General features: G+C 45.2%; 4 protein-coding genes and 1 non-coding gene across 8 annotated transcripts in view; 2 read left to right on the top strand and 3 right to left on the bottom strand.

Moving 5' to 3' along the window:
- The window catches only part of spata20 (spermatogenesis associated 20), a 62,302-nt gene extending 51,396 nt beyond the window's left edge, over window positions 1-10,906 (bottom strand). The window contains 8 exon segments of the mRNA XM_023993238.3: window positions 830-904; window positions 7,059-7,163; window positions 7,343-7,473; window positions 7,618-7,819; window positions 7,991-8,134; window positions 8,224-8,443; window positions 9,481-9,624; window positions 10,390-10,906. Coding sequence (XP_023849006.1) covers window positions 830-904; window positions 7,059-7,163; window positions 7,343-7,473; window positions 7,618-7,819; window positions 7,991-8,134; window positions 8,224-8,443; window positions 9,481-9,624; window positions 10,390-10,592 — 1,224 coding nt within the window. The 5' untranslated portion in view covers window positions 10,593-10,906.
- An 11,419-nt stretch (window positions 10,907-22,325) lies between these two features.
- Window positions 22,326-49,851, bottom strand: pkd1b (polycystic kidney disease 1b). Of its 2 annotated transcripts, XM_023993237.2 has the most exons (38): window positions 49,437-49,851; window positions 48,892-49,072; window positions 47,037-47,245; window positions 46,746-46,864; window positions 46,367-46,514; window positions 41,899-42,170; window positions 40,994-41,773; window positions 40,673-40,804; window positions 40,370-40,545; window positions 39,972-40,108; window positions 34,568-38,286; window positions 34,263-34,421; window positions 32,958-33,095; window positions 32,521-32,806; window positions 32,187-32,421; window positions 31,923-32,073; window positions 31,690-31,827; window positions 31,422-31,566; window positions 30,368-31,283; window positions 29,945-30,197; window positions 29,492-29,687; window positions 29,115-29,282; window positions 28,799-28,948; window positions 28,492-28,702; window positions 28,129-28,252; window positions 27,677-27,829; window positions 27,202-27,553; window positions 27,008-27,113; window positions 26,561-26,772; window positions 26,134-26,336; window positions 25,664-25,861; window positions 25,304-25,440; window positions 24,992-25,192; window positions 24,731-24,905; window positions 24,340-24,627; window positions 24,056-24,190; window positions 23,626-23,940; window positions 22,326-23,544 (listed from the first exon to the last, which is right to left on the bottom strand). In XM_023993237.2, exons 1-38 carry the CDS (start codon window positions 49,513-49,515, stop codon window positions 22,693-22,695), a joined length of 12,549 nt encoding a protein of 4,182 aa, XP_023849005.1. In that variant the 5' UTR covers window positions 49,516-49,851; the 3' UTR covers window positions 22,326-22,692. The 2 variants fall into 2 exon arrangements, with proteins under 2 accessions (XP_023849005.1, XP_023849004.1); XM_023993236.2 differs by having other exon boundaries at window positions 28,492-28,948.
- Window positions 49,852-61,959: 12,108 nt separating this feature from the next.
- Window positions 61,960-62,032, bottom strand: trnaa-agc (transfer RNA alanine (anticodon AGC)). Its single transcript has one exon. It is a non-coding gene; the product is annotated as a tRNA-Ala (tRNA).
- A 2,415-nt stretch (window positions 62,033-64,447) lies between these two features.
- LOC111967832 (BTB/POZ domain-containing protein KCTD21-like) lies at window positions 64,448-67,806 on the top strand. Its single transcript, XM_023993235.1, has 2 exons — window positions 64,448-65,287; window positions 65,418-67,806. The coding sequence occupies exons 1-2, from the start codon at window positions 64,868-64,870 to the stop codon at window positions 65,892-65,894; spliced, it is 897 nt and encodes a 298-aa protein (XP_023849003.1). The 5' UTR covers window positions 64,448-64,867; the 3' UTR covers window positions 65,895-67,806.
- A 112-nt stretch (window positions 67,807-67,918) lies between these two features.
- The window catches only part of LOC111967831 (LLGL scribble cell polarity complex component 2), a 29,434-nt gene continuing 25,506 nt past the window's right edge, over window positions 67,919-71,846 (top strand). For all 3 annotated transcript variants that reach the window (XM_023993234.3, XM_023993232.3, XM_023993233.3), the window contains exon 1: window positions 67,919-68,175. The gene's annotated coding sequence lies outside the window, so the exon portion shown is untranslated. The remainder of the gene's footprint in view (window positions 68,176-71,846) is intronic.

The raw sequence follows: 71,846 nt of genomic DNA, 5'->3' as shown, positions 1-71,846 counted from the left end.
TTGTTGTGGCGAAACATAAATAAAAACACTAAAAAGGAATGCCGAAACTAAAGACTCAAAAACAAACGAAAGGCCTCATGGCCACCAAACATAACCAGCAGCCTCACGGCTTGCAAGCTGGGACTCTGACCGACGACCACCCTAATTGGCAGCACCTGATGTGCTTATCAACCAGYCTCAGCATKTGGACAAGGTAGCTGCTGCCCSCTAGGGAAATGGAGTGTGGAAGTGCTAGCTAGCTGTAGAGCTGTCTAAACTACCTAAATTATTACCTAACAATCGTGTGGAAAAAAACAAGGTTCAGTCATCAACTGCTGTTTGTGCCTGCCACTGCCCGCAGCACATGAGATTAAAGGTAGATAACATGCAACTACTCTGTGTAACAGTAYGTAAATGAACTAAAAACTTCAGGCCAACTCTATTGTCCATTGTCTGCACATTCTCTGTATTCTCTCTGCAACAATGACTCTGAGCTTTCGAGGGAAAGCCCTGTGCGAGGCAGCCGTATAAAAGAAACAGTGTCCGTGGTAAATTACCTTCCTTGCGTAATTCGTTACRGTATAATTACATAATAAATCTTGGTGAATAGAATGATCTCAATGAGTGTGGTTTTAATTGTGTGCTCTGTTCTGGGCTGTCGAGACATTAATCAAACTAAGATGGCCGCCGCCTTGCCAGGGCAGGGAGAGGAAGAAAGGTGGATAGTAATCCAGAGCCATTTTTTAAAAGAGTGCGATACCTCACACACATGCCCCCAAATGCACGAGCGCATATGCACGCACGCACACACACACAGAGGTGTTAATGAGGTAGGAGGGAGATGTCTCACCTTGTCACTGAGGTCTCTGGAGACATAGAGGAGAATGTCCCGGGCCACGTCAGCAAAGACTTGCTCCCCCGACACCTGCACCCACACAAGACAACTTATCACAAAACCACACTGCAACCATAACACAAGCAGACTAGAACCATTCCACAACCAGGCCTGCACCCAGAYAAGACAACATATCACACTGCAACTGTTACACAACCGGAACCCAACCAACCATACGCTACTGTAATTAACAATATTGCACCAGTCTCCTGAGACCTGCACCCACAACAACATATAGCAACGATAACACAACTATATCACAACTGTATTCTGAGCCAACCAGTGTAGGACACCTTCTATAAAAAACAACCTCTTGCACTTGATCGCACACATCCAAAATACAGGACCTATATATCCCCATATTACGCATRGAGGCTGGCTTTACAGTGAATCCTTACCTTTTCAAGATGAAAAATACATCAGTGAAGAGGACAGTCTTGTTGACGTATTCTACTATACTACAGTGTTAGTTATTCTACTGTACCACCAACAAGGTAAGGGACACGTCTATGGTCCTATACATTGCTATTAGGTATAACGGTTAGCCTCTGAAAATACATTTGACCGGTCGTGCTTATTGGTCTATAGGTTAAAAACTGTTTTGATGGCCACGATTAAAAAGAGCTACTATTTTTATTTCTCAATCTCAACTCATAAAAGTGTGAATCCTAATCACTATTCTTGTGCATAGTGTAGGCTATAGTCAATGGTTGGCAGGTTATCAGCGCATCACCCACCACTTTACAATGTGAGCTTGAGGCAGTATAATTGTTTGAAACCTGAACGGTTTACTTTACTTCAGATAATGAGGCATGTCTTACCTTTCTTTAAAGTAGCCTGGCCAAAATCCAGCCATAGAAATGTGGAGGCAACTATTWTATAAAGACTTCCTCCAGCCYTTAACCAGCYTTTCTKTCCTGTTCTATTGGTTTTCATATCAACTTTCTTTTGTTGTCCAGAAGCCAAAATCCTAGTCATATTAGCAACCCATCCTAGTTGTTGCCATTAGTTTCTAACAGAGATTTGAATCTTTATCACATGGAAACGCTCGCATTAGGTGCGCTGTTTAGAAGTGTGTTTTCCACGAATTGTATTCTGGCAAATGTTTGAAAATAATGTTTTCAAATCAAATCAAATTTGATTGGTCACATACACATGGTTAGCAGATSTTATTGCGAGTGTAGCGAAATGCTTGTGCTTCTTGTTTCGGCAGTGCAGTAATATTTAACAAGTGTAAGAACATTTTGAAAATAAGGGGCGTGGATAGGCTCAGATGAACAACCTATTTTAGGTCTTGATGTTATTATGCAACTTGACTCTACACTGAACATCTCTGAAGGGAAGGTGACGTGGCAAATTAGACAACTGCAGGGATCTATAGTTCAGAACCATCCTATTTGGACTACGAAGAKAAATGAGGTTGGAACTTTGGATATGGAACCAGTGTGCTTGACAGGTGTTGCCCCACCTTGCACAAAACAATATCCCATAGGCAAGGAAGCTATGGATGCTACTAAAGTAGTGATTAAAGATCTATTGGACATGGGTATAGTTGAAAAGACACATTCTGCCGACATGCTGTTCATACTCTTTTGACAATGAATCGAGCTGCACAGGTCACAGCTGCTCATTGGAACAAAACATCATCATACAACGTGGCACACCATGTGATTCAGCTACTCTAATGTATCCTACAGATACCACATTACTTGAACACGACTGTTGTGAGTTGGTTTTGGATCAGCTCTCTGATGGGTTTACTAAGTGGCATCCGTTGGAAAACCCAGAGTTTATTTCATACACAGACGGTTCAAGCATTGTGAAGGGGGTGTGAGGAAGGCAGGCTGGGCAGTTCCTACAATGGACAATGTGATAGTGACAGGCACGTTACCTGCAGGAACATCAGCACAGGTGACGGAATTGGTGGAAAAACAGCTAATATCTACACAGACTCAAGGTATGTTTTTGGTGTTACCCATGAGTTTGGAAAAATATGGAAAAACAGAGGATTCATGACATCACTGGGAGCTCCTGTGAAGAACGGACCAGAGGTGATGGCTCTACTGGATGCTCTCCAGTTACCTGGACAAGTTGCAATTTTGAAAATGAAAGCACATGGAAAAATCTTTACAGACAAGAGTAAAGGTAATGAGTTGGCTGACAAAGCTGCCAGGGCGGCTGCCAAGAGAACACCTCGGTCACCTAAACTGATTAGGAGATACACCTTGGATACATTGCAACACATTAGAGATATGCAAAGCAGTGCACCAAAAGATGAAGTGTGGGAATGGATGGCTGCAGGATGCAAACTCAATCAAGTGGAAATACAACCTGAGATGTGTAGCGCCAAATGCACTCCTACCCTACTTGATGACACAGCTCCACCCTTTGGGACACATTGTTGTGGACAAGATAGTTTATCGTTGTGTGGGAAAATGCACAAGGTAGAACGCACAAATCGAGTTTTGAAAGAGACTTTCAAAGATGCATCAAGGAATGGCATGGCCGGATGCATTGCCTACGGTATTATGTCGTTTACGGTAAACACATAACAAACCCACAGGGTTGAGTCCGTTTGAGGTTGTCACAGGTCAACCCATGTCACTACCAGGCACGTTAGATTTGAGAAAAGCAGACGTTCACTTTGAGTGGCACAATGCTTAACTATTGCATACAACGCTCTAATGCAGTAGGGGAAGCAGACAGACAAGCAAAAGAGGCGTAGGGAATAACTCCCAAGGGGGGACATGATGTAGAACCAGGACAGTGGGGGATGGTAAAAAAATATGTAACAGACACATTAGGGCCAAAATGGGAATGTCCTTATCAGGTTTTGCTCATAACGAGGTCAGCAGTYAAAGTCCAGGGAAAATCACGATGGATACATGTCACTCTTTGCAAGGTTGTCCATTTTGATGACAAAGCGGAGCCTGGAGAATAAAGAACTGATTGGCCCCCAATTGCTAATCAATCTCGGGTGAAGAAGCATAGTAAGATGATCAGAACCTGATAAGCTTCTATGTTGTATACCGCAGTCATCATATTAGGGATATCTAGGTGAAATGTCCAACATTTTCCTGAAAATCAGGACATGCTTACTTAGAGAAATCTATGTGAAATATCAATCTCTCTTGAAACCAGGACATGTTACTTTCACTTTTTTGTTTCCTTCSTTACAGGTTATGAGAATCTACCGTCTGAAGCTGCAGCAATATCCCTTGACCCAGGGGCAGTACCTGAAATGATACAAGATCACCGGTGAAGTGTTCATTAGAGAAGTTCAGTGGAACGYAAAYATAATTCCTCACTACCGGCAGACTGCCTGAACATAATATCTAATAGTTATCTATGTGGGACTGATARCAGTGRGGAAGAGCTGGTCACTTTTAAAGGACTTGGTGAATGATTACCTTGCCAATAGGATGATTGAATATTATTGTKTTGTAGACAATTACTTTTTTGTGTGMGTTTCCTCCTAATACAGGATGTGGTAGGAATCGTAAGGGACATCATCATTACACCTGTTAATACWTATTTTCTATAACTTTGTTTGAAATCTATTTCTTAATGTAACAGCAAGTAAAAAATGCCCTTTGTGTTTTGTAGAAATGCAAGGTGTTTAATGGAAATGTTTTTATGCTTACTGCTAATATTTTTTATACTGTCTATTTTTTTTAAATGTTTTCTAAAAATACATTTTAAGTATATTTCTTTTTTAAATGATCTACGGGGGAGTGTAAGAATATTTCGAAGATAAATACACAACGCAGAGGACAAGAGGTCAATAGAGTACTAATGATAAATGGAAATAGTGTTTTTTTCTGTAATATCAATGGGTCAGAGACATGGGAGGAATTACATTCCCGGGACTCATAGCTACATGGCAAGTTCTCATTGGTCCAAATTGTTTATACATTGAACCTGAAATAGGATACTTGTTATTTGGCCATTGGTCCAGTTTTATTGCAAGGAATTCTAATTGGTCAACCACAGGCTAATGCTGGGTTAGAAAACTACATTCTTATTAAAGTGGGCCAATGATTTCAAGTCTGTATGTAGGCAGCAGCATCTGTGTTAGTGATGGCTGTTTAACAGTCTGATGGCCTTGAGATAGAAGCTGTTTTTCAGTCTCTCGGTCCCAGCTTTGATGCACTTGTACTGAGCTTGCCTTCTGGATGATAGCGGGGTGAACAGGCAGTGGCTTGGGTGGTTGTTGTCCTTGATGATCTTGTTGGCCTTCCTGTGACATCGGGTGCTGTATGTGTCCTGGAGAGCAGGTAGTTTGCCCCCGGTGATGCGTTGTGCCGACCTCACTACCCTCTGGAGAGCCTTGCGGTTGTGGGTGGAGCAGTTGCCGTACCAGGCGGTGATACAGCCCGACAGGATGCTCTCGATTGTGCATCTGTAAAAGTTTGTGAAGGTTTTAGGCGACAAGACAAACTCCTTCAGCCTCCTGAGGTTGAAGAGGCGCTGCTGCGCCTTCTTCACAACGCTGTCTGTGTGGGTGGACCATTTCAGTTTGTCCATGAAGTGTACACCGAGGAACTAAAAGCTTTCCACCTTCTCCACTGCTGTCGCGTCAATGTGGATAGGGGGGTGCTCCCTATCCACATTGCTGTTTCCTGAAGTCCACGATCATCTTCTTTGTTTTGTTGACGTTGAGTGAGAGATTGCTTTCCTGACACCACACTCCGAGTGTCCTCACCTCCTCCCTGTAGGCCGTCTTGTCATTGTTGGTAATCAAGCCCACTACTGTTGTGTCGTCTGTAAACTTGATGATTGAGTTGGAGGCGTGCATGGCCACACAGTCATGGGTGAACAGGGAGTACAGGAGGGGGCTGAGCACGCACCCTTGTGGGCCCAAATATTGAGGATCAGCGAAGTGAAGATGTTGTTTCCTATCTTCACCACCTGGGGGAAGCCCGTCAGAAAGTCCAGGACCCAATTGCACAGGGCGGGGTTGAGAGCCAGGGCCTCAAGCTTAATGATGAGCTTGGAGGGTATTATGGGGTTGAATGCTGAGCTGAGCTGTTTCCTTGAAACAGAGTATATCGCTGGAAAGCAACCCTTGCCCTAATTTCATCTACCTTGTTATCTAGAGACTGGACATTGGAGAGTAATATACTCGGAAGAGGTGGGTGGTGTGCACGCCTCCGAAGTCTGACCAGGAGGCCGCTCCGTCAATCACTTCTGCGGCGACATTGTTTTAGGTCGACCTCTGGAATGAGATCCAATGCCCTGGGTGGTGGTGCGAACAAAGGATGCGCTTCGGGAAAGTCGTATTCCTGGTCYTCATGTTGATGTCGCTCTGATATCRAATAGTTCTTCCCAGCTGTATGTAATAACACTTAAGATTTTCTGGGCTAACAATGTAAGACACAATACATWAAAAAACGAAATACTGCATAGTTTCCTAAGGACTAGAAGCGAGGTGACCGTCTCTGTCGGCGCCATCTTGCTTTTATTAGCTTCATTACAGAAGGTGCATGTTCAATAATTGGCTAGAGCCTTTTGACTGTAAGACGATAGGCTTGCTATTGTTGTATGTTTTCATTAAGCTCTTATTGAAAAATTTCAATTTCTTGTATGCATGCGTAGTATTTTCTGTTGGTCGCATCATTTTACTGTTTGACAGTTAGTGGGCAGTCAATGTACGAAATATGTATTCTTTAGATTGCTATGCATAAGACGCACAACCAATCACACAAATATGCTACAGCTCACTTTAAGTTCCTGGGAGGCTTAAAGTACTTACAGCTTCCTGGGGGTAAGTATTCAAAGTTCCTGGGAGGTAAGCTACTTACAGCTTCCTGGGGGGCTAAAGCTCACTTCACAGCTTCCCTGGGGGGCTAAAGCTCACTTCACAGCTTCCCTGGGGGGCTAAAGCTCACTTCACAGCTTCCCCAGATGGCTACAGCTCACTTCACAGCTTCCCCAGGAAACTTAAGTTATTGTAGCCTCCCGCGGAAGAAGAGGTTCGCTTCAGCTCTCGCTGTAAAATATTACACGCTTTGTGGCAGTGTTTCGCATTGCTATACATACCCCTCACATGATGTGACATCCCCTAACAGAGTTTATTAATCTAGGCTAATTCTGCTGACTAAGACTTTTTTGGCAGGAAAACGATTATGGTAGAGACGGGTTAAACGATGTGGCTGCCACACAAACACACGCATGCACACACCTGGTAGGCGCTGATGTAGGCCACAGCCAGCTGGGCCTGGTCATAAAGCATCTTCTCAAAGTGGGGAACATGCCAGGATGAGTCTGTAGAGTAACGATGGAACCCCTGCGAGAGAGGAAGATAGGCAAAGAGAGAGAAAGAAGAAAGAAATAAACAAATGAGAAATACAACATAAATGTTCTACTCTTGCTCATGCCAACTGTGTTGTGGTGTGCTGTGTGTAGTGGAGTAGCATGTCCTAGGAACGATGTCAAAGTGGCATTAGTGTGAATGAGAGTGTYTACCTGTGCCACATGGTCGTGGATGCCCCCCAGGGCCATCATGCGGAGTGTGTGTAGGGTCATCTGGAGCGCCTCGGACCCCTCAGTGGACGAACGGTTCACAGACCAGAACGACATAAGGAACATCAGATTCACTACAGAAAGAGAGAGGCAGAAAGAAAGGGGGAAAGAAAGAGAAACAGACCGTGAGATAGYAAGAGGAGAGAGAGCAACGGTCAGACAGACAGAGACGCAAAGACAAAAAGAAAGAACTGGAGAACTCCTGTGTGCATATGTACCTGGTGAGGGGAACTTGGGTGCATCCCTGAATCCTCCATATTCCTCCTCATAGGAGTGTGCGAGCTGTACGAAGCAGCGATTGGCTACATCATGGGCTGGGGGTGGGGTTTCCCCGGGGTTAGCTGCGATAGAGGTTCCCTTCTTCAGAGCTTCTATAACTCTCTCACCACTTGACTCCAACGCTTCACGGTTATCCTGCCACTGAGAGAGAGCGGAACACACACACACGGTTGCTACAGCACTAATATCTTTGCCACTCACACACCCCACAAGCCACTTGGCATATCCATGTAGGCTACTGTATACACACATATGAACTTTGTAAAGTGCTGTATTTGTAGAGTTCAAATACAGCTTGGACATTGTTATTACCTGCTCCATAATTCTGGTCAAGACAGTTTTGAGTCCAGGTCTCCGGCCACTGTCRTTTGGGGGGAAGTAGGTGCCCCCAATGAAAGGTCGTAGGTCAGGGGTCAACCACACACTCATCGGCCAACCACCACCTCCACTGGTTGCCTAGAGACCAGGGACAGCAACACAGATTAACAAACACAGCAGATATGGGAACTTGATTACTACATGTTTACACACACAGCCACACACACCTGCACGAAGGTCATGTAGACTTTGTCCACATCAGGTCTCTCTTCGCGGTCAACTTTAATACAGACAAAGTTGTCACTGAGGGTCTTTCCAATCTCCTCGTCCTCGAAGGACTCTCTCTCCATCACATGGCACCAGTGACACGTGGAGTAGCCCACTGACAGGAAGATAGGCTTGTCTTCACTCCTGGCTTTGTCAAACGCCTCTTGTCCCCATGGATACCTGGGAGGTGGGATAGATTCATGTATTTAACTGGCACTATCTTATATTAGTTTACACATACTGAACAAAAATATAAAAACGGAACATGCAACAATTTCAAAGACTTTGGTGAATTACAGTTCATCAGGAAATCAGTCAACTGAAATAAATTCATCAGGCCCTAATCTATGGATTTCACATGACTGGGCAGGGGTGCAGCCATTGGTGAGCCTGGAAGGGCACAGGGCCARCCACTWGGCAGCCAGGCCCACCCACTGGGGAGCCAGGTCCAGCCAATCAGAATGTGTTTCCCCCCCACAAAATGGCTTTATTACAGCCAGGCCCACCCACTGGGAAGCCAGGTCCAGCCAATCAGAATGTTCTCCTCCCACAAAATGGCTTTATTACAGACACAAATACTACTCAGCACCACCCCCAACCCTCAGTGGATCCCACAGGTGAAGAAGCCGGATGTGAAGGTCCTGGGCTGGCGTGGTTACACGTGGTCTGCGGTTGTGAGGTCAGTTGGACGTACTGCCAAATTCTCTAAAATGACGTTGGAGACAGTTTATGGTAGAGAAATGAACATTAAATTATCTGGCAACAGCTCTGGTGGACATTCCTGCAGTCAGCCTGCCAATTGTACGCTCCCTCAAAACTTGAGACATCTGTGGCATTGTGTTGTGTGACAAAAGTGCACATTTTAAAGTGGCCTTTTATTCCCCAGCACAAGGGGCACCTGTGTAATGATCTGTCTAATCAGCTTCTTGATATGCCACACCTGTCAAGTGGATGAATTATCTTGGAAAAGGAGAACTGCTCACTAACAGGGATATAAAAAAGTGAGCACACGTTTTGGGAGAAATAAGCTTTTTGTGCGTATGGGAGAAAAAAAATCATAGTTCAGCTCATGAAACCAACGCTTTACATGTTGTGTTTATATTTCTGTTCAGCGTAGTTCATTAGGTTTAGATTAGGCCTACTGGTGAAAGAGAATAATAAGTGGACTAACCCTCCAGTCCACGGATTGTGTGTGTGTATGTGTGTGTCTAACCCACCAGTCCACCGGGTTGTGTGCGTGTTGCAGCAGGTAAGGGGACCTCTCCTGTCCCAGGCGGTTGGGGGGTCTCTGAGGGGTGGACGGGGGGCTGCCCTGCCCCTCACTCCCAGACGCCATACTCAGACTGGCTCTGCTTGTCATACTGGTGGTTCAAGTGAAACACAGAGGTAGCACTTTGATCATCGTTGGTAAACTGTTTGTAAACTACAACAAAATGACTGACTGAAAATAACATTATGTGGAGTGTGCTATCAATGTCATCAAACCTGTTCATGTTAGCTAAGTCACATGTTGTTATGTTTATAGAAAGGTTATTGCTGGGTGAACTGCGTGCATACTTGGCATGTATGGTATGAGTGCTGCATGATATCAATGTTGGCTAGACAGTAGCAGCTTACTATAATCGTTAGCTACTGTAACTAGTTAGTTAGCTACAGTAGRTACTTCCTCCATGCACGAGCCCTATCAAGTGACAGCTGTCAAAACCAGACAGTGCTGGCTGTCAAGCATGCTAAAAGCACTAGCCTTTTAGCTAGCATGGTTTTTAGTTCTCCAAACTGCAGAACACACCGTAAAGCATCYCCGTGTTATGTCGAGTGTTCACTGGCAACCGTGTCAACACTGTAAAGAGTATCATCAGGTTTATTTACAATTTGGTAAATAGCTAGCTGGCTAAACCAATGGACGAATGGKATCTAGCCTGRTAGCTAGCTAACAACAGCTCGTACAAAACCACTTGGCGACCCGCTAGCTCCCCAGGCAGGCGCGAGACAATGATGTAATCCACAGCTAATCAATCGTTGCATTATTGTAGCTAGCTGACGTTAGCTAGTTAGCGATTAATCAATTAATTTGACAAGTCAGTCGCAAGATGTCATGTTATGTGTCTTTTCATTAGCTACTTTACCTGAAGCAGTATTGGGACGTCCTGGGACTCAGCAGCGAGGGGGACTTGTCGCTAACAGGGGGTGGTGTGAGCCCGCTGATGTCCCGACTCTGTTCTGGYCTGTGCGGCTTGTTGTCACCTCCCAGGAGAACGATACTTAGCAGGCGAGCTGGGTCAACGCGGCTATTTTTTGACGACGACCGTGCCCATGCGAGTCTTAACATCTTAATCCAATGTMCCTTGTCAAAGGGCTGGCTCAGTGGAGGTTTGCCTACTTTGCTTAACACGGCAAGTGCAACTCTCCGACCAACCAACTATGACAGTTTTGTCACTGACTTTGGGAAGTGTTGCCAACTATTGTTTTGTTTGTGAGAATCGCTATTGGCTCCTTGTTTTGACGCTAGAAGTCGCTAGACTATGTTTGGCCGTTGCCGCGACGACGTCACAGCACCAATTTGCCTTGGTGCAGTACAGATGCGGTCCCCGACGTAGCGTTTTCGCACCCTCTCCCGCCGCACATCTCCTCCACTTGTGCGTCCTTGCCTGTGTGTGTGACTTCTGTTTCACAGACAGCTTCTCCCGCTCTGGTGGGAAAGTCACCAAATGCTTCATTCTATAGCTTCGTTCTATAGCTAAAGGACTCCTGATATCTCCAGGAGTGCTAAGTATACATTTTGTCTTCATTTGTCCTTGTCTAATACCATAGGAGGCTGGTGGGAGGAGCTGTAGGAGGACGGGCCCATTGTAATGGCTGAAATTGAATAAATGGAACTTATCGAACATATGGAAACCACGTTTGACTCAGTTACATTAATTCCATTCCAGCCATTACAATGAGCCTGTCTCCTATAGGTCCAGGCACRAGCCTCCGCTGTCTAGTACTGAATTATTTTCTAGCTAGGGCCATGTACTTTAGGTGKTGCCTGTCTTCCCAGTAGCCTACTTGGCGTGTGAACTGCTGACTGCTCATAACTTGCAGTTGATTGTTTACACATCAACCAGGATTAAGGGGCAAGGCAATTTGTGACCTTGTTTTGGTAATCAGTGGTTGTATTGGAGGGGGAGTGGTTTCACCTCTTCTGAGTGTACATAACCAGTTTCTCGGGCTCCATCTCTGTGTGCTTCGTTCTATAGATAGAGGACTCCTGATATCACTCCTGGAGTGATAAGTATAATTTGTCTTTATTTGTTGTTGTCTAGCACTATCTTTTTACAAGCTAGGGCCGTCATCTTCAGGTGCTGCCTCTCTTCCCAGTAGCCAACTTGGTGTGTGAACTGCTGACTGCTCATAACGTGCAGAATGATCAATAAGGATTTCTGAATGTACACTGAACAAAAATATAAATGCAACATGRAAAGTGTCGGTTTCWTGAGCTGAAATAAAAGATCCCATAAATGTTCCATTTGTGCAAAAAGCTTATTTCACACCAGTTGTGTGCAGAAATTTGTTTACATTCCTGTTAGAAAACATTTATACTTTGCCAAGATAATCCATCCATGTGACAGGTGTGGCATATCAAGAAGCTGATTAAACACCATGATCATTACACAGGTGCACCTTGAGCTGGGGACAATAAAAACCCACTCTAAAAAGTCCATTTTGTCACACAACATAGTTCCACAGATGTCTCAAGTTTAGGGAGTGTGCAATTGGCATGCTGACTGCAGGAATGTACACCAGAGCTGTTGCCAGARAAATTAATGTTAATTTCTCTACCATAAGCCGCCTCCAACGTTGTTTTAGAGAATTTGGCAGTACGTCCTGCCGGCCTCACAGCCACAGACCACGTGTAACCATGCCAGCCTAGGACCTCCACATCCTGTTTATTCACCTGAGGGATCATTTGAGAGCAGCAACACGGACAGCTGATGAAACTGGATTTGCACAACTGAAGAATTTCTGCACAAACTGTCAGAAACCATCTCAGGGAGATTCATCTGTAGCATCAGTGTCCTCACGYGGGTCTTGACCTGACTGCAGTTCGGTAACCAACTTCAGTGGGCAAATGCTCACCTTTGATGGCCACTGGCATCAAATAAGGGTGCTCCTCACGAATCCCAGTTTCAACTGTACTGGGCAGATGGAAGACGTGTGGGCGACGTGTCGTGTGGGCGAGCAGTTTGCTGATGTCAACATTGTAAACAGAGTGCCCCAAGGTGGCGGTGGGGTTATGGTATGGGCAGGCAGACATACGCTAGAGACAACAAACACAATTGCGTTTTATCAATGGCAATTTGAATGCACAGAGATACAACTWAGACCGCCGCCGATCAAAGACGGTTCCGCTGAGTTATTCTGCGTAGTTGTTCGAGGAAGGCTCCACACCACTCTCACTTGCGTATCTTAGTTATTTTCTGCTCTTTTGTAGCTTTGGCAACTGTTTTCTATACCTGTTCGCTCCTCTTCCTGTAAGCTTTATAGACGCTCCCGATCCTGGGCTGCAGCCCTTCTAATTTAGTGTACCTGTGCGCATAACCCATGTGGAATTCTGGGTCTCTTGCAACGTTTGGAACTGCCGATCTGTGGTCAAGAACGCAGAGTTCAGCCTATGCTGCCCTTCAGTCTCTTTACTTTTTGGCCCTGATCACTCCAGAGAACACTGCTACTCCAGCTGATCTCTTTTCATCTGACTATGTTTTCTCTCATAGTCCAAGAGGAAATGGTTGTCGCGGGGATGGCACAGGGCTACTCATTTCTCCTAACTGGAGATTTTATATTTTCTCCCCCTCACCTGTCCATCACTTTCACTTGTCCACTCAAGCTTAACATTGTTGTCATCTATCGCTCACCAGGTGCCCTTGGAGAGTTCCTCAATGAGCTTGACACCTTAATAAGCTAATTTCCTGACGATGGCTCACCGCTGTTTGTATTTGGCAACTTCAACCTCCTGTKTTCTGCCTTCGATTAATTTCTTTCCAAATCTCTCTTTCCCCTCTTTGCCTCTTTTGACCTCACCCTTTCCCAATCCCCTCCAACTCAGAAGACAGGCAATACAACTACTAATACACTCACTGCAACCCCCACCCCCCCTCCAGGTCTCTGATCACTTTTGTTTCCTTTTGTCTCCCTTTCCTCCAACCCTAGCCACTCAGCCCCTACCCAGATGGTAATGCGCCGTCGCAATCTTCGCGCTCTCTCTCCCACTACTCTCTTCTATCCTATCATCTCTTCCTTCTGCTAAATCCTTCTCCCTCRTGTTAAATCCTTCTGTCTCCTGATTCTGCCTCTTTGACCGTACTCTCCTCCCTTTCCGSATCCTATGACTCGCACTGTCCCCTTTCCTCCCAGCCGMCTTGGCCCTCCTCTCCTGCTCCACGGCTGAGTGACTCATTACGAGCATACAGAACAGGGCTGTGGGCAGCTAAGTGAAAATGGGGGGAAAACGACATTTCCAGAGGACCTATCATTCTTTCCCTCCCTCTCGACCTTCTCTTTGTCTGTATCTGCTGCTAAAGCCACTTTCTATCAATCTAAATTTCAACAATAGGAAACTCTCTTTTCCAACTTCTSCTCCCTCCTTAATCCTCCACCCCCTCCCTTCTCCCTCTCTGTGGACGACTTTGTCATCCACTTTGAAAAGAAGATTGATGACATTCACTCAGCCTATTGAGTCCACTGGTCCCACTCACACAGAATTACCCTACGCCTTGACCTCGCTCTCTCTCTCCCCCCCTCTCTCTCCAGATGAAATCCTGTGACAGTGATGTATGGRCGCCCAACAACCTGCTCGCTCGACCCCATCCCCTCCTCCTTTCTCCAGACCATCTCTGGAGACATTCTCCCATTCATCAACTCATCCCTGGCCACTGGCTGCATCCCCTCTGACTTCAAAATGGCCTGTCACCCCCCTCAAGCAACACTCGACTCATCTGACGTCAAAAACTATAGACCTGTATGCCTTTCCTTTCTTTCCAAGACACTTGAGCATGCTGTCTGATCAACTTTCTCGTTATCTCTCTCAGAACGATCTTCTTGACTCTAACCAATCAGGCTTCAAGACGGGTCACTCAACCGAGACTGCTCTTCTCTCTGTCACGGAGGCTCTCCGCACTGCCAAAGCTGACTCTCTCACCTCTGGTCTTATCCTCCTAGATCTATCCTCTGCCTTTGACACCGTGAACCATCAGATCCTCCTCTCCACCCTCAGGGATGAGAGTGTCAGGCTCTGCACACTCTTGGATTGCATCTTACCRGGCAGGCTGCTCCAACCAGGTGATGTGGAGAGGATCTGTGTCTGCACTACATACTCTCACTACTGGTGTCCCCCAGGGCTTGGTCCTAGGCCCTCATCTTCTCTCTATACAGCAAGTCACTCGTCTCCATTATATCCTCACATGGTCTCTCCTACCATTGCTATGCGGATGACACTCAACTACTTTTCTCCTTTTTCCCCTTCTGACACCCAGGTGGCGACACGCATCTCTGCCCACCACCTCAAGCACAACCTCGACAAGACGGAGCTGCTCTTCCTCCCGGGGAAGGCTTCACCGCTCAAAGACGTCTCCATCACGATTGACAACGCTACAGTGTCGCCCTCCTAGAGTGCATAGAACCTTGGCGTGACCCTGGACAACACCCTGTCGTTCTCTGCAAACATCAAAGCAGTGACTTGCTCCTGCAGGTTCATGCACAACATCCGTAGAGTACGACCCTACCTCACACAGAAAGCGGTGCAGGTCCTAATCCAGGCACTTGTCATCTCCCGTCTGGACTAGTGCAAATCTCTGATGGCTGGCCTCCCTGTTTGTGCCATCAAACCCCTGCAACTTATCCAGAACGCTGGAGCCTGCCTGGTTTTCAACCTTCCCAAGTTCTTTCATGACACCCCGCTCCTCCACACACTTCACTGGCTTCCAGTTGAAGCTCGCATCCACTACAAGACCATGGTGCTCGTCCATGGAGGAACTGCCCCTCCCTACCTTCAGCCTATGCTCAAACCCTTCACCCCAACCTGAGCAACCCCTACGGGAGGGCAGCTCCTGCTCAGCCCAGTTCAAGCACTTCTCTGTCCTGTTACCCCAATGGTGGAACCAGCTTCCCTCTGAAGCTAGAACAGCAGAGTCCCTGCCCATCTTCCGAAAACACCTGAAACCCTACCTCTTCAAAGAGTATCTTAAATACCCCCCCCACAAAAAAAGATATACAACGCTTCTAGCTCTGACTTTGTTGATAGCTACTTTATTGAGGAAAAGTGTACTTACTATGCCTGTGATATGTGGTTGTCTCACCTGGCTATCTTAAGYTGAATAACTAACTGTCTGTCGCTCTGGATAAGAGCGTCTGCTAAATGGCTAAAATGTAAACGTAGAAACTCTCGGTGGCAAAACACCCSAAAGGCAGCCTGAAAGTAGCTGAATTTGTTGCTAGCCTCTTTTTTTTACCGATAAAAGTCGCTGCAGGGTTCAGAGAAACTAGCTAAATATAGAGATAAAGTCGCTAAATTGGCAACACTGACTTTTTAGGGCCTTTGAGTAGTTACATGATTGGCCACATGGTGGCACTATAGGAAAGGAAATGGGTGCACATTATTTTTGGTTTGATCATGCAGTGCATGCTTTATRCATAATCAAAGTATGTATGAACCAAACAGAAGACCATCAAACTACTCATAATGCTACGCCTTAGTTTATCATTTTTGGTGAACTAATAATCAATTATACACATAAAGCCCTATGCCTCACTTCCAATCCCAAACMTGCTTTAGAATAGATATTGCACTTGAGAGACACAATGTTGTTCATATGGATTTACGGMATATCCATTGCTGATCAGTCTTCGATTTATCTAGCCAAGGCTCACCATGTTCTGGGCTCTGTTGAAGATGGAATAGTACTGTCTGATACCACCCAGGATTCACAGGTTGGAGTTACCAGATGGAGACCAGTGCGTCAGCCATTGTAGGGGGACTGTATGGGTGGCAGAGAGAGAGAACTAGTCAAAACAATATTATGGTCACTTCAGGGCTATTTCAGCTCTACACACGCACACCTACAGGATGGAGGTGGAGGCTGGGAGAGTGCAGGCTGTCTGTGGATGTGGAAGACCATTACTGGCTTGATAATGTTACAGTTCACCACATTCTGACAAGAGAGAGAGAGAGAGAAATAGAGGGAGGAGAGAGAGGAATTAAGTGAGAAGAGACCATGACTTAAACAGCTTTTGCTGTGTGAGTTTTTTTTTGTTGTTGATTTTATTAGGATCCCCATTAGCTGACACCACTGGTGACAACTAGTCTTACTGGGGATCCCCATTAGCCGACACCAGTGGTGACAACTAGTCTTACTGGGGATCCCCATTAGCCCCATTAGTTTTATTGGGGTCTGACACAATGAAAAAGACATTCGACAAAAGACTTTACAATTTAAATACATTGTATGTATGTACATGTATCTATCACATGCATGTCAGTGCATACACACAAAAGTAGGTCACAAGCCCTTTTTACATCGGCTGATGTAAAAAGAGCTTTATGAATAACATTTGATTGATTGAGAGGCATTGCGCCGTGAGGTATTGCTTTATTTGTTTTCTGAAACCAGGTTTGCTGTTCACTTGCACTACGTGAGATGGGAGTTCCATTCAATCATGACTCTAAAAATACTTTACATTTCCTTGAATTTGTTCTGGACCTGGGTACTGTGAAAAGACCCCTGGTAGCAATTCTGATGYGGTAAGTGTGTGTCAGTGCTGTTGACTAATGCAAACAATTTGTAAATTCCAACACATTCATGTTTCTTATAAAAATAAGTGATGCAGTCAGTCTTTCCTCAACTCTTAGCCAAGAGAGACTGGCATGCATAGTATTGATATTAGCCCTCTGATTACAACGAAGAGCAAAACATGCTGCTCTGTTCTGGGCCAGCTGCAGCTTAACTAGGTCATTCTTTGCATCACTTGACCATATGACTGGACAATAATCAAGATAAGATAAAACTAGAGCATGCAGGACTTGCTTTGTGGAGTGTGGTGTCCAAAAAAAAGCAGAGCATCTCTTTGTCACAGACAGACCTTTCCCCATCTTTACAACCATTGAATCAATATATTTTGCTCAACAACCACACCATTCATTACCAGATTCAGCTGAGGTCTATAAATTAGGGAATGATTAGTACAAAATACAATGCTCTTAGATTTAGAGATGTTCAGGACCAGTTTATTACTGACCACCCATTCCAAAACAGACTGCAACTCTTAGTTTAGGGTTGCTGTGATTTCACTAGCTATGGTTGCTGTCACGTATAGGGTTGAKTCATCAGCATACATGGACGCACAGGCTTTGTTTAATGCCAGTGGTAGGTCTTTGGTAAAAATAGAAAAGAGTAGATGGCCAAGTGAACTGCCCTCCGGGACACCAGACTTTTCATGTTTAACATTAGAGAAGCTTCCATTAAAGAAAACCCTCTGTGTTGTATTAGATACTGTAGCTCTGAATCCACGATACGGCAGAGGTTGAATGGTCAATAATATCATAGACTGCACTGAAATCATCCTCAGTAGCTTTCCATCTAAATTGTCAATGCCAGGAGGTTTGTCATTTATTGATCAATAACGAAACAAAAATCCAGCTCTCCACACTAACTTTCCAAAACTCAAACTTACAATGTTTTTCTTTCATTAGTCATTMTTTTGATGCATGAATACGATGTCATTTCCTGAAAGATGGAAATGAATTTGTCTTTCTACCCATAATTAGATTTAAAGTACTCAAGTTTTCTTCCATRATTCTTTATACCATTGACCGTGGCTTCATAATACAGTTTCTTCTTTTTGTTCAGTTTAGTCACACAATTTCTCAATTTGCAGTGTRAGTCAGTCAGATGTSRAYCCAGACTTAATAGCCACTCCTTTTGCCGCARCTCTTTCAACCATACAGTTTTTCAATTCCTCATCAARCCATGGAGCCTTAACAGTTCTAACAGTCAGTTTCTTAACAGCTGCATGTTTATCAAGAATTTAAATAAATCATTTCATAAATAAATGCATCAAGTGCAGTGTATGGATGCTCCTTATTAATCACATCGGACAAACACATTTTTAACGTCATTCACATAAGTCACATAAAAATATTTTGTATGATCTCTTATCCACTATTTTAGGCCCCGCTTTTGGAACCTTGGGTTTCCTGGATATAACCACTATATTATGATCACTGCATCCAATGGGTACGGATACATCTTTAGAACAAAGTTTTACAGTATTAGTAAAAATGTGATCAAAACATGTGGATGATCTAGTTCCTGTAGTGTTTGTAAACACCCTGGTAGGCTGATTAATAACCTGAACCATATTACAGACACTGGTTACAGTGAGATGCTTCCTCTTGAGCGGACAGCTTGATGAAAGACAGTCAATATTCAGGTCCCCAAGAAAGTAGACCTCTCTGTTTACATCACATACACTATCAAGCATTTCACATACATGATCTAGATACTGTGTGAGTTGTATTCTAGTTCTTAGTGAGTCATGTTACTAGTAGAGTAGTAGTGGAACAAGTAATTTACATAAGACCATGCCTGGTTCTTTGTGACACACCACCAACAATGTTATATGACTTACATCTCTGTCACGGTTAAGTGTGAACCCCTATTAAGTCCACCCAAACACAGGACTGAATGTTCTCCTGCACTCAACCCTAACACAGAAGACCAGGACAGGTAAGTATGTTCAAGTTTAGTTTTATTTTCAATTCATGGGTTAACATGGATTGGACCCCGTTTCCCGACCTCCCACAGCAGACAGTACGATTTCCCGGATTGTGTCGACACATTAGAGCCTCCCCTCAGGTAGGTTACCCTCCCCCTTACTCCCTCAGGTAAATATCGGGCATCGAAAGGGGCACACTGCAAAACTCTGTATTATTCTGGTATAGCACTGCAACAATATGMTGAAAGGCACTACCAATCTCACTCCACTGCACACTGAAATATTCTGATATTGTCACGACTTCCACCGAAGGTGGCTCCTCTCCCTGTTCGGNTTAGTTCATGTTTAACAGGTGGTTTTTCCCTGGACTGTGTCTGAGTGGGGTTTCGTGGCTACTGCTGTAGTTCGGTGTCCTGTTATTTTTGAGCTGGTTAATAAAACGCCCTTTTCTTCGGAACTTGTTTCTCCTGCGCCTGACTCCACACCCACATCTCCTTGGGGAGATCTGACAGATATGTCACTGCAACAAAACAGTTATTCTAAGAGAACTCTCACTCTGGTGCTGCAAACAATATGGGAACCACACTTGGCCTTGCTCTACTCTGCCAACTCCTCTAAAGGATTCTACCGCTATGGGACAAAATAGGGAGGGGAAAAGACAGACAAGACAATATACAGAGAGGGTGGGCATATGTTCTCGATTTCTAGGGCCAGAGCAGAACCATATCCCCTCAAAAATAAAATAATTAACATCTGTCCAGTGATATCCAGATTCGCACAGCTCCCTGTCCTCAGCTCCACAGCTCCCTGTCCTCAGCTCCACAGCCCCAGTTCGGTAAGACTTCTCGTTGTCCTCCCAACAGGGTGCCTTGATCACCGGCACCCTGTGGGGAGGACGTCTGGTTAGGCAAGCAGGTCAGTTCCAGAAAGTGTCTGGTAAAAGTTCCAAGACCTTCTGGTCACACCGTTGCTATAAACTACATGGGAGCATAGGCTATACCAGGGGTATTCAACTCTTACCTACAAAGTCCGCAGCCTGCTGTTTTTCTGTTCTACCTGATAATTAATTGCACCCACATGGTGTCACAGGTCTAAGTCAGTCGCTGATTTCGAAGGGAATAATTAAAAAGCGCAGTGGAACTGGCTTCGAGGTCCAGAGTTGAGTTTGAGGGGGCTATACTATACAACAGTGTGAGAGTATTCCACATTTTCACTGCCTTCTAAACTGTTATGTGATGGAAATATAGGAGAATAGTAGGAATAACATACTGGATGATGCACTTGGAGTGCCACCATTGCACACAGAGTGATAGCCCACATTATGCAAGCCTACCAGACGAGCTAAATACCTTCTATGCTCGCTTCGAGGCAAGCAACACTGAGCCATGATGAGAGCACCAGCTGTTCCAGATGACTGTGTGATCTCACCCTCCGTAGCCGATGTGAGTAAGACCTTTAAACAGGTTAACATTTGCAAGGCCGCAGGGACAGATTAAATACCAGGATGCATACTCACAGCATGTGCTGGCAAGTGTCTTCACTGACATTTTTAACCGGTCTGTAATATAAACTTGTTTCAGCAGACCACCATAGTCCCCGTGCCCAAGAACGCCTAGGTAACCTGCTTAAATGACTATCGCCCTGTAGCACTCACATCTATAGCCATGAAATGCTTTGAAAGGCTGGCCATGGCTCACATCAACACCATCATCCCAGACACCCTGAACCCACTCCAATTCGCAGACCACCCCAACAGATCGACAATCTCTATTGCACTCTACACTGCCCCACTGACAAAAGGGATGAAGAATGCTGTTCATTGACTACAGCTCAGCATGTAACACTATAGTCCCCTCCAAGCTCATCACCAAGCTCAGGACCCTGGGACTGAACACCTCCCTCTACAATTGGATCCTGGACTTCCTGACAGGCCGCCCCCAGGCGGTGAAGGTAGGCAACAACACATCGCCATGCTGACCATCAACACTGGGGGTGTGTGCTTAGTCCCCTCCTTGGTGTGTGCTTAGTCCCCTCCTGTACTCCCTGTTCACCAATGACTGCATGTTCTCGCACGACTCCAACACCCTCATCAAGTTTGCTGACGACACGACGGTGGTAGGACTGATCACCGACGACGATGAAGCAGCCTATAGGTCAGAGACCTGGCAGTGTGGTGCTAGGACAACAACATCTCCCTCAACGTCAGCAAGACAAATGAGCTGATTGTGAATTACAGGAGATGGAGGGACAAGCACGCACCTTTCCACATCGAAGGGGCTGTACTTATTACTCTGTAAGCTAGCTTGCAAATATTTCAAAGGTTTTAGTGAGTTACAGTTCATATAAGGAAATTAGTCAATTGAAATAAATAAATTAGGCCCTAATCTATGGATTTCACATAACTGGGCAGAGACACAGCCATTGCTGGGCCTGGGAGGGCATAGGCACACCCAAGGCCCACCCACATAGGCCCACCCACTTCCAGCCAATCAGAATGAGTTTGTATTACAGACAGAAATACTCCTCAGAACCCCACCCCCCTGACTATCCCGCAGGTGAAGAAGCCGGATGTGGAAGTCCCGGGTTGGCGTGGTCACACGTGGTCTGCCGTTGTGAGTCCGGAAGGATGTACTGCCAAAAACTCTAATATGACGTTGGAGGCGGCTTATCGTAGAGAAATTAACATTAAATGATCTGGCAACAGCTCTGGTGGACATTCCTGCAGTCAGCATGCCATGTGCACCCTCCCCTCAACTTGAGACATCTTTAGCATTGTGTTTTGTGACAAAACGGCACATTATAGAGTGGCCTTTTATTGTCCCCAGCACAAGGTGCCCCTGTGTAATGATCATGCGGTTTTAATCAGCTTCTTGATATGCCACACCCAGTGCATCAAGTCTGGTGCCAACAAGACCATGAAAAGCTTCTACCCCCAAGCCATAAGACTGCAAAACAAGACCGCTCAATAGCTAATCAAATGGCTACCCGCTGCTGCTACTGTCTTATCTATCCTGTTTCCTAGTTACTTTAACCCTACCTATATGTACATACTGTAGCTAGCTCAATTACTTCGTACCCCTGTATATCGACTCGGTACTAGTACTCCCWGTATATCGCCATGTTATTTTTACTCGTCATTGTCATTCGTTATTTACTGTGTATTTATTCCTCGTGTCACTATATGTTTTTGTTGAWAAYGGTTCCGTAAGTAAGGATTTCGCTGTTAGTCTACACCTGTTGTTTACAAAGCATGTGACAAATTAAATGTGATTRGATATTTGAGGAAATTCACAATGTAAACAAAGAACTTGGTGATTATTTAATGCTGTGTGTCACTACTTGTTACAGATAGAGGATATTAAACACCAAACCCAATGTTACTTCTGGTATTAATCAGCAGGAAAAATATATTCCGCAGTTCTTGGAGATTACAAAAGAATCCTCTATTTAAATGTTTATTATAGAGTAGATACACAAGAAGTACAAGGTATACAACCTCAGCATACGTATGTAGAATACCTAATGCAGAAGCACTAGTAAAGTGGTAGACAACAGTGGGAAAACGTGTCTCTTGAAGTAGTACTGCACAAGTCACAGCTGGAACCTTGGAGGTTCATACACTAGATACTGTATACCCACAGTAATAGGCACTTTAATCTCTGTCTCAGTCCCTCTCAGTTTCAGTCTATGTCTGTCTCAGGCCCCTCTGAGATCCAGGCCCGTCTCTTCACAGGCACTCCRTCACTGGCGCGTCTCCTGTCCCCCTCCTCGCTACAGGGCCTGGCCTTCGTGTTGACCCCACTACCACCACCACCAGGGGCCTGGGGGGGCCTCTGAGCTGCATCAGCCGAGTGAGAGCTCCCTGAGTGCCAGGCTCGACGTCTAGGAAACTGCCTGGCTCCAGGACACACGGAAGGCCCGGTGCCCAAGCCCAGGCCAGGGCTCCTTTGTGTGGGCTTGGTTGCCTCAGAGAGGTGAGTGTCCCTGGGTGGGTGTGGGTGAAGCTGGAGAACGACAGACTCAGAGTAGGAGCTGTGAACACGAGGGAGGGAGGGATTGGTGAAGGGAGGGCAGGAGAGAAGGGTAATGGGGTTGAAAGAAGGAGGAAAGGAAGGGAGGGAGATGCGAGAATGAGGGGGTAGCAGAGCTGTCCTCCTGCCCATCGCCCCTCTACCTACTGCTCTTCCTTCACTTGTCTCTTCTCCTCTTCCAAGTCCCTGCGGCCTCGTCTTCCTCCTCCTGCTCTGCACCTCCTCTAGCTGGGTCTCCAGACTGTGAACGTCTGCAGTCAGCTGGTTGACGCGGTCGAAACGTGAAAGCAGACCGTTGACGCAAGACAGCAGGCGGTCCAGGTTGAGCTGAACGTCTAAGCCCGGCGCGTCGGACATACCCGAGTCCTCGGAACCCAGGGAGAGGGCGGAGGACAGGGGATGGGGGGAGGAGAGGGAGGATGAGAGGGTGGAGAGACAGGATTCTTGGGATGATCTGGAGGGAGGCACCACCATGCCCTCAAACTTCACCCTGTGTCTGAACTGTGGAGAGAAGGGAGGGAGGGAGATTTCAGAAGTTTCAATTTGTGTTTAATCAAATGAATGAATGAGTTTCCTCCATACCTCCTTGGCCTTAATGAGTCCCATCCAGAGCTTCAGTCTTTTGATGAAGAACTCCACCATCTCATAGTCCTGGGGCTCCATGGCTGGCCTGTACATCTCAGCCTGCACAACCCTGTACGTGCGGAGCAGAACAGCTCCAGAGAGACGGGCCAGCAGCCAACCTCCCAGCCCCAGCAGAGAGAGTACGTAGAGGGGTCCGAGGACAGGGTGAGCCCTGCTGAGCCTCTGCAGGACCAGGCGACCACGCAGCACAGACAGCACAGACACACCAGCCTGGTACACAGACAGGAACCCATCCACAGACCTGGAGAAGAGCTGAGACACAAACATATATGCATGAATAGGAAATGCATATTCCCATAGAGTGAGCTGTGTCTCGCATATTCCTGCAGAGAACCTTGGTTACATTACATAACCTTCCATTTCCTACCATGTGTCCAGTGTGAGAGAAGAGCAGCAGCAGTAAGATCAGTAGTAGAGCCACAGCAGCTATCTCTCTCCATGCCCGCTGAAGCACTCGACCAAAGACCACCCACCTCCGCACGTACCTCAGAGTACCCACCATCTGAAACACACATTTTTGCATTTTGATGGTAGTGGCACAAAATGTGAATTCCTAACCCATGGAGTTAGGAACTATTCAAATAATGTCATTCTTTAGGAACTATTCAAATAATGTCATTCTTTAGGAACTATCTTTAAGTTGTCCAGTACCTTGAGTACCAGCAGAGTGAGCAGTATGGCTGATATCTGTGTGGACCTCCTGGCCAGCAGGGCGGCGCTGTGGAACTCAGTGAAGGAGTCTGGTCTGGAGCGGTGCTGAGACAGACAGGAAGCAGCCTGGGACAGGAAGCAGAATCGCAGCACGGCCATCGCCAGGGACAAAGAGGCGAGGAGGAACTGTAACCAGCGCCAGCCCTGACGCACGTACTGGGCACAGTCGGTAGCCATGGCCCATAGCTCCACCCCCAGAAAGAGGATGGCAGAGAGGAGCAGGAGCACCTGGGGGGGGGGGAACCTATTGACGATCTTACATTTTTGCAATCCCTAATGAATGGGAATAATAGTGTTGTTTTATACAAACAAATTGTTTATCAAATGTTACCATGAGTGCAATCTGCAGGTCTGGTCCTGAGGAGGATGGGGGGATGAGTAGAGGATGGATGGAGAGGGAGGAGATGAGTGTGTGTATCTGGGTCTTCTCTAGTAGAACAGACACACACACAAACAGACTAGTCTCTCTGTGGTACTGGGTGAAGTCAATGGACACAGCCTTTAACCTGAGAGAAGAAAAGAGTACAAAGAATCATGTAGGATKATTTGTGTGGAACTGGTGTGTGTCTGTGTGCGAATGTGTGTAACTCACTGTGCTGTGGTCCAGTGTGTGCTGTGTAGGCCAGAGAGAAGCTGGCGTGTGGTAAAACTGCTGTTCCCCAGAAAGACTCCATTATTATGGTCTGGAGTGTGTATACAGCTTATCCGTGGTAACCCCACCAGGTGGAGGGCGGGGTTCTGATGGAGGTGTGGCACCAGGATGTTGTCCATCCACTGCCACGCCCCCTCCCACCTGAAACCAACACAGAGAGATACATGTGGACACAGCCCACACACACACACACACACCAATACACAAATCAGTACAGGGTACATACACACACACCACACACGCAGCCCTTACCCAGTGATGGTGTTGAGGTTGGTGGTCAGTGAGTGTTTGACGGCAGAGTGTAGCAGTCTTCCCTGGGTCTCCTGAACACTGTCCTGGTAGTTCACCATCAACACCACCAACAGGAACAACATGTGGCACACACAGTGCTGGGAAGGGGGGAGAGAGGAGAGAGGAGAGAAAATGAAAGAGAGAGTGAGTATATAGAGGGAATGAACAAGAGAGGAGAAGGGAAGATAAAGAATGAAGATGCATGTTATTTTAATTCCAGTACAATACCAAATGGTACTAAGTGGTTAGGAATATAAACAGTACACCACATATGTTCATTCCAGAGGATGTATGGGAGCTGTTTTTTTGTTTCCTGTTTACCTTCATGAGGGACCGTAGCGCTCTCACTTTCCTGGCCTCCTCCTTGGCTTGCAGTAGGCCGAACCCACAAGGGGGGTGCACCTTGCCCCCTTGCTTGCCCCCCTCCCTCTTAATGACGGTCTCCTGCCCCAGCCGATCATTCACCTCGGGGTCTACAGGCCTTAACACCATAGCATAGAACAAGGCCTGCACACACACCTGAGGAGAGGACATACAAGGGTTAAATTGCCAGTACCATTAGTAYAGGTTATAAGGTGCATAACTGTCTAGTTTCTCTTAGACTGAAAAGATATCAATAGATTAAAAGCCAGCAACTTACGTTTTACAATCACATGGGTCTACAGGAAATACAGAAGCCATACGGTTGCGTATCTCTCTCTCTCTCTCTCTGGTATGGTGAAAACATTCATTGCTGACAATTTGTTGCATTGACTATTGAGCCTCCCGTGTGTATGTCTCTATCTGCCTACCTTGAGAGGCTCCAGCAGCAGAGCGGAGGTGAGGAAGGCAGACAGGGCTGAGATGAGCCACATCAGGACCACTGAGCTAGAGAAGTGACTCCCATAGAGGCCTACTACAGCCAGGCAGGCCCCCAGCAACAACACAACCAGGGGGTAAATTACTTGCAGTGCCCAGGGAGGWAGCAGCCAGCTGGGCTTGCCACGGGCCACACCTGGGGGGGTGAAAAACATGGAAGAAACTATGCTCTAATAGTCTGAAAATATGATCAAGTTGTTTGATATGGATATTCAGATAGTTCAGAGGKTTTTCATGCAAAATAGACATCATTCATAGAAAGTTTTAAATGGTGAACTCTCACATCCACATAGTAATACATTTGGCATAAAGGGGAGGGAATTGTAACAAAGTTAGGATAAGTCAGTGTTAGTGGCTCACCTATGCGTGTGGTAGAGTCAGTGGAGTCAGGGGAGGGGCTGGGGAGGAAYGTACTGGCGATGGAGTAGACAGAGAGAGATGAGGAAGGCCTAAACAGCCCTGTCCCATACAGAGAGATGGGAGAGCAGGGGAGGTTGTGGATCTCTGTTCCATAGAGTGGTTTGTCCACACTCAGCTCAGACCAGCCACTGRGGGAGCTACCCTGGCTCTGGCTAAAACCCACAGAGAGATGAGTAAGACTCAGAAGTATTCTTTGCCAACAGGCAACAGTGCTATACAAATMACTATGACTGGTTGTTCCCTGCTATCTAGTCCAGTCTGATCAACTCTGATCTCCACTGAAAGAGGGGAGGAGGACTGTATATTCGGAGCATATACTGTAGACAGGGCTAGATACGGTATTATCTGGGGTTTAGGTCTGGAGTGTACTGGTCAGGCAGGTCTTACCTGTGGGACAGAGAGGTGGTCCTGGGGGAGTAGCGGCCGCTGTCTGATGTTGAGGGACTGTTGGACACTCCTGTGTCTGCTGCTATAGACCTCAACAGGTCCTCCTCTGAAACACCATGAGAGACAATCATTTTAGARGTATTCACACAGGAGTCATAGTAACACATATGGGACCCACACACACACACACACACCAGACAGGGTAAGGACATTGGGTTGCAGGTTGTGTCTCTGGTCTGGATGCAGGCCAGACAGGGATTGGGATGGACCCACAGGTGCAGTAGAGGAGGGTGGGGGGTTGGAGATGAGAAATCGGGGTGAGGAGGGTGAGGCTAGGCATAGCTTCATCAGGGCTTTCTTCCTCTTCAGCAGACGGGCATGACCCAGGGATGATCCCAAGGGGTCAGAGGTTATTTCCCAGGAGGGCCCTGGGAGGTCAGTGAGGCTGTCACAGGAGGGCCACAGGGTCATGCCATCTCCATCCTTCTCCACTGCCAGGTTAGTGGCATTCCAGAACTCAGCGTTGAATGCCTTGCTTCCCATCAGCTAAGAGAGAAGAAAAAGATAGCTTTCAGCCTTTTCAGTGTACAACTTTCACAAGAGAGTCAGAAAGAGCTGTGTATCTGTGTATGTGCATGCATTGACACGTGTGAGAGTTTGCACTCTTACAGAAGAGGGTGTGTCTCCATCCAGGCCTGACGGATCAGGTCCTTCAGGCAAAGACAGGAAGGAGGAGCAGGAAAGATCTGATTGGCCGAGATAGACGCCCATCTCCACTGACTGACACACAGGGGATGGAGGCACTGACATATCCACCGCTACCTGAAACACACACAGGGAAAGGGAAACCCAACCCAACATGTGTAGCTGAACCAAGCATCATCTCTGTCAAGGACTTTCCACATTACTCTGTTGATTTGGAAGCACTTTCCAAATCAACGGAGTAAATATACAATACACTATCACATTGACCTRGACATTGACCACATTGACTAAGCTTTTTATTGATAGAAATGATAACAATGTGTGGTTTAATAGGCAGTCATAGGATTATTTTTGTTGACGGGGCAACAGAAAAAATGGTTGGAGAGTGGTTGGAGAGAGAGATGTAGGAGAGGTACCTGGCTGTGAGTCTTTCGCAACAGGAAGCAGAGGAGACACTGGAGAGGAAACACCAGGATGGCAATAGTCATCCCCACTGCAACCGTTTCCCAGGTTACAAGCAACCGGGCCGAAACCGGTACACTAAAACACAACACCCTTAAAATGGCTGATTCTTTCACTTAACAGAGTTAATGCAGAGTATGTGGGACAGGTAACAAAGAATTGTAGAGAGTCTCAGGCAAAACATCAATGTTGTTGTTCAGCGCAGTGAGTTGTCCACAGTGCGAGAATGATTGACTCCCACCTGAGCACTTTCACAAGAACCATCCATTGTGTACACTATTGTCACCTGGAATGTTCTGGTTAGAATGCCATCTCACCTATGCCCCTCTGTGCCCACAGCCCCGTACCACAATGCCCCTAGTGCGAGGTAGAGGTGTAGCAGGAGGGCACACACCGTCACCCTCTGCCCCCGCCTYAAGCGGCTGTGGGCGGGGCGTTCCCACAGAGAGAGCCACAGGTGGCGCTCCAGCATTCCAAACGCCAGCTGGGAGGAGAGAACACGTTGGAACTGAGACAGCTCCTCAGGACCTGAGAGATAGATGAAGAGAGAGAGAGAAATCTGTTTTGGAGGCGATCGTGCTCTCCCTMAGTGTAAAGACAGATAAAGAGAGTTGTAGCACTTACAGGAGGCCAACATCTCRTTCTCCACTGTCCCTCCTCCCTCGTTCCTGTCGTTCTCCACAGACAGCCAGTCTTCTACCAGGAAGTAGAACAGGTGGTCTGTCTGAGGGTCCCACACCACCACATGCTGCACGTACCACGATGGGTCCAGACCTGGGAGACATACACACAAACAGGTATTGTTGTGTTACCTGTTTGGAATCTTACTACCTGGAGCCTCAATCTCCTGCTTCCCTTGTGTTCCAGTAGGCGAGTGAATACAAGACTACGAAGTCTTGCAATGCGAGACTACAGTAGTTGCCTGTGTTGTCATGGTTACCTGTGTTGTCATGCCAGAGGCGTATCTTCCACACCTCTCCCAGGTTGCTGTCCGTCTCCAGGTGGAACAGGTCCAGACCACTTCGTTGGAACGCCCCTTCCCACTGCAGGTGGCGTGAACCGCTTTTAGTCACCCCGTACAGACTGATGCCCACGTGGGCCGTCGTGCCTGATGGGAATTACAAATAAACGTGAACCAGGTTTGCGTTTCACTTTAACAAGATGCTTTCTCAGCCAGATGTTCTCTCTCTTTTACCCTCGTTCACTCCCACATGTTAGGACAGGACTGGACAGGTGAAACTCTCAGCAATACGACAGAAAATAAGTGGATCTATCGCTTACACCTACCCAGTCGTCTAAGATCTGCGAGTCCCTTACCTGCTCCTCGACGCCAGCCTGTTTTGACCAGGACTCTGTAGATGTAGCGTCCAGGTCGGCCACACAGTGGTACATGGCATAGTCTCAGGCTCTCCAGGTGGTCCAGTTTGTGGGCGATCAGACCCAGGAGGAAGTGGATCAGAACCAGGACAGCACACACAATCCCCACTACTACATTATGCATTGGACCACTGGACTGGGGTGATGAGATGGAGGGGGACATATAATACAAAATGAGTCAAATCAGTAGAGGAGGTTCCAATTCAAAGCTGTGTTCCAAGGTGGGTGAACAGGTGGTCATATTGAATGTATGATCATGTCTCGGAATTCTGTGTCCCTCTAACTTTCAGCATGTATGTGCATCTATTTAAGGCTGCTAACATGTATTTTCCCAGTGTGTACTAATGAGCTATACCATTTCTTGTGTTAACCTGAGGAGTATCCCAAACATACCGGTGGCAGTAGCACCACAGCGTCTGGATGGACAAACAGACTGGCCCCGAACATGGTGAGGTGCTGAGTGAGGCAGTGTGCTGAGTGGAGGGTGCTGCCCTCCAGTGGCCGGAGGCCCTCAGTGCTCCAGCTCCTCTTCCTCAGGCTGTAGTACTGACAAAGAGAGCTGAACACACACACTGAGGCCTGGACTGGAGCTCCACTCAGACTGGATGTCAGGTTCACAAAGAGAGATTGTACTGTGCTGTTAAGTCTGGAGATTACGAGAAATAATAGACAACAAGCTGCGTTAGTAAATGACTGGGACGTCATCATACACCATGTATAGAAGAAAATCAGGCCTCACAACATTCTGTCTGTGTAAAAGTGAACAACTTGTAAAAAGTTTTGGAAAACGTAACTGTCTAGATACAGAACACTTACAGAGGAGAGAGGAAMATGGTGTCCTCCATGGATGACTGGCTGGAGAGGGAGAGGGTCAGCTCTCTGACTAGGGAATCATGGGAGGCAGGATGACCTGGCTGGGTGGCCACTGTGATTCTCACATGTCCTGAGCCCACCAGAYAAGCTCCTGGAAGCAGGCTGAAGTTTAAGGAGATGTACAGTCCAGCATTGGGATSCATATTCTTCATTGCCCTCACTGTAAAATCCAGCCACCCTTTGGCTCGGAGTGTYAAGTTAACCATTGGGGCTCTTCCCTCGTCTCTGTCAATTCCACCAGATCTAGACCCAGACCCACTTCCACTTCCACCACTAGCCCGATGCCCAGCGCCGATCCTTCCTACAGTATATATTTTGGGCAAAGTAACCCTGATAGATCTGTCAGTGTCCAGGTTAGCAATGGGTATGGGCTGTCCCTGGGGCGTGGTGAACTCCATGGCAGCCAGAGAAGTAGAAATGGGTGGGTTGGCTGCTGAGAAGAACTCAGACCCCCCTTCCAAACCCAGGAGAATCTGTACCACCTCAGATCCCTGGACCTGARGCTGGAGCTGGGCACTGAGAGAGGAGGGAATGAGGAACTGGCAGGGCGGATGTGCTGGGTATGACTCTGGCTTGTCAGGGTTTAAWTGCCATTTGTTGGACTGGTTTGATTGGCGGCTGTTGACCGAGGGGTCAGTGGTGCAGAGGAGTTCCGAGGGGTTTCCATGGTAACCAACGGCACTGATCTGTGGAGCAGAGAGAGACAGGGGTTCCTCGTCGCGTGGCCGCGAGCGCATCAGAATACGCATGAGAGCCCTGGCATGGTCCAGGGCTGACACTGCAGTTTCAGATACATTAGAGTGAGTGTGAGGACCAGAGGAGACGAGTTTGGACTCGGACACAGCAGCCAACGAATTGCCTGGAGACAGAGAGAGAAATAACKGTTTTTGGTCAAAAATCTTGGACTAATTCCTGTCCTTGCTCTATGAGCATGTATCCTCCACCTTTTATCCTTGCATTTCCAACCGTCGATCCCACTCAGAAGTTGGTACAGTACCTATTACATGGAGGATGTTTCTGCCCGTGTCTATGGCTGTGTCATCTCCTAGTCCCGTCTGCTCTTCCATAACCCTGATCATTCTCCCCACAGATTCTAGAACATTCTCCTGACAGCCCTCACACACCACCTCACTTGGGACTGCCTGCAAGAGACAACACACAGAGGCATTCAGGCATCGAGGACAAATCTGTATCATTTGTGGGTCTTTTTTCCAGGCTTTTATGGCACAAACTCCGTCTGTGTAGACTATGGCCAGGTTACCTACAGTGGACTGGGCCAGGGCTAAGCTGATCTGGGCTGCATCCTGTAGAGAGTACACAGACAGAGAGGCCAGCGCCTGTGTCACATTCCCCCTGATCTCCCTCCTGTCCCTGAGATCCTGCTCACTCAAAGTCTGATCCACCTGTGACCGAGAGGAGAGAGATAGACAGGTAAAGGAAAGATGACGTTAAGGAGACGAGAGACACAGCCAGGTAAAGACAAAGGTAATGTTCATACCTGATTGAGCTGGCTGGTGAGGGCGATGGAATAGGSAATGAGCTGCTGTGGGTTACCCTGTTGAAGTAAACCCGATAGTTCGGTTTGGCTCTTGTTCCTCAGCCACGCTGTGATCCCATCTCCATCCACAGGTCTCAGCACTGTTATAGTTCTGAAAAAACAAAAGCATCCATAAATTGTCTTTTTTACAATTTACCTCCATAGGTCTCTTGAGGTCYGAACCTCTTCCCTGCATTCTCAGTTTTAAACTCATCTCCAGTTCACCTGTTAAGTGCTGTGACCTTTGACCCCAGGTGGTCCTCTACCTGCAGGATCACAGAGATGATTGACCGGTCCTTCTCTGGCCCCACCTCCCCCAGAGGAACCAGGCTGCCAAATGTACGCRGGGTACCCCTGTAGAGGGTGAGAAGGGGACAGGCTTGGCCCCAGCCTGGGCATGATGACGCCACCTGGAGAATATAGATAATCTGGGGGGACTCACTATCCTCATCCAGCCAACCTATAGAGTAGATACAGAACATCTGGTACACCATAGTAAAACATGGCAAAGACACCAAAAGAAGATTTGATTGTATCTTTGAGTCTTTGTTTCTATTACCTGAGCAGTTGTATGTTACCACAGTCTCCAGCAGGCGTATGTTCTCCCCAGGACCTGGAGTAAGAGTACACACCCCTCCATGGGGTGGAGGGTTGGGCAGGAGYGTCAGGCTAGCAAACCCCCATCTTCCCCCAGCAGGGTGGGTAACATTTAGGGTGAAGGTATAGTTACACCCCTCCTGCAGCACCCCCGGTCGGACCACCAGTTCAGGAGAGAGACTGCCCGTAGTGGTCACCTCGTTCAGGTCAAGGGTCATGCCGTTCTGATCCTTTTCYCTCCATTTGTACTGTGAAAAGAGAAAGACCATACATCAACTTTCCGTCWTAAGTCCTACAGAAAGCAGCCATGACAGCTGATGGTGCCTGACTTTATTTAATTTGTCACAAACGGTAAATGTTGTTTAGGTCAGCCAATTAGCTACGTAGAGGGGAACTTACCTGAACATGGCTCCCACACTTATCACAACGACCAGAGAGCACAATGGGGCGACTCTGGCTGACACGGAAAGAAGAGAGACTACTGCAGGAAACACACTCCACACTTACAGGAAGCACTGCAACTTTAGATACCGCCACCTAGAGGCATGGAGGAGTATTTGACATGAATATACTATCAAATAAAGATAACACAACCACACTGAAACTGAAAACGTTATATGGTCATTTTGACCACTATCGGGTGCATGGTATTGTTATTTCTGGCTCATTAACATATTTTGAGGCGTGCCTTGTAAGAGGCTATATTTGTTGCACCCGTTAGTGAGAATGCTGTACCAGTTTAACTGGTATGTGGTAGTAGTGCCCCATCAATTAAAAATGTATAGAGGACAGATTGGAGAGGCAGCTAGTCTTAAACTTTTAATGGTTGAGCATTTGTCTGTTTTGCCCTGCAGTCACTTCCAGTTTGGAAGCCTTTGTTAAAGGACCAGTGCAGTCAAATAATGTATTTTTCTTCTGTTTTATATATATTTCCACACTATGAGGTTGGAATAATGGTGTGAAAAAGCCCTTTTTGTGGGATGATATCACCAGTTGGTAAATGAGTTAATAGACCAATAAGAAAYYGCGTTCCAAACCTCTCTGCCAATAAAGGCTAGTTTTCCCCTCCCCCTCCCCACTCAGACCACTCCCAGACAGTCCCAGCAAAATTCTTGCTTGAGAAATTGCTCTTTGCTAAGAAGCTATTTTTCTATTTTTGTGTCTTTTCACCATTTTAATTGAAAACAATCACAGTGGGGTACTTAATTGTTACCCAGAAATGATTTGATATTGAGATAAAAATACCATTAAGGCCTCTACAAGTGCAAGTGATATAAAACACCAAATATTAATTGATATGCTGTAATGTGTAAAACATTACCTAGCAGCCAACCTGCTAGCACCAATCTCATTTAATTACAGTAAAATCCTGTAAAATACAAACACCATCTCCCTTCAATGAATTTAATTAATTCATCCATCCGTTCATTCATTCATTACGATGACAGTAGCATTTACTTTTTACAGTATAGTACGTCAATTATACAGTATTTTACTGTGTGTCATTACACAGTACTTGCTTTGATACTGTATATAGATTACAGTAGTTGTACTGCAATATGAAAATTGCATGAAATACAGTAACTTACTTACCACTAGCTGCCTACTGTCAAATTCACAGCAACCCATTTACAGTGCATGGTTGGCTGAACCACCTTCGTTGCATAAAGATATTGTGGTGTGTAGAGATAATGTGAGACTCACAGACTGTGTAGTAGAGATAGGTCTCCTCCCTTCCTTTTGGACAGTGAGGGTGAAGAGGTAGAGCTTGTCAGGCTGTAGCTTCCTGCTGGGGACAGTCAACCTGCTGCTGTTATACCCTACAAGCTGATCCTGGTCCTGGGACGACCACTCAGTAGAGTTCTACAGGCAGAAACGGATACCATTGGTACAATTATGAGAAAACATCCAGGTAAGACAGCAATATAAGTTAACATAAATGTAAGTGAACAATTTCTACCTAAATAGTAGTAAGGCAATAAAGGGTTCCTAATTCTGATTTAAATTACCTCAGTGATGAATTTCCAGTGGTAGTTCAGCTCCCCTTCCTCTCCCAGATCCACATCAGGATCATGGGACTCTGACCCATCCAGGATCAGGTCACTGTGGCTTGACACCAGTCTATGTGATCCCCCCCTGATGATGGGTACCAGGGAGCTGTGAACCACAGACAGCCTGGACGTCCTGTGCAGACGTAGAGGGGTTCCCTGGAGAGAGACAGTGAACCCCAGGCAGTACTGGCCCACCTCCAGGGCCTGCTTAGGGAGGGACAACAGTGGTGTAGTCACACCCACCAGGTTAATCAGGGTTACTGGATGTCCACTGCTGTTCTGGATTACTGGGTGCCCACTGCTTTGGGTTACCAGATTGCTGTCAGTCTTGTCAGCTCCACAGCCACTCCCCCTAAACACTTCCCATAGGTACATGGTCTTGTATGCGGTGCAGCCTTTGATGTCTACGCTTGCTTCAAAGTAGCTGGATCTAGACTTGAGGATTGTGGATTGGCCCTGGACTAAAGTGACCTGAGGGAGTGAGCACTGGAGTTCTCTCACCTCAGTGAGCAGTTGTGTGGAGACCTGGCTGACATTATTGAAAGCTGTGACTTGAACAATATATTTTGCAGCAGTGAGATATGTGTGGTCCACTGTATTGGATTTTGTGATGACAACTCCTTCACTTGAGTCTCCAAAGCCCCATTGAAACCTCAAATTGCTGCCACCATCTACTCTGACTGAGAATCTGACACTATAGCCTCTAAAGGTTTCTGTAGAATCACAAACAATCGTGACCTCCCTCACGGGCAACTGAACAATGGCTGTCTCATTCAGGGTTTCAGAGCAGAAGCCATTGCTAGCCATCACACCCACAGACAACGAACCACTTCCGGGTGAGATATACATCACTTCCTGTCCAATGACATGTAAGGGCTGGATCCCTTCTAATTGGATCGTCCAGGTGTAATCGGTTGGAGAACCACTCATGACATTTGCTTGGAAAGGGACCTCCTTTAGAGCTTCTAGAGCAGTGGAACAGCAGTTGACCAGTCGTAGGCCCCCGATCCTCTCAACCACCTGGACGGTCAATGACACCTGGGAGTTGCTCACCTGGTTCCAGGCTCGGGCTGTGACAGAGTGAGACCCAACTGGGAGGGTGGAGGTGGTGAAGCTTACCTCAACAAGGTCATATGATGGCTCAACTTCGTCAAAGGCTAAAGAGAAGCTGACATTGGTTCCTTTGGAAACGAATGGTGTAAAAGCAATATGATCTTCAGCGCAGACCGTAGACCTGCTAAGGTTTAGAGTCAAGCCCTGAATAGCATCCTGGATGGTGGCTCTGTGTGAGACTGCCTGCCAGCTAATACCATTAGAGACGTTCAGAGAGACATTATAGACCCCTAAATCTGTAAAGGTATAGATAACTGACTGATTGTTGTCCAAAACCACAGCACCTCCAGTACACCCAACAACTTTCCACTCCCAGTGCCGATCATTCCCTTTATTGACATATCCATAGAGTGCAACTTGAGTATTGGACGTTATAAAGAATGGATGTGTCTTGCCACCTACCTGAAAGTCTGCCTCTCTAACCTCCTCCTGAACTGTGAAATGTTTGGTGGCGTTGCTTGAACTGAGAACATTCTGGACCGACACACTGACAGAACCAGAACCCAGAGTCTCAAACATGTAAAGAAGAAAAGGAACATCCGTCTGTAAGGGGGAAAGGTCTGAGTTCACATTCCAGAGATACCYGAGGTCAGATCCAGTCTCCACAGTTACAGAGATGTTGATATACTTCCCTAATGGTATGGTGTCCCTAGCTGTTGACATTCTAGCCCCTGAAACTCGCTCTACTGCCTTTAGAGAAACACGGCTGGTTGTCTTGCCAAGTCCGTTGGAAGCTGTCAACTCAACAGATATATTACCTGGAGTTTCAGTGGACCACACAAAGTGCTCACCAACACTGCCAGTTTGGGTCACACCTCTCTGGTTGGCTAGCCAATGGTAAGTGACATTGGAGCCATGTGTTACTGACGCAGTGAGCAAGACACTCTCTCTGGTTGGTATGTAGCTAATGGATGTCAGGCTCAGACTTGAGAATTGAAGCCCTTGTATTCTCTCTAAAACTATAATCAAAATGGCTGCCTCCTGTTGGCTCACCAGGTTCTGGGCTGTGACTTTGACCTGATACACACCTGCTTTAAGAAACACATACTGAAAGTGAGACATCCCAAGCTCAGTGGTATCAGTGCCATCCACTGACCAGTAGAAATTGACATTACCTGAAACATTGCCAACTGCTGTTATGACAGTCTTTTCCCCTACTACTGCAAATGGCTGGCTGATTTTCAGCTTCAGGTCTGACACAGGAAGCAGTACGTTCACTTCCAGGTTAACAGAATCCAGACTAACTGCATTAGAAGCTGTGGCCTTGACTGTAAACCTGCCAGCGGAAGTAAAGACATGGGAAACATTTTGACTCTTTGCCAGTGGTGAGCCGTCACCAAAGTCCCACTGCACAGAAACATTGGTCCCAGGGCAACGCTTGACCCAAAGTGTCATCTTCTCATTGACAGTCAGTGTGTTGCTTTGACTGCTGTGTGCTATGGATGGTTTACTCACAGGCTGCTGCACAGCAACAGTGGCTTTGGCTATGCTCTGGCTGACTTTGTTACTTGCCATCACTGAAACATCATGGATCCCTTCCTCCTTATACACAAAGCAATGATGAGCCAGTCCTCTTATAGGAGAGCTGTTGGATGAATGATTGAACCACAGAAACTGATATCCAGTGGGCTGTCTTTTGGGGGCAGCAACTGCATTAAAACACACCTCTTTTCCTACTGCCACAGCATCCTGTGATGGGTGGATGGTTATCCCAGTAATGGGGGCCTCAATGCAAACGTTGGCATCATAAAAGACATATCCTACTATYCTGAGAACAGTTACGTTAACGTTATAAACCCCAGAGTTTGAAWAAGTGTGAGTAACAACAGAATTTCCATTCTGTACTGACAAAGGTGATCCATCCCCGAAATTCCAATGGAAAGTCAGCATGGAAACATTCCCGTTCACCAGTGCTTGGAGCTGTATCTCTTTCTCTGTCTRGGAACACTTCGATGGCAGAATTCCACTGATGGTCAACCTGTAGATTTCCAGACGGATGGACTGGCTAGCCTGGCTGACTGCGTTAGACACAGTCACTTTGACCGTGTAACTCCCTGGGGACTCGTAGACATGGGATACAGAGTTGTCTGTGATGTTTTTATGTCCAGACCCATCACCAAAGGTCCAGTCCCAGTGAAGACTGGAACCTGAAGCCACTTTGCCCTTGATTTCAGTTACAGACTTCAGTTCACTGGGTCCACTACAGCTCAACTGGAGACCAGATACCTTCTCCACCACTGCCACAGCTACCCAGGCTGTCAGTGCAGTCAAGGTGTTGTTAGCGCACACAGTCATGTTATAAACCCCAGTGGTCCGAGCAACATGGCTAACTTTGCCGTGGAATCCTTGGATTTCTTTTGAACCGTCCCCAAAGTTCCAAGTGTAAAGGATTCCGTCGTGAGATGGGTGTGAAGTGGCTTCTAGAAGAAAGSTCTGGTTGACCAGGGGAACCGGAGGAGATGGAGAGATGAGTATACGAGTCAATGGAGGCCGTACCTTCAGTGATATGGCRCCCTTGATGTTGTCGTATTGGTTGTAGACTTGTACAGTCAGTGTGTAGTCATCTGTATGAGTGAGAGACAGAGTGATATACAGGATTTAGACCGCTTTCTTTTGTCCACATTTTGTTACGTCACAGCCTTATTCGAAAATGTATTAAATTAAACAATTTCCTCAGCAAATCTACACACAATACCCCATAATGACAAAGCAAAAACAGGTTTGTAGACATTTTTGCAAATGTTACATACATTTTTTTTTTTTAAGGATTTACGTAAGTATTCAGACCCTTTGCTATGACACTCGAAATTGAGCTCAGGTGTATCCTGTTTCCATTGATCATCCTTGAGATGTTTCTACAAGTTGATTGGAGTCCACCTGTGGTAAATTCAATTGATTGGACATGATTTGGAAAGGCACACACCTGTCTATATAAGGTCCCACAGTTGACAGTGCATGTCAGAGCAAAAACCAAGCAATGAGATCGAAGGAATTGTCCGTAGAGCTCCGAGACAGGACTTTGTTGAGGCACAGATCTGGGGAAGGGTACCAAAACATTTCTGCAGCATTGAAGGRCCCCAAGAACACAGTGGCCTCCATCATTCTTAAATGGAAGAAGTTTGGAACCACCAAGACTAGTCCTAGAGCTGGCTGCCCGGACAGACTGAGCAATTGGGTGGAAAAGGGCCTTGGTCAGGAAGGTGACCAAGAACCCCATGGTCACTCTGACAAAGCTCTAGAGTTCCTCTGTGGAGAGGGGAGAACCTTCCAGAAGGACAACCATCTCTGCAGCACCAATTAGGCCTTTATGGTAAAGTGGCCAGACCGAAGCCGCTCCTCAGTAAAAAGCACAGTACAGCCCGCTTGGAGTTTACCAAAAGGAACCTAAAGACTATCAAACTATGAGAAAAAAGATTCTCTGGTCTGATGAAACCAAGATTGAACTCTTTGGCATGAGTGCAAAGCGTCACGTCTGGAGGAAATCTGGCACCATCCATACGTTGAAGCATGGTGGTGGCAGCATCATGCTGTGGGGATGGTTTTCAGTGCCAAGGATTGGGAGACTATTCAGGATCGAGGCAACGATGAACGGAGCAAAATACAGAGAGATCCTTGATGAAAACCTGCTCCAGAGCGCTCAGGACCTCAGACTGGGGCAAAGGTTTACCTTCCAACAGGACAATGACCCTAAGCACACAGCCAAGATAACACAGGAGTGGCTTCATGACAAGTCTCTGAATGTCCTTGAGTGGCCCAAATAGCTGTGCAGCAACGCTCCCCATCCAACCTGATAGAGCTTGAGAGGATCTGCAGAGAAGAATGAGAGAAACTCCCCAAATACAGGTGTGTCAAGCTTGTAGCGTCATACCCAAGAAGACTCAAGGCTGTAATCGCTGCCGAAGGTGCTTCAACAAAGTACTGAGTAAAGGTTCTGACTACTTATGTAAATGTGATATTTCAGTTTTTTTTATATAAATGATTAAAAAAATCTAAAAAAKTGTTTTTGCTTTGTCATTATGGTGWATTGTGTGTAGATTGATGAGGGGGYAAAATGTATTTAATACATTTTAGAATAAGGCTGTAACCTAACAAAAGGTGGAAAAAGTCAAGGGCTCTGAATATTTCAGAAGGCACTGTAGATTAATGGAYACATACCCTATTGTATTGAATGGAAAGAGGAGTGATATGCAAGCATCTATACTATTAGAATGAATTACAATAACTTACACATTGGTAGAGGTATGTTTACCTGGCTGTAGGTAGACGTGGCTCACAGAGTCTTGCACATACACCTGTCTCACTCCTCGCTCCACTGGCCTGTCCTGGGACTCAGACAGGGCAGGAAAGGTGTGGTTTTCCTGGGCACTGCCATCCCCAAAAGACCACCTACAGGAAATAATATTTAATAGCTTAGGGTTTTTTAAAGTCTCATCCGAAAGATAGCACCCTATGTAGGGCAATGTCCCCTTCACTGCCCTGGGGCAATGGGATCTCCTTAGACCAGAGGGAAGAGTGCCCGTCCTGGACCTCCAACACCACTTCCAGCAGTAGTTAATGAGAAAATATGGAGMAAACAGATATGCTACCCTCATTGATGTAATATCACTCCAAGCGAATACTTCTGTGAAAACAGAAAATGACCCTAACCTGAAAGTGACGCCTAGYGAGACATCAACTTTGACCCTGAAAGTGTAGAGACGCAGTGCGGCCACAGCGATAACCTCCTTGACAGAGAGAAATTCTGGGTCTGCCAGAGGGGTCATGGTGTCAGCAGTCAGAGTGACCTCTAGGGTCTGGGAGCTCACAGGGTTGGCTGCAGTCACCTGGAGGAACACAGACAAGTTATTAGTGAGGCCCTATGGGCCACTTTACTCTGTTATATGGGTATTATATTAAAAACAAGGTTGTTTTATCTTAATATAAATMATATGAAATGGATGAGCTTAGTACCTTCAGTTTGTACTCAGCTGGCTTCTTGAACATCACACTATAGGTGTCTCCCTCATAGGAAAAGTTATCCAGCTCGTCAATCACCCAGGTGTACTTTACTGAGGAACCAGTCTCTGCCGTGGCTGTAAATGCCTTAGAAAAAAACAGGTAACGGTGACAATGTATKATTTCAATACAGTAGCAGGGACGTGATCAGCAGAACAAATAAATAAAAGAAAATCAGATTATTTTCAAAGATGCACAAAGAAAACACAGATTTTCAAATAAATACTATAAAATACAATACAACTTTATATTATTGATGAAGTCGGGCTAACTCACCTGTGACAAGTCCACCAGCATCCTCAGATGTCCATGTGGCTCTACACTGAGCCCAGCCACCGGCTCATAGACACACACCTGTACACAGGTACTCTGTTCACTCACTCCATTCACAGCACTGACGTTTAGAGTGTGGACGCCCACTGAGGGTAGCACCAGGGACATGTGGGAGAACCAGCTGTCAGGGTAGTCTCTCTCACAACCAGGCCAGGAGTCAGGTAACTCTCCTGGGCAGGACGGGAGGAAGGGGACCCCTGTCTGGAGCACCGGAGCCAACCAGGAGCTGGTGGCCCCTTTTCCAGAGAATATTTTAACCACAATGAGTATAGGAGTGTCAACCAATATATGGATCTGGTTGTCTCCATCAGGCAGAGGATGGATCATACAAAGGCCAGAAATTTGACTTTTTGCTGGGGCAGGAGCTGAGGTTTCAGGGGTCATACTTATGGGCGTACTGATGTTCCCAATGTGAGTGAAGCCACTAAGTTCACTCTGGCCCGTACTTGAAATATAGCCATGCCCGTGCAGTGTGTCGACGTACAGCACCCGTAGGTCGCACACCACCCCGTCCACCCACTGCCCTCCATCCGGCGGGGACGAGAGGCCCCCCTCCCACCAGCCCCCCCACTCCGCCCCTTGCAGGGAGAGGTAGCTTTGTCGCCAGGGGGAGGAGGATGAGGAGGCGTTGTCGCGGCAACTCAGGAAGGTTCCAGGTCTCCCGGTGTGTTGGATGGACAGAATGTCATCGGGGTAAACACTGATCTCCCTCTCTGGCAGGATCTGACAGAGAGAGAATGAAGCAAAGTTATTTGAATTTCATTGATTCGACTTATCCAAAGCATAAAGCATGTAAATAAGAACTGTACATAAGAAACCCTCGGTAAATAAGAACATCTCACACATACACTAATATGAGCAGGCTCTAAGCAAGGAGCCACTCTCATGGGCAGGTCTGCCACCAGGTGGTAAAAGGGGGGTATGTCAGGGTATCTGGGGGGCAGGGGGTAGCTGTGCTCCCCTGTAGAGGGGGACTGGTTGTAGGGACTGCAGGGGCTGGTGACAGGGACACAGGCCTCCAACAGGTGGCACCAGTACTGTCCCAGGGCACAGCCTCCCGTAGTGTTACACAGAGGGGTGATAGAGCAACAACTGAACGGGTTCAGGAGAGAACTGCAACCTGCAGAGAGTGAGAGATGGATAAGGGAGAGAGATGGAAGAGAGAGAGCGAGAGAGAGCGAGAGAGAGAGAGAGAGAGAGAGAGAGAGAGAGAGAGAGAGAGAGAGAGAAGGAGAGAGAGAACGAGAGAGAGGAGAACGAGAGAGAGAGAACGAGAGAGAGAGAACGAGAGAGAGAGAACAAGAGGGAGTGAGAGAAAGAGCGAGAGACAGAGAGAGAGAGAGGAGAGAGAGAGAGAAAGAGGGAGTGAGAGAAAGAGCGGAGAGAGAGAGAGAGAAAGAAGAGAGAGAGAGAAAGGAGGAGAACGAGAACGAGAGAGAGAGAACAAGAGGGAGTGAGAGAAAGAGAGAGAGAAATGAGAGTGAGTACCAGTTATGTATACTGAAAGAATCGATCATCATACATCAGGGAAACACAAAAACAAACAGGAGTGAATCAGCACAAACGCACACAGGGCAAGTCTTCCGATACAACAACATCTTTATTAATAACCTGAGGTGTTGTTTCTTTTTTTCTTATTAACCCATCCCCTCTTCGGAGGACACAAATCCTTTTAGTTTTTTACAGCTTTTCTGCAATACATACATACATACATACATACATACATTTTACATGTACATTTTACATATACCAGAATAAATGATCTAGTGAGTCTGTCTCATCGCAGAAAAATGTACAGAGCTGAGATTGTTGTATGCCCCATATTATATAGCCTTCAGTTGGTGGCAAGAATTTTGTATAATAATTCAAATTAAAAAACTTGAAGTGCTGCTTAAAGTGTTGTTTTTTGTATCAGTTCATAGACCATGTGCCATTGAATCAGTACACCCATTTATTTTGCAACCTGTATGGCACAGCTGTCAATATTTTTGTTCTCAAATTAAACTTTACATTTCTATTTATGCCAATTCTTTCAGCCTATTTGTATCTTTAATATATGGCAGACAAACAAGTTCCTTACCTTCTCCCTCTTCCACTTGCCTCCTTCATTTTGGTGGCAATGCTGCAATCAGTTGATTATACATTTGAATTGAGCAGACATTCACATATAGTTTCGATAGCGGCATATGTGACTTAACTCCACCGTTTCTATTCATAATATCATTAATAAATATAATTTAAAAAAATTATAAAAAATGTTTTTTTTATTAATCAGTAAATTTGAGTTTAAACATAATATTTGTTGTAATATTTGTTCTATATTTTCTGGAGGATAAACCTGAAATTGTAACCGGCTTTGTATGGCTTGTTAAAGAAAGGGAGATACTTTAAACAAAATTTKATTTTCAATTAGTRGGAAATGAGAAGTTGTAATCTGCATAAAGGCAAAAATAAAAATGTTGAACAAGGGATGAGCCTTTCTTAATAATCTACAGAACCATTTTGGGGTATCACACATGTATAGTGATAGGTTTAAAGCTGTKATATTTAAAGCTTTAAACTCATATATAAATAGGCACATTTAATTTTGTCTGGCTTAGCATTCCAAATAAAATGAAATATTTTTTGCTCATATCATTTAAAAAACGAGTTGTCTGGAGTAGGCAGCGCCATTAGTAAGTAAGTAAACTGTGATAACATCAAAGAGTTAATCAATGTGATTTTTCCATAAACAACAAGTATTTACCTGTCCATGGTTACAGAATCTTATCTGTTTTTGCAAACTTTCAACTGAAATTGATTGTGMRCAATTCATTTATATTTTTTGAGARGTMAATGCCAAGTATGTCTACTTCACCATCCGCCCYTTTTATTGGTAAACTACAAGGTAGTGTAAACACTGTGTTTTTTAACGATCCAATACGTAATGTGGTACACTTGTCATAATTACATTTTAGTCCAGAGAGGCTAGAAAAGTGATCAAGATCTTCAATGAGACTGTGTGAGGATCCAGATTGTGGTCTTAAGAAAAAACTTGAGTCATCGGCAAACATTGACACTTTAGTTCTTATCCCCTGTTTTTATTTCTGTGTTCATGCAAGTGGCTCACTGTACAAATCCTCACTGTACAAATCCTCACTTATCAAATCCTCACTTATCTAATCCTCACTTATCCTCACTTATCAGGAGCTGCAATTTAGCAGTATGCCCAGACCTTGTTTTGAGAAAGAAATGAAAGATATCTCAGTTCCAAGGTCTCAGCTTAGAGAGAAAAAGCCTTGTGAGGTGTTGCTCTGTCACATGTTATGAAACAGCATTGGTCGGTCACGTGAATGAAACAAAACAGTAATGATTAATTAATTATGCTAAATCATGCAAATATAACTTGTCTGTGTACAGCCGTATATAAGACAACTGTTGGGTTTGTCCAGGCAGAGCTCCTGATTGACATGTGTACTATGGTGCATTGAGTTGGTTGGAACCTCTCCAGCGCGCTGACAATAAACAATGATTCATTTAAGATTGACTTTGAATGTCCCTGTGTAAGATTTTTTGCACAACAATTTGGCGTCACGAAATGTTTGCTAATTTATAAAAATTGAAAAACGTCGGAACTATCACATTTACATAAGTATTCAGACCCTTTACTCAGTACTTTGTTGAATCACCTTTGGCAGCGATTACAGCCTTGAGTCTTCTTGGGTATGATGCTACAAGCTTGGCACACCTATATTTGGGGAGTTGCTCCCATTCTTCTCTGCAGATCCTCTCAAGCTCTGTCAGGTAGGATGGGGAGTGTCACTGCTCTGGGCTCTGGTCTCTCCAGAGATGTTCAATCGGGTTCAATCCTGACTAGTCTCTCAGTCCCTGCCGCTGAAAAACATCGCCACAGCATGATACTGCCACCACCATGCTACACCATACGGATGGTGCCAGGTTTCCTCCAGACGTGACGCTTGGCATTCAGGCCAAAGAGTTCAATCTTGGTTTCATCAGACCAGATAATCTTGTTTCTCATGGTCTGAGAGTCTTTAGGTGCCTTTTGGAAAACTCCAAACGGGCTGTCATGTGCATTTTAATGAGGAGTGGCTTCCGTCTGGCCACTCTAACATAAATTGGTGGAGTGCTGTAGAGATGGATGTCATTCTGGAAGGTTCTCCCATCTCCACAGAGGAACTCTAGAGCTTTGTCAGAGTGACCATGGTCACCTCCCTGACTAAGGCCCTTCTCCCCCGATTGCTCAGTTTGGCCGGGCGGCCAGCTCTAGGAAGAGTCTTGGTGGTTCCAAACTTCTTCCATTTAAGAATGATGGAGGCCACTGTGTTCTTGGGGACCTTCAATGCTGCAGACAATTTTTGGTACCCTTCCCCAGATCTGTGCCTCGACAAAATCCTGTCTCAGAGCTCTACAGACAATTCCTTCGATCTCATGGCTTGGTTTTTGCACTGACATGCACTGTCAACTGTGGGACCTTACATAGACAGGTGTGTGCCTTTCCAAATCATGTCCAATCAATTGAATTTACCACAGGTGGACTCCCATCAAGTTGTAGAAACATCTCAAGGATGTTCATTTGAAACAGMATGCACCTGAGCTCAATTTTGAGTCTCATAGCAAAGGGTCTGAATAGTTATGTAAATAAGGTATTTCTGTTTTTAACTTTAAATACATTTGCAAAAAAKCTGTTTTGGCTTTGTCATTATGGYATATTGTGTGTAGATTGCTGAGGTTTTCTTTTTTTTAATCCATTTTAGGTTAAGGCTGTAACGTAACAAAATTTGGAAAAAGTAAAGGGGTCTGAATAATTTCCAAAGGCACTGTATATATAAATTCTAGTTGTACTTTATCAAACACCTTTTCAAAATCTGCTATGAAGACCAGGCCTGGTATCTTTGATGTTTCATAATTGTTGTATACTATCTCCAATATATCGTCCATGTAAAAAACTTGTATGATCAGGATGAACAATATCTGGTAAAACCTTGTTTGTTCTATGTGCTATGCATTTCGCCAGGATTTTRGCATCACAACATTGAAGTGTGAGAGGCCTCCAGTTTTTAAATGGACTGGATCTTTATACTTACCACCTGGATCCTGTTTCAGTAGTAATGAAATCAAATKATCTTATTGAGTACCTGAAAGTCTACCATTTTTATAGGAGTAATTAAAACATGCAAATAATGTATCTATGAGTACATCAACAAAGGTCTGATATACTTCTACTGGTATACCATCAAGCTCTGGTGTTTTTCCAGACTGATAATATTTAATTACCTCAAAAACTTCCTCCTCTGTAAGGTGGTGTTTTTTTTTTACCTGGGGGCACCAGGTGATGGTGGGGGCTGCAGTAGGGCCGGAGGATCTGAACTCTGACCAAGGTGGACACTTCTCTGGGCTGGCTGACCAGCTCCACTGATACCACCTGGCCAGCATGGCTGAACCACAGCCCAGGAAACAGCAGCATCTGAGGTGAGGATAATAAAGTAATCAGACACAAGGGGGGGGGTTGTAAATTGGATTTTAGCATGGCTGTGGTCAAAGCCGACACAAGGTGATGCCATGAGTYCGACATCCATATCAAGAGTTTTGCCTGAAATCTGACGACATCCTAATATGAATGCAGTCCAGTAGGTCAATCAACAACAAAAAGAGTATCATATTCGGTTCCCTCAGTGTGAAATATTATGTCACTCACCTCCACTCTCTTTTGGTCAGGGTCTGGGACTGTAGGGAGGACTTGTAGCTGTGAKCTGGCGTACACACCCGACATGAGAGGAACACCTGTGAGGTAGCTGTCTAACGAAGGCAGGGAAACTACAGGAAACAGAGGAAACACACACATCCATTAGCACACTGCAATATAACGTGTTCATTTGTGACAATGTTACACCCCTTAGGTCTCCCTATGAAGACAACAAACACATTTCATTCTGAATTATAGTTTGCAATGTCGTATTAATGCAGTAAACTCTCCATGCAGTCTCACCTGTAACCACCTTATCACAGAGGAAGAGGTACTGTCCATCACACACTGTCTTCCTCCTCTGTCCTGGTGAACCCAGGGCCATCTGGGTACAGCCCCCCAGGCTCTCCCTGTCCCTGTCCCACCCAGGGTGGCTTTCTGTTCCCAAACCCTCGCTTCTATCCGGCCCTTCTCCCCTGCCATCCCTCAGCCAGACCCACTCAGTGGATTTTCTATACAAAAATATGCATACAGTACCAGTCAAAAGTTTGGACACACCTACTCATTCAAAAGTTTTTCTTAATTTTTTACTATTTTCTACATTGTAGAATAATAGTGAAGACATCAAAACTATGAAATAACACACATGGAATCATGTAGTAACCAAAAATCTAAATATACAAATCAAAATATACTTCAAAAAAGCCACACTTTGCCTTGATGACAGCGTTGCACACTCTTGGCATTCTCTCAACCAGCTTCATGAGGTAGTCACCTGGAATGCATTTCAATTAACAGGTGTACCTTGTTAAAAGTTCATTTGTGGAATTTCTTTCCTTCTTAATGCGTTTGAGCCAATCAGTTGTGTTATGACAAGGTAGGGGTGGTATACAGAAGATAGCCCTATTTGGTAAAAGACCAAGTCCACATTAGGGCAAGAACAGCTCAAGTAAGCAAAGATAAACGACAGTCCATCATTACTTTAAGACATGAAGATTAGTCAATCCGGAAAATTCAAGAACTTTGAAAGTTTCAAGTGCAGTTGCAAAATCCATCAAGCGCCATGATGAAACTGTCTCTCATGAGGACCACCACAGGAAAGGAAGACACAGAGTTACCTCTGCTGCAAGAGGATAAGTTCATTAGAATTAACTGCACCTCAGATTGCAGCCCAAATAAATGCTTCACAGAGTTCATGTAACAGACACATCTCAACATCAACTGTTCAGAGGAGACTGCATGAATCAGGCCATGGTCGAATTGCTGCAAATAAACCACTACTGAAGGACACTAATAAGAAGAAGAGACTTGATTGGGCCAAGAAACATGAGCAATGGACATCAGACCGGTAGAAATCTTTCCTTTGGTCTGATGAGTAAATTTGAGATTTTTGGTTTCAACCGTTGTGTCTTTGTGAGATGATCTCCACATGTGTGTTTCCCYCCGTGAAGAATGGAAGAGGAGGTGTGGGGGTGCTTTGATGGTGACACTGTCAGTGATTTATTTAGAATTCAAGGCACACTTAACCAGCATGTCTACCAAAGCATTCTGCAGGGATACGGCATCCCATGTGGTTTGCGCTTAGTGGAACGATCATTTGTTTTTCAACAGGCTGTGTAAGGGCTATTTGACCAAGGAGAGTAACGGAATGCTGCATCAGATGACCTGGCCTCCATAATCACCCGACCTCAACCCAATTGAGATAGTTTGGGATGAGTTGGACCACAGAGTGAAGGAAAATCAGCCAACAAGTGCTCAGCATATGTGGGAACTCCTTCAAGACTGTTGGAAAATCATTCCTCATGAAGCTGGTTGAGAGAATGCCAAGAGTGTGCAAAGCTGTCATCAAGGCAAAGGGTGACTACTTTGAAGAATATAAGATATAAYATATTTTTTGATTTATTTAACACTTTTTTGGTTACTACATGATTCAATGCATTATTTCATAGTTTTGATGTCCTCACTGTTATTCTACAATGTAGACAATAGTAAAAAATAAAGAAAAACCCTTGAATGAGTTGGTCTGTTCAAACTTTTGACTGGTACCGTATACCCAAAAATTTAAGAGAGGATGGTGGGGAATTAAGTGAATTAGTGTAGTCAGGTGACAGAATATAATGTATAAATCTGTTAGAAAGATCATAAACTGTTTACTCACGACGGGAAGGAGTTGCGGATGAATGTCTGAGTTTCAGTGCTTCGGACTGTGGCTAGATCCCCACCCTTCACCTGACGACAGGTACCCTTCGCCTCCAGCCATGATGTCGCTGACTCTGACAGCCAATAGCATTGCAGACTGGCCAGATGGACCTGGGCTCCTTTGGGGCAAAGGTGCTCATCTGGAGGAACAACATTGACCATTGCCACTTGATTACCAATTCAATTAATATGAACATGATTAATCATACCATTGCTAATTTGTCAATTCTGTACAATTTGGAAGAGGTATTTGTTAGTCAAGCACACATGTTATCTCATGAACAGATTATTGTTTTATGTGATAGCCTATATCCCTTTCTGTTTAGTATTGCGGGGAAAAACACATACATTCTAATCCAAAGCAAACCAGACTAATGTTCAGCATCAAACATCTGATTAGAAGAGAAGTCAAAAAGTAAGTCAAGCTTACCCCATAGAAATACATAAAGCTGTCTATGGCTCACCCCCCTGTAATGGAGGGTGATATCAAATGAAGTTCCTCACCAACTCCAGCTGTGAAGATCACTGCCGTCCACAGGCTCCAGATCAGGGCTAGGTTTTCAARAGCTGTCATCTCTGTCATCTTCTGTAGTGAGTCATACTCCCAGGTGAATGGAGAGGAATGGAGGCTAGGCTAGCAGAACGCTGGAGCTGATCACAGCTCCAAAGGGTTCCGTTTCACGGCCTGGCCCCCAAATATAGTATGTCTCTCTATATGTTCCTCTACCTCTGTAGCTCCCTCTACTATAGGCCCTCCTCCTCTCATCATGTCACTTGTTTTCTCTCTGAACCTTTTGTCATACTCCACTTCCGCCCTCCTTTCCACTAGTTTAATGTTGTGTAGTGGGGTTTGTCCCTCATTCTCTCACTTTGTCTCTCACTCACTCACTCACTCTCTCTCTCTCTCTCTCTCTCTCTCTCTCTCTCTCTCAGAAACAGGAGCTCTCCCCACATTTAACACAATTGTTTCATTCCCTTTGCCCTTTTCCCTATCTCTAGGGGGGTTGGCGGAGCAGAAAGAGGAGGGGGAGGCCATATTGTTTTAAAGGCCTGTGTTATCCTCTCAGAGAGCCTGGTGACTTCTAGCTCGTCTCTCAGCAACAGGCAGAGGAGCAGTGGACAGAGGAGGCCAGTGAAGCTATTTGCATGCTGTAAACCTCCTCCTCACTCAATAGAGAATGAGACAGTTAAAACTACTCAGGCAGGTTACTGCTACAAGGGCCTCCCCAGTCCCTGGGCTCCCTACTCCCAGTCCTAAATCAGAGCACAAAGGATTTGGGTTGTCAGTGTTGTGTGAACTATGGTAGCCCTGGCTTATCTTTTGAACTTTAAAGAGTTTGGGTGAAGAAGTCAGCCAAGACAAAGGTKTTTTTTTGTGAGCGAAAGTGCCCTCTCTAAAAGGTTTTTGTGAGCATTCTTAAAAAGMTAKATTTGACAATACAGTATTTTTTTCAGCAGACTCTTAGAGGGCACTTTCGCTCACAAAKAAAGTATAGTCCAATCATCTAGTCCTTTACAAAGCTTTGGGGAAACGTTGTGACYCACATGCAGCCCTGCAAAAATAAAGGCTTTTCAACGAGGGACGCCATTGGTGTTGCCTGGCAACCCAACAGATCGAGCCGTGGCCGAGACTCATCATTAACCTTCTGGACAGGAGACATTTCCATGGCAACATGAGCTCTCTTTCTCACACCCAAACACAGCTTTGGTGGGAGGATAGAATGAGATCAAATGTAGCTCATTTTAGTTAACAGATAGCTGAGAGCAAAATCAAATGCTAAGGTTTAGGGCACCTTCTAAATTGCTACTTTTTCTCTAAATCAAGCGAACAACTGTGTAAGAGTCTTTATTTTTATGTGCACATGCACTGTTAGTGCAGAGACACAATAGACAAGTTCAATTGACTTCAACCTCCCAATTGTCCAACTATACTTATCTTGAGTGAGCACAGCCCACTGTGCACACGTCTTTTCAACATGGAAATGTTGGTCAAATTTGGTTGAGCCTTTGATCAATAAGATTTAAACCTTTGATTCACCCGCTCAAGAAGACAGCCAACAGTGGTTTTATTTCGCTACTATCGAGTTTGGAAACTATACTCAACTAATAAACTACGTTTAAATATTGGAGTGAAGTTCAGAACACATTGTGACCTGATTTGACCAAAACACACCATGAATTCAACAGGGATTATCGCCAATCATGAAGTGTGTTGATTAGATGTTTAGAAGTAGTTGCCATTTTGTGATGTAGGCTTCTTTACATTAAGGATAAGGCTTCTTTACATGAGGATAAGAGCCTGAGGTAAGAATATGAAAACAAACTGTATCAACCAGGACTTTGTTGTTGCACACTTGAACAGCACCCTGATATGTATAATACAATTCTACTCATGGTGCAAAATGTATCTCCCAGACTTAGGGACTATACTACTGTTGSCTATTGTCATTCTGTGTAACACAATTAGAGCAGTAACTTGGAACAGCATTGTATAAACTTTTGCCCATGTCAAAACTGTTAAGCAAACAAAGTCAAGAATGGTTGAAATGAAAATGTATTGCAACACAAAAAAAGCTGATTTAAAAAATAAAATAAAGGCAAAAAATTATTTTCTGGCACAGGCTTCGGGAAACACAAATTAGAGAAACAAAAAAAGGCACGGTCAGAACAGGCTTTTAATTTCTTAAGGCAGGTTGACATCGCCTGTAGTATTTCTGCCCCTGTAGCCTTTGATTCGCCAAGACTCACACCTGCTGTAAAGGGGAAAAAGAAGATATTATCTAGAGAAGGTATTCAAATGTCATGTAAAATGTCATGATTTGAACTCCACTGTAGACATAATCACGCTGCAAAGGTTGGAGTCCTCAAAAGCCCTCTTCCCTTGGTTTCCATTCATATTCATCGTTGACATGAGGCCGTTTCTCAGGGTTCTGTCTAGAACACAAAATATGTACTTTACAAGCAACACACCATGTCCTCATTTAAAGGTGAAACAAATATGGTACTAGTTTACCGGTGCATTGCTCTCTTCACGCGGTATGGGATGTCTTCCCCCTCAGCTTTGAGATCTGAGATATGTCATTTTACACATGCACTGGGTGTTTCCATCCAGTACTACATGGCAATATGTCATTCAACTCATACCAATGAAAATCATTCCCCATTGGCCGTTCTTTCATCTTGAATGAATCTTCCTCCGTCTCATTCAGGTTGAAGTCGAATTTCCCCTAACCCCTGTACCTTGCAGGTTTTTTTTTGCCTTTGCTTCTTAGTGGCACTGGCACAGGTTCTGCGTCTTGGGAGCAGAATTTAGTGGGAGTTGGGTAGGCCTAAAGACACAAGACACACAAGTGTAAAATAACATCCAGCATTTTCTTTTCCCTAAACACATTTGTAAGCCAACCTAAAAGGCAATCTAAACACAATCTAATTCTAACTGACGTTAAAGCCAAAATTCTAAATGGAGAGTTTCATACTTGCGTGCTCACAGGAAAAAGGGTCTGATCCTTTGCAGCGATTTGGTGAGGGCAATCCCTCAGTTAAGAAGGCAGAAGGAGACTTCGAACCCTCGTGCTCCAGGGTTAAGCCATGTGAGAAACCAAGATGATTCTCTGCAATAAAAGATTGGACAACATCATGCAATAGTTTTTACAATTAGAATACCTGTCTCAATACAACGATCAAGAATAAAGAGTTGAGTTCCGTTGTGAAGGATGCTGCATGTAGCCTTTTGCTTCTTGGTAACAGTGGCACAGGTTTCCTGGTGCTTCTGGGCATATGTTGGTGGGGGCTTGTGTAGACCTTTGCCTGAAAATAAACATAAAAGTGTCAAATAACATCCAGCCTTTTTCTACACACATTTGTCATTTGTTTGACGTTTATTTTGAAGTGGAAGAAGAACTTTACCTCAACACAATACCAAACTTTAAAGTCAAATTCTAAAACATGCCAAAGTTCACCTCTCAAGCCCTACCCCGTAGCTTCGAAATCCAGACTGATTTCAGTTCAGTTTCACATTTGTTTCACTACACTAACAATGGTGAAACATGGAGTGATTCCGTCTGGGTTGAGGCTACCTTCCCACTAGCCACACTCGTCAATTTGAAAGACCAGTTCAAGTAACACAGGAAATGGTCCTCCAGTCGATCAAAAGGCAAGGTGGTTGTTCGTGGCTAGGCTTTAAATGACTTGGAGGCAGTAGTGGCTGGAGGTGGGAGATTACATTCTTCATGCAATTCTAAACACACAATATACAGAATAAAACCATGCCAAGTGAATTGAATGTACGCAAACTGTCAATGTGTGTTTAAACATACCAGTTATACATTATTTGAATGTAATTCTCCTTCGGTTTCTCTTGGAGTTCTGCTCTGCCTCACTGGCTTCGGTAATGACATCTTCACAATACTGTTTTGATTCTGAATGGTAGGGTGAGGGTTCGAACAATTTAACAGTCATCTTTAACAACCAGCAGTTTATAGCATTTTCAGGTTAATGTATCTGCTATTTACCTGATGTCAGTTTTATCCTGAGAAGCTTAAATGACTTCAATTTCAGAGAAGGTGAGGACCAATCCTTTATTGCTTTGTAATATTTATTTGGGGGCCTTCACAGTTTGGTATTTGTTCCAGCGCTCTGGAGTAACACCTTTGACTTCCTCCTTTTTTCCATCCACACTGCTCTGGCCCACATCTGAGATTACAACCTTTGGAAATAGATATTATTAGACAATATAATATAAGCCATAATTGCAAACCAAACTATTCCAATAATCTGATCTTACTTGGCAAAACTGTGCAACAGAGGGATCAGTATGTATTGCCTTGCTGATGAGGTTCTCGGGAGAAATAATTATCTTTTGCATTTGTGGATATTTTGAATACCTGCAATTTTGAAGTCTTTGGAGGCACATGAAAGAAAGTTGTCAGTTTGAGTATGGTGATGGCATCACTGTCACGATCATCTAAGGTGGAACAGTAGACCAAGGTGCAGCGTGGTGAGCGTACATACTTCTTTATTATAAGATGTCGCCAACAAACAATAAACATCAAAACGAAAACGTGCTCACAGGCAACTATACATGGACAACTACCCACAAATACAGGTGGGAAAAAGGCTACTAAGTATGGTTCTCAATCAGAGACAACGATAGACAACTGCCTCTGATTGAGAACCACACCCGGCAAACACCAAGAAATACAAACATAGAAAAAGGAACATAGAATGCCCACCCAAATCACACCCTGACCAAACCAAAATAGAGACATAAAAAGCTCTCTACGGTCAGGGCGTGACAGTACCCCCCCCCCAAAGGTGCGGACTCCGGCCGCAAAACCTGAACCTATAGGGGAGGATCTGGGTGGGCATTTTACCGCGGTGGCGGCTCTAGTACGGGACGTAGACCACGCTCCACCTCTGGCTTGGCCCACTTAGGTGGCGCCTCTAGAGCGGGGACCCTCGCCGCCGACCGGGGACCCTCGTAGCGGGCCCCGGGCTGGAGGCCGTCTCTGGAGGCGCCGGGCTGGAGGCCGTCTCTGGAGGCGCCGGGCTGGAGGCCATCTCTGGAGGCGCCGGGCTGGAGGCCATCTCTGGAGGCGCCGGGCTGGGCGCAGGCACAGGACTCACCAGGCTGGGGAAACACACAGGAGACCTGGCTCTAGGAGCAGGCACAAGACTCACCAGGCTGGGGAGACATACAGGAGACCTCTTCCTTGGCCGAGGCACCGGATACACTGGGCCGTGGAGGCGCACTGGCGGTCTCGAGCGCAGAGCTAGCACCACCCGTTCTGGCTGGATGCCCACTACCACCCGGCAAATGCGGGACGCTGGCACCGAGCACACCGGCCTGTGAATGCTCGGTCGAGACAGTGCGCATCACCCCATAGCACGGGGCCTGAGCAGTCACATGCTCGCCACGGTAAGCGCGGGGAGTTGGCTCAGGTCTCCAACTTGACTCTGCCACACCCCCCGTGTGCCCCCCCTAAAAAAAAACATTTGCGGCTGCCTCTCGGGCTTCCTTGCCAGCCGTGTTCCTGTGTAATCCTTGGCCCTTTTCCTAGCTGCCTCCACCTTCCTTGCTGCTTCGACCTGCTCCCATGGCAGGCGATCTTTTCCGGCCAGGATCTCCTCCCACGTGTAGGATCCTTTGCCGTCCAGGATGTCCTCCCATGTCCAACTCTCCAAAAACCGCTGCTCCCTCTTACCACGCTGCTTGGTCCGTTTTTGGTGGGTAGTTCTGTCACGATCGTCTAAGGTGGAAACAGTAGACCAAGGTGCAGCGTGGGGAGCATACATACTTCTTTTTATAAGATGTCGCCAACAAAACAATAAACATCTAACCGAAACCGTGCCGCCAACGTAGTGCTCACAGGCAACTATACATGGACAACTACCCACAAATACAGGTGGGAAAAAGGCTACCTAAGTTATGGTCTCAATCAGAGACAACGATAGACAGCTGCCTCGATTGAGAACCACACCCGGCCAAACACCAAGAAATTGTCACGTTCCTGACCAGTTTTCTCTTGTTTTGTATGTGTTTAGTTGGTCAGGACGTGAGCTGGGTGGGAATTCTATGTTACCTGTCTCTGTGTTTGTGTTCTGCACCAGATAGGTCTGTATCGGTTTTGCACGTTTGTTATTTTGTAAGTTGTTGTAGTGTTCACTTGTTCTTCATTAAACATGTTTAACACTAGCCGCGCTGCACTTTGGTCCTCTCCTTCACCCCTGGAAGAAAACCTTTACAGAAATACAAATCATAGAAAAAGGAACATAGAATGCCCACCCAAATCACACACTGACCAACCAAAATAGAGACATAAAAGGCTCTCTATGGTCAGGGCGTGACAATCACAAACAAGGTTTCCATCGTTTCTTATTTCTTTGACAAATATACAGTATTTGTCCTGGAGGAGGAAGGCAACCATCTCACATGTTATTCTTGATGTGTGGTTGGATGTTCTTGTCAGTATGATTCACTTGGCTTGATTCGGWCAGTCGCCTCAGTGGGCTTTTGATGGGACATTTAAGCCACTGAAAATGGTCTTCAAACTCAAAGCAATTAAGGCCYTTGAGTGAGCAGTTGTGAAATGCAACATCATCTGCCGAGTGASTGAGACCATGTACATTGTACACTGCAAATGTATCACCATAGACACTCTTGCTCATGTCAACAAAGTGCATCATCAGCTGTTTGGCATAATCAAGATAATGCCTCCTCCTGTCATCATCTGAATCAAAATTGACATGGCTACACTGAGGGACATAAAGTGGTGATCGAGGTTATTATAGTAAACCAAAACTGAAACTAAAATGAAAACTCAAATTGGAAAAATGATTTAGAAAGACTGAAAAACTAAAAACTACAACAATTATCTTTGACTACAAAACTACCTCAAATAAAATAAAAATCACTTTGGGCTAAAATCAAACGGGGTTAAGCTTTTTATTTTAATTGAGTTTTTAAGCTTCTGAATCTGGCAGTTTAATACTGACAGTAGATGCCAATGTTTCAAATAGGCCTAGCTTGTGCATCACTATTACTAGCTAKCAGGGAAGAAATCCATGGGTGAGCAYGGAGCGTGATTGGGCCATGCTAGAACAGCTTGTGAAGTTGCTGAAGCCATTCACAATCCACACCGACTAACTTAGATTTACATTTTTGTCATTTAGCAGACCCTTCAAGCCAGAGTGACTTACAAGAGCAATTAGGGTTAAGTGCCTTGCTCAAGGGCACATCGACAGATTTTTCACCTAGTCGGCTTGGGGATTTGAACCAGCGACCTTTCGGTTACCCAACACTCTTAACCGCTAGGCTACCTGCCTCCCTAAACTGACAGCATGATGAACTTCAAGCAGCCAGTCACTGTCTGATGTGTTGCCATGCTGTCTCAACCTTGAGGSACACTTGCGGTCAACTACTGTTCCAAAACAGTTGGCACAGGTCCTCCWGAAGTCACTGCGTGAGCGCTTTGCATGCATACTGTATCCTCTGGCAGCCAACTTCCATCCAACCCKTGCAGCAGGTTGCCTGATGAATCCAAGTGTGTCTATGGCACTTCACTCAACAGAGATGGAGCCACTGATGAGGGCAAATCAGTGTAGAGCCGTGGAGCAGCAGGACCCCAGGAAGATGCCAGCGTGATTAATCCAGCAAGCATTTTGACCACAGTGCTACAGAAATATAGTGTCCTCGCATCGAAGATTGTGTCTGAGGTCACTGTCCAGCCAGAAGGGTCAACCTCACAGGGCATTAAGTGCCCCATGTGAGCTGCAGAAATGCCTGGAAGAGGTAAAGTGGGGAATGTTTACAGAGTCACCTCTCCAGCTCTGGCAGGCAAGGATGTCTGTTTACAGTGGCAGAGCCCTACCTGTTTAGCTTAACATTTTTATATATATATATTTTTTTAAATCTATTTATTATTTTTTTGCCTGCTTTGCATGTTATTTTGGCATAAATATGTGTCACATATCAGTTTGCAAAATATGTTTAAAAAAAAGTTAATGGAGCTGCATACAGACATGGTCTCTTTTTTGGTTTCTTGAGTAAGGCAGCTCCAAAATGTAGGTGTTTCAGCCTAGTTCAGTTCTTTCCGTGGTGGTGGGGCAGCCAGCAGACAATACGGAGCGTAGGGGTTGGTAATGTTCTCTAGTTGCGCCGTGATTGGCTCAGTGTTCTGCCATAGACTTACACTAGAAGTGCTCATCCAAGATGGCTCGAGGTCATTGGCCACAGATAAAATGACGTCAAATCACGTTATATCTACCGTTCATGTCAACATCATACTTTCAAAATCTTAGCTAGCAAGCTAGACAAGCAGTCATAGACATGAATCAAGACAACAATCTACTGCAAATCCTTTGTCAATCCTTGTGTCACGCCCTGGCCTTAGTTATCTTTGTTTTCTGTATTATTTTAGTTAGGTCAGGGTGTGACAGGGGGGATGTTTGTGTGTATTTGGCTSMTCTTGGGTGGTTGTATTGTATAGGGGGTTTTGTAGAGTTGATGGGGTTGTGTTTAGTGTAGGTGTCTAGGTATGTCTATGGTTGCCTGAGTGGTTCTCAATCAGAGACAGCTGTCTTTCATTGTCTCTGATTGGGAGCCATATTTAAGGTAGCCATAGGCATTAGGCTGTTGTGGGTAATTGTCTATGTGTAGTGTCAGCACTATTTGTTTATATAGCTTCACGATCGTCAGTTTGTTGTTTTTGTTCGTTTGTWTAAGTATTTTGTTTCGTCTTCATTTTTATTAAAGAAGATGTATCATTATCACGCTGCGCCTTGGTCCACTCTTCCTCTTCAAAGTTACGACGTTTGTGACACCTTGTCATATGAAGAGAAATTATAAATAAAAACGTATCGGTGCTCATTAGCCATTGGACAAAAACATTACACAACAAGTTGTAAATCGCAAATTCAACAATGAGCGCCTCGGGTTCGATCCCAGGCTGTGTCACAGCATTGTCTGGGTTAGGGGATGTAAGGACCGACGCTGGAGATGAGAAGCAGGTACGGGGAGTCAAACATTTAATCAGGAACAGACAGGTAACAAGACATGAACAGCGTCAGCACACGGGTATACAAGGACATATGACAATCAATGCTGAAGCGAGGAACAGAGCAGGGGGAACCAGACAGATATAGGAGAGGTAATAACAGAGGTGATTGAGTCCTGAAGCGCATGACGGGGGGAGGCAGGTGTGCGTAATGATGGTGGCAGGAGTGCGTAATGCTGGGGAGCTGGCCGGCCAAACCCTCGCGCCAGGGAGAAGGAGCAGGAGCAGGCGTGACAGGGGAGGGTTTGGCCGGCTGGGATTTAAGGAGCCCTTTGGACCTAGACTTGGCGTTCCGGTACCGCTTCCCTGTGCGATAGCAGAGAGAACAGTCTTTGACTTGGGGGACTGGAAACTTCTACAATTTTTTTACTATGTTTGACACCGTCTTGGATGGCAGGAAGCTTGGCCCGAGCGAGGTACTGGGCCGTACGCACTACCCTCTGTAGCGCCTTACGGTCGTGTGCTCTTCAACTGTACTGAGCAGAAGGCAGACAGGGTGTATGGCGTTGTGTGGGCGAGTGGCTTGCTGATGTCAATGTTGTGAACAGAGTGCCCCATGGTGGCAGTGTGGTTATGGTATGGGCAGGCATAAGCTATGGACAAGGAAGAAAATTGCATTTATTGATYGCAATTTGAATGCACAGAGATACAGTGACGAGATCCTGAGGCCCATTGTCGTGCCATTCATCCGCAACCATCACCTCATGTTTCACCATGATAAAGCACGGCCTCATGTCACAAGGATCTGTACACAATTCATGGAAGCTGAAAATGTCCCAGTTCTTCCATGGCCTGCATACTCACCAGACATGTCACCCATTGAGCCTGTTTGGGATGCTCTGGATCGACYTGTACGACAGTTGTTAATTGTTAATGTTGTAAATGACTATTGTAGCAGGAAGCTTGGCCCCAGTGATGTACTTGGCCGTTCGCACTACCCTCTGTAGTGCCTTGCGGTCGGAGGCCGAGCAGTTGCCATACCAGGCAGTGATACAACCAGTCAGGATGCTCTCGATGATGCAGCTGTAGAACCTTTTTAGGATCTGAGGACCCATGCCAAATATTTTCAGTCTTCTGAGGGGGGATAGGTTTTGTCGTGCACTCTTCACAACTGCCCTCTTCACAACTGATGCTCTTTAATTACTTTTTACTTTAATTTCTTATTCTTATCCGTATTTTTTTTTTTAAATGCATGTTGATTAGGTGCTCGTAAGTAAGCATTTCACTGTAAGGTCTACACCTGTTGTATTTGGCGCATGTGACTAATAAAATTTGATTTGATTTAATATTGAGTTGCACCCCCTTTTGAATTCTGAACAGCTTAAATTCATTGGAGCAMGGATTCTACAAGGTGTCGAAAGCGTTCCACAGGGATGCTGGCCCATGCTGAAGCCAATGCTTCCCACTGTTGTGTCAAGTTGGCTGCTAGTGGATCTCTAGCTCGTTCCTTCTCATCCCACAGATGCTCAGTTGGATTGAGATCTGGTGACTGGGCAGGCCACTGCACTAAGCTGAATTCACTGTCATGTTTGTGGAACCATTCCTGGACTATCCTAGCCTTTGTGCCATGGGGCATTATCCTGCTGAAGAAATCCATTCCCAGATGGATACACTGCTGCTATGAAGGGATGCACCTAATTGGCAATGATGTTCAGATATTCTGTGGCATTCAAACATTTCTCCACTTTTATCAAGGGGCCCAATGTATGCCATGAAAATACACCCCACACCATCACACCACCACCAGTCTGAAATGTTGACATGCGGCATGATGGCTGCATGAACTCATGTGGTTTTCTCCATACCCTAGTCCTCCCATCAGTGTGAAACAGCAGGAATCGGGATTCATCAGACCAGGCAATGTTTTTCCAATTCTCCAGTGTCCAGTGATTTCACTCCTTAGCCAACTGCAACTGCAGTTTCTTGTTTTTTGCTGAAAGAAGTGGAAGTCAGTAAGGCCGTCGGCTGCCATACCCCATTCGTGTCAAGGTACGACGAGTTATGGATTATTTTATAGGTCTTTGGACACTAATGTTGTACTGGACTGTAAYTTGACTAACTGTAGCCCATCTTTTGCTCTGCAAAATTTGTGTCAGCCTCCTTTGTCCTCTTTCATCAATTACCCATTTTCAACAACTGGCCTGCTCTTGGCTGGATGTCCTTTGGGTGGTGGACCATTCTTGATACACATGGGAAACTGTTGAGCGTGAAAAATCCAGCAGCGTTGCAGTTCTTMACACACTCAAACAGGTGCGCCTTGCACCTACTACCATACCCCGTTCAAAGGCACTTAAATATTTTGTCTTGCCAATTCACCCTCTGAATGGCACACATAAACAATCCATGTCTCAATTGTCTCAAGGCTTAAAAATCCATCTTTAACCTGTCTCTTCCCCTTCATCTACACTGATTGAAGTGAATTTAACAAGTGACATCAATAAGGGATCATAGCTTTCACCTGGATTCACCTGGTTGTCTGTGTCATGGAAAGACTAGGTGTTCCTAATGTTTTGTACACTGTTGAATATAGGATGAAAACAGAAGGTGATTAAACAGTGAGAATAAGAAAAAATGTCAACATCTAAAATATGATGAAAATGTGACATGGATCTGATGTTGCATGTTCAAGGTATTTACAACACCACATGACATGAATTGTGTTGCAGTTTCCACGTAGATTCTATGTGAGTCTTTTAATCATTCTAGGTGGAATATTCAACGCAATTTGAAATGAGATTGATGTAACGACCTGTTAGTCGGGTTCAGTCATTGTATTTAAATTGAAGTTTTACCCTAATTTCAGTGGGAACCTAGAACTCTTCCTCCTAGGCTACTGAATCCACTAGGCCACATCTCTACATCCTGATTTAAACAGGTCCGAGCTTCATTTTAGAGAGGACCTTTCCAAGAACTTAAGTTGGTTTGTATTTGTACCAAATGTGTAATTTAGCTGGGGGAGTGTGTGTGTGCGTATGTTCATGTGTGTATTTAACATTCCAGACAGCATAGCAATGGTGAGAGACATACCCATGGCAATGGGACCTATTTGCAGCACTTCTCCTCTTTCCTTCCCTCTCCTTTTCTCCTTCTACTTGAATTTTTTTTGTGCAATAACACTTCTTTCCACAATCATACATTGTTTTAAGGGTTAATCATGAACTACCTGTTTATGAAAATACACTTGATATAGGCCTGAATAATGATTAACACTGGTCGAAATTGCACAGTTTCTATCGTTATTTTAGATTTAATGTAGTTGGATGAGAACATACCGCCCTCTACTGGAATAGAGAGTCGAGAGAGAAAGCAATGAAAGCATTTGGACATTCATACTGTAGAACATTGAAGGCAATGCAATTATATTCCAAGTAATAACTTTAGAATATTCCGTACTTATTGGACAGAAATATCCACCACACAAAAACTGTCATTGAATAAACCACAGAAATCTCCTTAATAAATGCGAAAATTATTGGAGGATGCGGGCATCGATCCCGCTACCTCTCGCATGCTAAGCGAGCGCTCTACCATTTGAGCTAATCCCCCGGATGAATAACATTGAGGAGGTTTAAGAGTACTTGTAAACGTACTTGCAAACGCTTACAAAACTGGTACGTTTAGTCTGTAACAATATTTTCAACCAATTTTCATGCGAGTAGTCATACAAACTGTGATGGAAACATGACATTTCGATAAAAAAATGTAAATGCCGACAGATATTTGTTCGTTCGACATGGTGGGATATTTTTGTGTCGGTAACGCTGGAGGAAACGCCTTTGTGCAAAAATATTGATAAAATAAACATCATATCTATACTGAACAAAAATATAAATGCAACATGCATCAGTTTCAACGATTTTACTGAGTTACAGTTCATAGAAGGAAATCAGTCAATTGAAATAAATAAATTAGGCTCTAATTTATGGATTTCACATAACTGGGCAGGGGCACAGCCATGGGTGGGCCTGTGAGGACATAGGCCCACCCACTGGGGAGCCAGGCCGATTTTATGTACTTTCCAAATTCTCTAAAACAACGTTGGAGGCTGCTTATGGTAGAGAAATTAACATTCAATTATCTGGCAACAGCTCTGGTGGACATTCCTGCAGTCAGTATGCCAATTGCATGCTCCCTCCAAACTTGAGACATCTGTGGCATTGTGTTGTATAACAAAACTGCACATTTTAGAGTGGCCTTTTATTGTTCCCAGCACAAGGCGCACCTGTGTAATGATCATGCTGTTTAAACAGCTTCTTGATATGCCACACCTGTCAGGTGGATTAATTATCTTGGCAAAGGACATATGCTCACTAACAAGGATGAAAACAAATTCCAGAGTAGGCTTTCTGCTAATTCTGTTCTGAGGCATTTTATGAGCACCACCATAGTGAATGGGAAATGGATTCAAAGGGAACTCCCTCTGCTGGGGATTTGCTGAATGTGCAATCCTAAAGGAGGGCTATGATTGGTTAATGAAATATAACATGCACTTATGTATAAAAATGGGTCATGTCATTAAAAGTACCAGAGAAGCACACTTTGACATAAAAAAATAATAATAAGCTAAATCAAAAAATGTACTTTTGAGATATTATCTTTATATGTTGAATAAATMAATGTGAAAATGTGTATTTCATCTAGACATACTCCATATTTGAGAACACACTACAAGGAGTATACTGACACTAAGACATCTGTATCATGTATGGTTCACGGATCATAGGGTCTTACAGGAGGCAAAAGTGGCTAAAATTATGTGAGGATTGCCAGAACAATCTGAGATACCCAAAATATCTTCTGCCTACGCATGTGTGGAATCGTCCTATAGGCCAGTGGTTCCCAAACTGTGTGGGGCACGGGATGTTCCCCAATGCTGGAAGGGGGGCCTGAGTGAAAAGGTTGGGAACCCCTGCTATAGGCATATGCACACAAGCTATAGGCATATGCACACAAGACAGTGTGAGGAGGCAGTCGCCATCTTGGAAAAGGCCAGCTTGAGAGATGCCACACTGAAGGACCAGGAGGGTGAGAACAAGAGGATATTATATTCTGTTCTAATCTGTTCTAATACATTCAAGCATTGTGTTATTTTTTTAATTGTTCCAGATGCTAAGAGCCGATTGGACGATGCCACCTATCGAGGGCTCGTCAAGTGATTGAGGAGATAGAGCTTACAGCCCAGGCAGCAGAGGCCCTGAAGAAAGGGGCCTACAAATAATTTGGCAAACTCATGGTGGAAAGCCACAACTCAATCAGGTGAATAAAGAACACCCTTAAAGAAATCATCAAAGCAGTCAATGCACTGAGGGCAGATTCGAGGGCAGATTCCTGTTTTATTCATCCACATGTAAAATATGATAGAAATGTAAAGTATCCATCCATAATGTGTTCCCTACTGTCAGGAACCTGTATGAGATGAGCTGTAAGGAACTGGATGAGCTGGTGTCTGCAGCTGTGGATGTGGAAGGTGTGTTCGGCAGCAGGATGACAGGTGGAGGTTTTGGAGGTTGTACTGTCACACTACTGCAGCCTGGAGCCATAGACAGGACCATGCAGCACATACAGGTGAGGAGGAATACACACACACACACACTGCGTGGAGGGGACTTGGGGACAAGATTGCACAAACTGGTCACCGTGGGTAAAAGAGCTTTTAGAATCTCTACTGTCACTTTAAGACAAACTGCTTAGTCCCCTGTGTCTTGCCCGAACAGCCTCCAGAGAGTATGTGTATGTGTGTGTGTTTGTGCACGCGCCCCTGTCTGTGTGTGTGTGTGTGTGTGTGTGTGTGTGTGTGTGTGTGTGTGTTGTGTGTGTGTGGTGTGGTGTGTGTGTGTGTGTGTGTGTGTGTGTGTGAGACAGTAGGGGTTACGGCAGAAGAATAAAAGCTAGCAGCGCCCCTTTATTAGCATTCCAGTCCTTCTCTCCCGCCTCGCTGTCCTTCTCTCCCGTCTCTCTCACTGCCAGCTGCTCAGACACAAACAGTCTTATGCAACTAACCAGGCCTCAGCTCACCAACAGGAATCCCACACAGCATAGGACCATGATGGGGAGAAACAAAACTACAGATAGATAAATCCACCTGCACCGGCTTTTTACAGATCCAGCTTCCAATCTTTTCTGATCTTTTTGTTATTTCATCCTTTTGGGGTCTTTTTGTGACTTGCTAGTATCCCGGTAACAACTTCGCCCTGACGCCTCTGAAAGGAAAGTCTCTTCAGSCTAAAAAAGACACTTGAAACGTATAACTTCCTTTGAACAGTCCGCTGAATTCCATAGAAAGAGACAGAGAAGTGATATGACAACAGTTCTACCATTMCCAATCTCGAGTGTTCTAATCTAGTGTTCTAGCCTGAGCAGAGGTCYTTTCAGTGCCTGAGGATGCTGAACCTAAACTCCTCGGACAGCAACACTAACAGCAACAGTAACTCCTTGTCGGACCCTGTGTCTCTCAACGTTGGCGGTGAGATCTACACTACGACTCTGGACACTCTGACTCGCTACCGAGACTCCATGCTGGGCGCCATGTTCAKCGGTCAGATCTCTACGCTTAGGGACAAACGTGGAAATGTTTTCATCGACCGCGACGGGAAGGTTTTCCGCTATATCCTGAACTTCCTACGTTCCAGCTCCCTGGACCTGCCGGACGGGTTCTCTGAGATGAGGCTGCTGAGGAGGGAAGCAGATTTCTTCCAGATCCGCCCCCTACTGGATGAGATACAGCGGCACGTTGAGGCCGSACCGCTCAGCCTGAGAGATGCACCCAGAAGAGCCTTGCTGCTGGTGGACGTGGACTGCCAGGTGTGTGTGTGTATTGTTTGTGTGTTTGTTAGTATTATAGTGTAAGCATGTGTGTTTGTTGTGGAATACAGATGTTCTTTCACACATGCATCATTAGCACTGCAGCATCAGCTTGTTTGTCTCATTCCAGGTGCGCGTGCTACACTTCAACCTACGGCGTGCTCCCGAGAACTACGAACTCCGCACATGCTCAGTGTGCATCCTCACCGCCGAAATCTTCTGTACCTGGCGTGCCTTTCTGGTTCTCCTCTGTGAGCGTTTCTCTTACCGCACAACCCAGGGTCTTACTTCCCCCCTCCCCAGTGACCAGCGCTACAACCGTCTCAAACTGGAGTGGGTTCCCCGGCCAGACGAACTTCCCCAGGACCAGTATGAGAAACAGCGGTACAGAGGACTCGTCGTCTCGGACTCTTGGGCCACACAGACCCACTTTGGTGACCTCTGTGATGCCATCATCCCATGCCGCAGCCCCTGTGAGGTCAAAGACATGCACAGGTTTTTGGAGGAGCTGCTGACGGTGTCTTTGGCAGAGGGTTTTAGGGTTGACTCCGTGACCCCTGACTCCATGGACGTTTTGAGCTGCCATACTCTGCAGCTTGTACGGTAGTGATGTAGCTCATTCTAGCTCACCACTGAATCACCAGTTATGGACTTAATCAGACTAAAATAACAAAGGTCACCCTATAATGTTTACAACCTACTGCACATGACTGCTTATGGATGGTCAATAATTAACATACTTTACTAATACTGTAAAGTTCAAAGGTCACTCTATGATGTTTACAATCCTCCCTTTGGTGTGAAGCTGAGACTGATCCTGCCATCTGAACCCTCTAACGAATTCGAACCTGGGTAGCCCTGCAGTGGAACAGACTGTTCTTGACGTGTTGTAGGCTGTTCTAAAATGTAGGGTAGGCCTACATCTGGTTTTACAGAATAGACCCTGTCCCCAACGATAAGGAATGGTTGTCCGTTCATCCTGTTGATTATCAGTGCAATTCTTAAAGAGGCAGAGAGAGACGTAGACCGGGTGTGTGATTAGACTGAGTGTTTGGTGGGGTATCTGTGAGAATGTAGGAGGGGTGATCCAAACAGTCCAAAGAGTGGGTATCAGTACTTCTGCTGGTATTGTTTTGTAAAAAAAAAGTGTTAGAGAACTGTGTAACAAACTGACCAGTCTGTAGAGTTGTTTACAGCACATCAAGTACACTTTAATAAACACCACTAAATGAAAGGTATTACTCCCTGAACCCCTATCAGTCAGACTGGTGCAAGCTCCTGTCTGGTAGGCGGAAGCGGGATAAGATGTGTAATTTTTTAATGGAGGAAGGAGGGAAGAAATATGTGAGAGGAAAAGATGAGTATGGGAGAGCAACATGGAGGACTGTAGTGCCCAAAAACCTGTTTTAGCATGGGCAGCACCACTGAGGACTTTCACAATTTTTAAGTAGTCAACTGGGTGGTACTTCTTATGTGTTAAGGAAGGATCACATGATTCCATACGGGTCATCAGGAGGGATCAGCCAATTAATTATATTCGTCAACCTTGGCTTTATACCTGTTCAAACAACATGCTCTAGGTGACAGTATGCACYCTTTCAGCTTGTTTGCCAACTCATAGAAGTAGAAGAACAAGAAAATGGACTACTTCAAAAAATGGAGATGGCCTCAACGGCGCTGCCCATGCTCAAACAATTGCCATAATGGGCCAGATACAATAATGTGATGTCTATCTAAGTATATGMAGAGGAAAGATGCCCGGTTGGAAAACAACCTCTAGCCCCTTCCTCCTTCCCCCATCTACTCAGCTCGCAATGCATCTGTAACTTGCAGATCCAAAGGAAACATATAAAGTATGTGGTAGGATTATGGTCATGGCTTTACTATTATCCTTCCAATACTGTTTTCAGTGTTTTGAATGAACTCAAAAGCAAATGAATGAATTCACTAGCTGTATATTTATCTCTACATGGGCGATACAGTGGATCCCCAACTTTCTACATCACAACTCCCTCACAAGGAGCTGAGGTCCTGAGCTTATGAAGAGCAAACACTGTGCATTTTCCCATTATGTACAACTTGACCACAAAAAAAACACATTCCTATTGATTTGCAGGGTCTTTTGTTTGCGGATGTAGCAATGTTTAATCAAGCAGATGGGGTTGAAATGAGCAGGTAAAGCAATCTTTTGTATGACTTTTCTTCAGAGTGCCTTAAACTATCATGATTCTAATACAGTTAATTATTGCCAAGCACTAAATCAAGTGAAGTATAATCTCTTGTGGTTGCATCTCAAAGACTGTTATGTTGTATTATACAATTACTCCGAAAAGTGCCATCAATATGAGATTATTGTTTACACTAAGTAATTCTGCAAAATAAACAGAATGAGTTTGATACCTTATACTTCATGCAACATCTGTTCCCAATGTAACATTACTTTCTGAAAATGTACTAGGGGAAATTCCAAAGTTTACTTTAAATTAATAAACATCTGAATCTTTATATTTGGAGCCAAACCTATTTGTATGGTCATGCTTTATTCCCTTGCTGATTCGTATTGCGGAAGGGGATGTGAAGGGAGGAGTCTCAGCGGAGGCTAGCCAGTCAAGTTGCGCTTTGCGGGTTTGGGGCATCATCACCTCGAGGCTGCGGAGACAGGGCAAACGAAAGATAGGTGGACTAGCGAGCCTCCAAACAAACCAACACAGGATCTGCATTTACATACTTCAATACAAGCAGACGACGTGCTTTGGATTCTGATTTGAAATTGGTTTGGGAAGTTGAAACGTGGCAAACTGGACGCCGACCAAGCTTAGTGAATTAGCGGGCGAAAGCGTATTGCTAAGTTATTGGACACAGCTGGGGCAACGGCCGTTGGGAGTCAGGTGAGTTTCGAAGGGCCCGAGCGAGAGAGGAGTGTCGCTTCTACAGGTGTTGTAGCATGTCGTTAGTTAACCAGCTAAAATGCTAATACTTAACCTTACTGCTGAAGTTTAATTTAACTGGATAACACTCGCTAGTTAGCACGTCAACAGGGCAACGTTAACCTCGAGATATTAGTTACTGTGTTAACTTGACTAACGTTAGCTAGTTAGCTTGGCAGTGTTGTTGGTGAACCGCTGCCAAGCCTTTCAGATTCATTTCCATTCGACCAGGAATTAAAGGGTCTATACACTTTAGACATAGATTAAATAATCATATTAACTTTTGGGTACACCGGACTGAAATACAAGTACCTATTAACGTTAGTTWACTTGCTGCACAAGTTTATGAAATAGCTAACGTTAYCTAGCTACCTAACGTTAGCTAACTCAGAACGCTACTGTAACAAACTCGCTAGCAGTCGCCATGTCTGTCTATTAGCCAACTAAAAATATTCACCGTTCAGGGCCATCAACATCACGAACCATTCACCACGTTTTTAGTCAGCTGAGCTAGCTAACTGTTGCATAATGATGGAAAGGTAAAACTTTGGCAACGGGAAAGAGTAGGTGGGAGTAAGGTGTCTTCCTCGTCTCGCAGGTAGTTTGAGGCAACGGTAGAGTAGGGTTTCATCAATGAGTAATTGTTTGGGGAGGGGGCGTATGGGTTTGTGGTAAGAAGTCATCTGTTAGACCGGTTTGACCGGTTTCTGAAATTCACGACCAAAATAAGACAATATTGTCTTCATTAGAAATGTAAACAAGAGTGTTTTGGGTTGTCAAGTATTTAGTCAGTCAAGAGTATGAGGCTTACTGTACCTTTTGGACAGTGTTGGTTTCTATCCAGGAAAAAAAGACTGGGACAGACCAGCTACTACTGAAGGACAGACATTCCACTGACACTGCCCAGTCCTTCATTCCCACCTGCAGCTGGGCTAGCCAAACAACACCCCTTTGTTCCCAGCAGACCTCTGCCATTGGGACATGATAAACTTCCACCTGAAACTACTCCCCAGTTTTTAGGCAAAACAAGCACCTGTCCCAAAATGTACAGGTAACTGCCAAAATAAAAAAACACGAGTGATACAAAGTATATTAAAAGCAGCTGCTGCCATGCAGGTGTCGTTCATGAGTTAAACAAATAAAGTCCCATAATGCTTAGGGTCATGTATAAAAATTCCCAGTATTTTGGTTGCCATGACTAGAAGGAGCATAGGGGGATTAGGCTGTGTGTGTCTGTCGCCAGTGTTTAGGTCAACGAGCCACTGGCATGACACGTTCTGTGAAGAATTGCATCTAGCCAACTCGAAGCATGGGTTGAAAGACTTACAAGCAAAATATGGCCCTCGGAGAGCCTTTTGTTGCCCTTGTGCTGTTGGTGAGACTAGACTTTAGGTTGTTTAGAGAATGACTCATGTGGTCACTGGTCAGTCAGTGTCTTGTAAAAATGCTGTAGCAGTCCCTTCATAACTTTATGCTTTTCCATCATTCTGCGCTTGGCTAAGCAGTAAGCACCCTTATCATGGCCTACTCTAATGAAAACAACTTAGCCAGAGCGATTCGATCTCAATACTTCTTTAGCTTTCCTTATCAAGACTGATCTACAGATAACTGCCAAAATAAAGGAAACACCAACAATGTCTTAATAAGGTGATGGGCCACCACAAGCCTCCAGAACAGCTCCAAATGCACCTAGGCATAGGTTAATTATAGTGTCTGGAACTCCATTGGAGGGATGTGACACCATTGTTCACCAAATTATGGAAMTTCTCATTGTTTTGTTGATGGTGGTGGAAAACACTGTCTCGGGCACCGCTCCGGAATCTCCCATAAGTGTTCAATCGGGTTGAGATCTGGAGACTGAGACACACACAGCCTAATCCCCCTATGCTCCTTCTAGTCATGGCAACCAAAATACTGGGAATTTTTATACATGACCCTAAGCATTATGGGACTTTATTTGTTTAACTCATGAATGACACCTGCGTGGCAGCACCTGCTTTTAATATACTTTGTATCACTCGTGTTTTTTTTTTTTGGCAGTTGCCTGTACATTTTGGGACAGGTGCTTGTTTTGCTTAGAAACTGGGGAGTAGTTTCAGGTGGAAGTTTATCATGTCCCAATGGCAGAGGTCTGCTGGGAACAAAGGGGTGTTGTTTGGCTAGCACAGCTGCAGGTGGGAATGAAGGACTGGGCAGGGTCAGTGGAATGTCTGTCCTTCAGTAGTAGCTGGTCTGTCCCAGTCTTTTTTCCTGGATAGAAACCAAGACTGTCCAAAAGGTACAGTAAGCCTCATATTCTTGACTGAGTACGGTCTCCTATCTAGGCCTAATTCCTGTTTTACCTCTACCAATGTGGAACAGTTTACCTCGCAGGAGACATAGACTAGTTAGCTAATGAGACAGGAGAGGAAGTAGAGTAGCTAACCCTTAACTTAATCTTCAACAGTAACATTAACTTCTCTCGCTTGTTTTACCAAGGCCTCTAGGTCATGTTTTAAGTAGCTAAGTAATAGGGGGAGTCAATACAGTTACGTGACATAATTTTTTGGGACAATATTATATTAAGATTTGACTACTGTGTGTACATGCATACAGTACTAGTCAAGTTTGGACACACCTACTCATTCAAGTGTTTTTATTTTTACTATTTTCTACAGGGTAGAATAATAGTGAAGACATAAACTATGAAATTACACATGGAATCATGTAGTAACCAAAAAAGTAATAAACAAATCTAAATATATTTAATTTTTTAGTTTCTTCAACGTAGACACCCTTTGCCTTGATGACAGCTTTGCACACACTTGGCATTCTCTCAACCAGCTTCACCTGGAATGCTTTTTCAACAGTCTTGAAGGAGTTCCCGCATATGCTGAGCACTTGTTGGCTGCTTTTCCTTCACTCTGCTGTTCAACTCATCCCAAACCATCTCAATTGGGTTGAGGTCGGGTGATTGTGGAAGCCAGGTCATCTGATGTAGCACTCCATCACTCTCCTTGGTCACATAGCCCTTACACAGCCTGGAGGTGTGTTGGGTCATTGGCGTATCTCTGCAGAATGCTGTGGTAGCCATGCTGGTTACGTGTGCATTGAATTCTAAATAAATCAGTGTCGCCTGCGAAGCACAATCACACCACCACGCTTCATAGTGGGAACCACACATACAGCGATCATACCTTCACCTACTCTGCTTCTCACAAAGACGGCGGTTGAAACCAAAAATCTCAAATTTGGACTCATCAGACCAAAGGACAGTTTCCATTGCTTGTGTTTTTGTTCCAAGAAAGTCTCTTCTTATTATTGGTGTACTTTAGCAGTGGTTTCTTTGCAGCAATTCGACCATGCAGGTCTGATTCACGCAGTCTCCTCTGAACAGTTGATGTTGATGTCTGTTACTTGAACTCTGTGAAGCATTTATTTGGGCTGCAATTTCTGAGGCTGATTTCTGGGGCTCTAATGAACTTATCCTCTGTAGCGGAGGTAACTCTGGGTCTTCCTTTCCTGTGGCGCTCCTCATTAGAGCCAGTTTCTTCATCAGCGCTAGATGGTTTTTGCAACTGCACTTGAAGAAACTTTCAATGTTCTTGAAATTTTCCACATTGACTGACCTTCATGTCTTAAAGTAATGATGG

This window comes from Salvelinus sp. IW2-2015, linkage group LG8 (assembly GCF_002910315.2).
Source record: "Salvelinus sp. IW2-2015 linkage group LG8, ASM291031v2, whole genome shotgun sequence".
NCBI lineage: Eukaryota > Metazoa > Chordata > Actinopteri > Salmoniformes > Salmonidae > Salvelinus > Salvelinus sp. IW2-2015.
Note: the sequence above shows the minus strand (reverse complement) of the source record. Positions and strands in the feature narration are given on the sequence as shown.